General features: G+C 41.8%; 1 protein-coding gene and 1 pseudogene across 3 annotated transcripts; one reads left to right on the top strand and one right to left on the bottom strand.

The window, feature by feature from the left end:
- Positions 1-27,940: 27,940 nt before the first annotated feature.
- On the bottom strand, positions 27,941-55,720 carry LOC102126088 (POTE ankyrin domain family member B). 3 transcript variants are annotated; one of them, XM_065522637.1, is made up of 13 exons: positions 55,477-55,720; positions 54,852-55,017; positions 50,338-50,452; positions 50,005-50,178; positions 47,064-47,170; positions 45,596-45,733; positions 44,437-44,507; positions 38,516-38,586; positions 37,099-37,143; positions 35,911-36,077; positions 28,899-29,019; positions 28,097-28,243; positions 27,941-27,988 (listed from the first exon to the last, which is right to left on the bottom strand). In XM_065522637.1, exons 1-13 carry the CDS (start codon positions 55,718-55,720, stop codon positions 27,941-27,943), a joined length of 1,614 nt encoding a protein of 537 aa, XP_065378709.1. The 3 variants fall into 3 exon arrangements, with proteins under 3 accessions (XP_065378709.1, XP_065378708.1, XP_065378707.1); XM_065522636.1 differs by having other exon boundaries at positions 54,852-54,977; positions 55,326-55,720; XM_065522635.1 differs by having other exon boundaries at positions 27,941-27,967; positions 28,067-28,243; positions 54,852-54,977; positions 55,326-55,720.
- A 3,967-nt stretch (positions 55,721-59,687) lies between these two features.
- On the top strand, positions 59,688-60,242 carry LOC135965359 (cyclin-dependent kinase 2-associated protein 2 pseudogene; annotated as a pseudogene).
- The last annotated feature ends 11,847 nt before the right edge of the window (positions 60,243-72,089 follow it).

Here is a 72,089-nt window from a genome sequence, read left to right on the forward strand (position 1 = left end):
TTGAAACAATGACATATTGTGCTAAGTAGATAATATCCACATTCGTGTGTATATGAACAATTCTGTTCTCAATAAAAACACTTTATTCACACAAGTGATGATTATCTGCATTTCATTTAGTGCTGAAAGGCCAAAGGGGGACTAATAAAATTTTAGAAATGCAAGCGGCTTAACTGGAAAATCATGATCATACTCAACTCATCATGACTGAAATAAGAAAACAAAGCAAAAAATAAATAAGAAAAAAATTGACTACATGAACATTTGCTTCTCTCCTAAGAATCAAAACGCTTAATTTGCTGTGGCTTAAAAGCATCTAGGTCCACAAGCCATGCAAAAGTCTACTGTTTCTGGGAGATAAGAAGAAGCAAAACACATCAGCTTTCAGAGAAGGTTAAGAAACCTCTCACCCCTACTCCACCCCACCTGAGACCAGGCAAAGGATCACTGCTTCTAGGGCACGGATGGAGGAAAAATACTTCTCCATCAGGAGAGGAACAAGGATTGTTTTGGGGCCCAGGATTTTGCACTAATGCAGAGTCGTGCTACTGTGGTAAAGGGTTGGAAAATCTCCATCCAGTGACCACAGACAAAGGTGCATTGTTCCTATGGAAGGAGAAAGAAAAGAGTTAGCCCTTATTGTGGGTTTGAAAACTTTTAATGATATAAATCAAAGGTTTTCTACCACTGAGGTGGGAGGAGGCAAGATATTATTTCTTCCTCAAAAACCAACACAGATAAGGGACAGTTTGACTCCCACTGGAATAAAAGTCACGAAGTGCTAAAAATATCCCTTCTCTGAGACTCCGATGATGAAACTGGCTCCAAAATAACATGAATCATCCCTCTGCTCCCAACCTCAATTTTCTGCATAGTCACACACACAAGAAATGATGTTCTACAGTTAGAGAGGAACAAGAAAGTGGAGAGAGACCCTCTCTGTGACATAGGTGGTAAGGACTACCAGAAGGTAACCGTGGAACAGGAGCATTGGCATATGCCCTGCAGAGCCTAAGGCCCCACACAAGGCACAAGGTATGGCAGCCTACTGCTGGAGAAATTGAAGTTACATGTTCACTGAATGTTTCAGACACCACAGCAAAAACCAGCCTTTGTTCCTGCCCACACTAATAGCATGACACAAACCAAAATGAAACAGAAACATAAAACAATCTTGATATAAGTAATTATCTCACGAGCTACTGCTTTTGTACATCTGATGATTTGCATTTTTTTAGAAACTGGGAGACACATAAAAGCAAGTTAGAAATTTGAGTTATGAGTTATAATATTTTCAAAAGATAAAAAGTCAACAGAATCAAATTCAGAGATAATTCAGATGTTGGAACTAAATGCAAGTAATTTAAAATAATAATGATCAAAATGTTAAAGGATCTAGTTAAAAAAAAGACATGCATGGAAAAATGAGGAATTTCAGCAGAGATGGGAACAGTAAAAGGCAAAAGCTAGAAATAAGTGAAAGCTTGTGAACAGAGATGAAGAATTACATCAGCAAGCTGATTAGCAGACTGGTCATCAGAGTTAAGAAAGAAGCAGCTAATTTTATATTATAAATTATATTATAAATTTATATTATAAATTATTTGAATGGCAGCACAAAGGGAAGAAAGAGGAAAACAAAATAAACCAATGAACCAAGCAAATAAAATACTCCGGTGAGTCCAAGAATTCTCTGCCAATACGAAATTAACTAAAATACAATTAATTGGAATTCCAGAAGGAGATTAAAAACAGAGTGTGAGAGAAGAAAAATTTGAAAAAGATGACTGAGGACCCCAAGCAACCTCAAAAAGCTCCAAGAAAGATTAATAAAAAATTTAAAGAATGCTAGAATAATCACACTAGTCTAACTGATGAAAACCAACGATTAGCATAAATCTTGAATTCAGTTACAGAAAAATAGGAACATTGTGTACAGAGATAAACAAAAACAAACATTACAGTGAACTGCTTGTCAGCAACTCCACAAGTCACAAACCAATGATACAAAATTTTTAAATAACTAAAAAAAAATCAGTCCCCAATCTTATATCCATTAACTATATAACTAAAATAACAATTAAATGAAGACATTTTCAGATTAACACTGGAAGAGTCCCTTGCTAACAGGTCTGCACTAAAATAAACGTCAAAATGATTTCTTGAGGCAAAAGGAATATGGAAGCAGATGAATGTTGAAACTACTCAAAGAAATAAAGAGTGCCAGGGAAGATATAAAGATATGTAGCCCAATTATTTTACATTGCTCTAAAGATCATGGATTGTCTAAATTTTTTTTTTAAAAAGAGTAACTTCACATCATGGAATTCATAATATTTGAGACTATAGTGCATGACATAAATAGTGTAAAGGAGGGAGGAAACAGAAATATACAATTTAAGGTTTTTATGCCATAGTTGATATAATATAAACTGTAGGTTACTGTAATAAGCTAGAATAGGTATTGAACTCTCTAGAGAAACAATGAACATTTTTAAAAGATTATATGTGCATTAATGTTTTCATAGAACTTCTAGCTTTTATTATTTGTTTTTATTTTATTTTATTCATTTATTTATTTATTTATTTATTTATTTTTGAGACGCAGTCTCGACCTGGAGTGCAATGGCGTGATCTCAGCTCACTACAACCTCCGCCTCCCGGATTCCAATGATTCTCCTCCCTCAGCCCCCCGAGTAGCTGGGATTACAGGTGCATAGTGTGTGGATATTTTCTTCCATTCTGTAGGCTGTCTGTTCAATCCCATGATAGTTTCTCATGCTGTGCAGAAGAAGCTATTTAGTTTAAATAAATCCCACTTGTCAGTTTTCATTTTTTCTGGCAATTGCTTTTGAGTACTTACCCACAAATTCATTGCGAAGTGCAATGTCCAGAAGAATATTTCCTAGTTTTTCTTCCAGGATTTTTGTAGTCAGAGGATGTAATCTTATGCCAATGGGTCTTATTAATCAAATGACTCCACAGTGAGAATCATTACTCTGAAAAATCAATTTTGTTATAATGATGGAAATTTAAATACTTGAAAGTAAAAACAGATGCCACCTTATTGCTAGAATTCTACAAGTCAAATTGCTATTAGAGAGGCAGAGGAAATATATATATATATCTCCAAAATATAATTTGCAGTGAAATAAATAGAAGCACATTATAAATAAACTTACCTGATTTTACAAACTAACCTGTAAAGGGATTTCTACTCATTTTTCTATTGCCTGCATTGCGCTTTCTTCTAGATCCAACTTATAATTTTGTACATCACCAATTTGTCTTCACCAGTGTGTTCTTTCCATAAGCATCTTAAGATTTAATATTTCTTCTTCCAACATATTTTTATCCTCCTCAAATTTTTTACATTCCTGTTGTACTTTTTTCATAGATAGTAACTCCCATTGAATAACTTGATTTTATTTAGTCAAATAGACATATTTTGAAGATACAGCTCCCAGCTGTGTTGTAATATCATCAAACTACATTAATAAAATAATACAGCTTGATAATGAAGGAGGCTGAGAATAATCTCATACAAAACCAGTAACAAAATTTGAAATATATTTACTTGCAATAAAATGTTATCTATAACATACATTCTTTAAATGTTAACCCTTAAATTACTCAGAAATTCAAGAACAAAGTAAAAGCCACCATGAGTCACAATCATATATACTTTACTATCATCTTTGCCACAGAACTTCTGCACTTGATCTTTCTTTTATTTTTCTGATAATTTGTGTTTGTTCCTCCTTAAAAGGCTCCAAGTTAACTCTTATTAGAACGTTTTGAACCCCCTTCTCTCATCATCATGCCCCAAAATTTGTCAAAAAAAAGTTTCTGAGATATTATATTGAGTTATTTAGGCCAAAGTCAATAAATGGATCTTAGAATAAGACTTTGAAAATAATGTACTACTCTATGCTAGGCATGGTGGCTCATGCCTGTAATTCCAGCACTTTAGGAGGCTGTGGCAGAAAGATCACATTAGGCTGGGAATTTGAGACCAGCCAGAGCAACATAATGATACTATACTCTCAACAACAACAAAACCACATTTTAAAAACTAGCCAGGCATGGTGCCTTATGCTTGCAGCTCCAACTAATTGGGAGACCAAGGCGAAAGGATGGATTGGACTCAGAGTTCATGGCGGTGGTGAATTATGACAAAATTACTTCACTTCTGCCTGGATGAGAGACAAAGACCATATCTCAAAAAAACACAAAATAATCATATAAATAAGGATTCTAATGCCATAAGCCTTTTCCTAGGCTGTAAATGTTTTATGCTAATTTGAATTGCATTTTAAAACATAAAGTCTTCCTCAAGATGGCTTGTGGAGGTAACCAAGAAGCCCGCAGTGCCATACAAGCCCTGAGGCATGGACTGGAGCCCTAAAGCAAGTACACACCCTGCCACTGAGCCTGCTGCTCATTTCCTCTGTCTGGCTCCATTTGCAGCACAATTGTTGCACTGAGGCTTGTGCATACCTGGCAAGGCCAAGCTGGATCAAAGAGCAATGAGCCAAATCTGCAAGGGTGTGCCAGGAGCTGGTGGACCAGCACACCAACCTCACTCACTGCCGTTCAGGATACATCATTTCTTCTATCCTAGAGGTAGGGCTTCAGTGCCATCTGCTTTCCTCAGGCCTCTGCTCCAGCAGCCATCAGGTGGCAGCCACTCAGTCTGTTGGAATCTGGCCATCCCTGCTTCCTTCAGTAGGTGAGGTTGCTGGCTGGTCCACCGGTTCCAGGTGCACCATTGCAGTGGTGGCTGGTTGTTCTTTGAGCCAGCTTGGCCTCACCTGGCATGCAGAGGCCCCAGCTACTGCAATGCTCCTCCGAGTGAGCTTGTCCTGCCTTGGGCCAAATTCTAAGTCTGGTCAAGGCCCCTGAAGGCCGAGTCCCCTGGGTGGTAATCCTGGCTGCTTTCTGTTTTGGAACATGAAGTCCTTCTCAAGAAGGCCTGTGGTCTGCCTCTTTAAAACCAGAAGCCCGCAGTGCCATACGAGCCCTGAGGCATGGACTGGAGCCCCAAAGGCACTGCACACCCTGCTCCTGAGCCTGCTGCTCATTTCCTCTATATGGCTCCATTTGTAGCACAGTTATTGCACTGAGGATTGTGCATGCGGGGCAAGGCCAAGCTGACTCTAAGAGAAACCAGCCACTTCTCCAAGGGTGTGCCAGGAGCTGGTGAACCAGCCACCAACCCCACTGACTGCCGGTCGGGTACATCAGTTCCTCTACCCTAGAGGTAAGGCCCCAGTGTCTTCCGATTTTCCTCAGGCCTCAGCTCCATCAGCCATCAGGTGGCAGACAGTCTGGCTGTTGGAACCTGGCCATCCTTACTTCCTTGAGTGGGTGAGGTAGGTGGCTACTGCAACTGATCCAGGTGCACCCTTGCAGAAGTGACTGGTTGCTCTTTGAGCCAGCTTGGTTTTCCCTGGAATGCACAGACCCCAGGCACCAACATGCTGCTCTGAGTGAGCTGGTCCTGCCTGGGGCAAATTCTAAGTCTTGCCACAGAAGGGCCACAGAAGACCTAGGCCCCTGGGTGGAAATCCTGGCTGCTTTCTGCACTTGAACATAAAGTCTTCCTCAAGATGGCCTGTCGTCTGAGCCTTGGCAGGAAAGAAGCCCAGAATGCCATCTGAGCCCTGAGGAATTGAGTGGAGCCCTAAAGGCAGGGCACACCGTGCTCCTGAGCCTGCTGCTCATTTCCTCTATATGGCTCCATTTATAAGACAATTGTCACAATGAGGCTTGTGCATGCAGGACAAGGCCAAGCTGGCTCACGGAGCAACCAACCACCTCTGCAAGGGTGTGCCAGGAGCCCATGGACCAGCCACCAATCTCACTGCCAGTCAGGGTACATCATTTCTTCTACCCCAGGGGTAAGGCCTCATTGCCATCTGCTTTTCCTCAGGTCTCTGCTCCATCAGCCGTCAGGTGGCAGTCACTCAGGCTGTTGGAATCCGGCCATCCCTGCTTCCTTGAGTGGGTGAGGTTGATGGCTGCTCCACCTGTTCCGGGTGCACCCTTGCAGAGATGGCTGGTGGCCCTTTGAGCCAGCTTGGCCTTGCCTGGCATGCACAGACTGCAGGTACCAAACTGCTGCTCTGAGAGAGCTTGTCCTGCCTGGGGCCAAATTCTAAGTCTGGCCAGGGCCACAGAAGGCCGAGTCCCTTGGGTGGAAATCCTGGCTGCTTTCTGCACTTGAACATAAAGTCCTCCTCAAGACATCATGTGGTCTCCCTATTTGCAACCAAGAAGCCCGCAGTGCCATCTGAGCCCTGAGGAATTGACTGGAGCCCTAAAAGCAGTGCACACCCTGCTCCTGAGCCTGCTACTCCTCTCCACTATATGGCTCCATTTGTAAGACAATTGTTGCACTGAGGCTTGTGCATGCCACACAAGGCCAAGCTGGCTCAAAGAGCAACCAGCCACCTCTGCAAGGGTGTGCCAGGAGCCAGTGGACCAGCCACAAACCTCACTCACTGCCGCTCATGGTACATCAGTTCTACCATAGAGGTAGGGCCCCAGTGCCATCTGCTTTTCCTCAGGCTTCTGCTCCATCAGCCATCAGGTGGCAGCCACTCAGGCTGTTGGAAACTGGCCATCCCTGCTTCCTTGAGTGGGTGAGGTTGGCAGCTGCTCCACCTGCTCCAGGTGAGCTTGTCCTGCCTGAGGCCAAACTCTAAGTCTGGTCAGGGCCACAGAAGACCTAGGCCCCTGGGTGGAAATTCTTTCTGCTTTCTGCACTTGAATATAATAAAGTCCTCCTCAAGATGGCCTGTGGTCTGCCTCTTGGCAAAGAAGAAGCCCGCAGTGCCATCTGAGCACTGAGGCATTGACTGGAGCCCTAAAGGCAGCTCATACCCTGCTCCTGAGCCTGTTGCTCTTTTCCTCAATATGGCTCCATTTGTAAGACAATTGTTGCACTGAGGCTTGTGCATGCCAGGCAAGGCCAAGCTGGCTCAAAGAGCAACCAGCCACCTCTGCAAGGGTGTGCCAGGAGCAGGTGGACCAGCCACCAACCTCACCCACTGCTGCTCGTGTACCTCATTTCTTCTACCCTAGAGGTAAGGCCTCAGTGCCATCTGCTTTTCCTCAGGCCTTTACTCCAACAGCCATCAAGTGGCAGCCAGTCCGGCTTTTGGGACCTGGCCATCCCTACTTCCTTGAGTGGGTGGGGTTGGCGGCTGGTGCAACTGCTCCTGGCACACCCTTGCAGAGGTGGCTGGTTGCTCTTTCAGCCAGGATGGCCTTGCCTTTCATGCACATGCCCCAGCTTCTCCGAGTGATCTTGTGCTGCCTGGGGCCAACTTTTAAATCTGCCCAGGGCCACAGAAGGCAGAGACCTCAGGCCTCTACTCCATCAGCACCTGCTCCAGGCGCACCCTTGCAGAGTTGGCTGGTTGCTTTTTGAGCCAGCTTGGCCTTGCCTGGCATGACCAGACCACAGACACCGATGTGCTGCTCTGAGTCAGCTTGTCTTGCCTGGGGTCAAATTCTAAGTCTGGCCAGGGCCACGGAATGCCTAGTCCCCTGGATTGCAATCCTGGCTGCTTTCTGCACTTGAACATAAAGTCCTCCTGAAGATGCCCTGTGGTCTGACTCTTGGCAACAAAGAAGGCCGCAGTGCCGTCTGAGCCCTGAGGAATTGACTGGAGTCTTAAATGCAGCGCACACCCTGCTCCAGAGCTTGCTGCTCCTTTCCTCTATATGGCTCCCTTTGTAAGACAATTGTTGCACTGAGGCTTGTGCATGCCAGGCAAGGCCAAGCTGACTCAAAGAGCAACCAACCACCTCTGCAAGAGTGTGCCAGGAGAAGGTGGACCAGCCACCATCCTCACTCGCTGCCAGACATGGTAAATCCTTTCTTCTATCCTAAACGTAGGGCGACAGTGCCAACTGCTTTTCCTGAGCGCTCTGCTCCATCAGCCATCAGGCGGCAGTCACTCAGGCTGTCGGAACCTGGCCATCCCTGCTTTCTTGAGAGGGTGAAGTTGGTGGCTGAACCACCTGCTCCAGGCGCACCCTTGCAGAAGTGACTGGTTGCTCTTTGCGCCAGCCTGGACTTGCCTGGCATGCACAGGCCCCAGAAACTGACACTGCTCTGTGTAAGCTTGTCCTGCCTGGGGCTAAATTCTAAGTCTGGCCAGGGCCACAGAAGGCCTAGGCCCCTGGGTGGAAATCCTGGCTGCTTTCTGCACTTGAATATAAAGTCCTCCTCAAGACAGCCTGTGGTCTACCTCTTCACAATGAAGAAGCCCGCAGTGCCATCTGAGCCCTAAGGAACTGACTGGAGCCCTAAAGGCAGCACACACCCTGCTCCTGAGCCTGCTGCTCATTTCCTCTATAGGACTCCAGTTGTAAGACAGTTGTTGCACTGAGGCTTGTGCATGCGGGGCAAGGCCAAGCTGGCTTGCAACCAGCCAACTCTGCAAGGGTGTGCCAGGAGCCGGTGGACCAGCCACCAACCTCACTCACTGATGGTCAGTGTACCTCATTTCTTCTACCCTAGAGGTAAGGCCTCAGTGCCACCTACTTTTCCTCAAGCCTCTGCTCTGTCAGCCATCAGGTGGCAGCCAGTCCGACTGTTGGGACCTGGCTATCCCTACTTCCTTGAGTGGGTGAGGTTGGTGGCTGGTGCAACTGCTCCAGGTGCAACCTTGCAGAGGTGGCTGGTTGGTCTTTGAGCCAGGATGGCCTTGCCTTGCATGCACGGGTCCCAGCTGCTCCAAGTGATCTTGTCCTTCCTAGGCCCAAATTCTAACTCTGACCAGGGCCACAGAAGGCTGAGTCCCTTGGGTTTAAATCCAAGCGCTTTCTGCGCTTGAACATAAAGTCCTCCTCAAGATGGCCTGTGGTCTCCTCATTTGCAACAAGAAGCCCGCAGTGCCATCTGAGCCCTGAGGAATTGACTGGAGCCCTAAAGGGAGTGCACACCCTGCTCCTGAGCCTGCTACTCCTTTCCTCTATATGGCTCCATGTGTAAGACAATTGTTGCACTGAGGCTTGTGTATGCCAGGCAAGGCCAAGCTGGCTCAAAGAGCAACCAGCCACCTGTACAAGGGTGTGCCAGGAGCCGGTGGAGCAGCCACCAACTTCACCCACTGCCCCTCATGGTACATCAGTTCTACCCTAGAGGTAGAGCCCCAGTGCCATCTGCTTTTCCTCAGGCTTCTGCTCCTTCAGCCATCAGGTGGCAGTCACTCAGTCTGTTGGAATCTGGCCATCCCTGTTTCCTTGAGTGGGTGAGGTTGGTGGCTGTTCCTGCTGCTCTGGGCGCACCCTTGCAGAGGTGGCTGGCTGCTCTTTGAGCCAGCTTGGCCTTGCCTGGTATGCACAGAACGCAGGTACCAAAGTGCTGCTCTCAGTGAGCTTGTCCTGCCTGAGGCCAAATCCTAAGTCTGCCCAGGGCCACAGAAGGCCTAGGCCCCTGGGTGGAAATCCTTTCTGCTTTCTGCACTTGAACATAAAGTCCTCCTCAGGATGGCCTCTGGTCTGCCTCTTGGCAATGAAGAAGCCCGCAGTGCAATCTGAGCCCTGAGGAATTGACTGGAGCCCAAAAGCAGCCCACACGCGGCTCCTGAGCCTGCTGCTCTTTTCCTCAATATGGCTCCATTTGTAAGACAATTGTTGCACTGAGGCTTGTTCATGCCAGGCAAGGCCAAGCTGGCTCAAAGAGCAACCAGCCACCTCTTCAAATGTGTGCCAGGAGCCAGTGGACCAGCCACCAACCTCACTTACTGCCGCTCATGGTACATCAGTTCTACCCTAGAGGTAGGGCCCCAGTGCCATCTACTTTTCCTCAGGCCTCTGCTCCACCAGTCATCAGGTGGCAGTCACTCAGTCTGTTGGAATCTGGCCATCTCTGCTTCCTTGAGTGGGTGAGGTTGGTGGCTGCTCCACCTGCTCTGGGCGCACCCTTGCAGAGGTGGCTGGTTGCTCTTTGAGGCAGCGTGGCCATGCCTGGCATGCACAGACTCCAGGTATGGACATTCTGCTCTGAGTGAACTTGTCCTGCCTGGGTCCAAATTTTACGCCTGGCCAGGGCCACAGAAATCCTAGGAACTTGGGTGAAAATCCTGGCTGCTTTCTGCACTTGAACATAAAGTCCTCCTCAAGACGGCCTGTGATCTGCCTCTTGGCAATGAAGAAGCCCGCAGTGCCATCTGAGCCCTGAGGAATTGACTGGAGCCCTAAAGGCAGCCCACATCCTACTCCTGAGCCTCCTGCTCCTTTTCTCTGTGTGGCTCCATTTGTAAGACAATTGTTGCACTGAGGCTTGTGCATGCCAGGCAAGGCCAAGCTGGCTCAAAGAGCAACCAGCCAATTCTGCAAGGGTGTGCCAGGAGCCGGTGGATCAGCCACCAATCTCACTTGCTGCCGGTCAAGGTACTTCATTTCTTCTACCCTAGTGGCAAGGCCTCAGTGTCATCTGCTTTTCCTCGGGTCTCTGTTCCATCTGACATCAGGTGGCAGCCACTCAGTCTGTTGGAATCTGGCCATCCCTGCTTCCTTGAGTGGGTGAGGTTGGTGGCTGCTCCACCTGCTCCAGGGGCACCCTTGCAGAGGTGGCTAGTTGCTCTTTGAGACAGCTTGGCCTTGCCTGGCATGCATAGAATGTAGGTACCAAAGTGCTGCTCTGAGTGAGCTTGTCCTTCCTGAGGCCAAATTCTAAGTCTGGCCAGGGACACAGAAGGCCTAGGCCCCTTGGTGGAAATCCTGGCTGCTTTCTGCACTTGAATATAAAGTCCTCCTCAACACGGCCTGTGGTCTACCTCTTCACAATGAAGAAGCCTGCAGTGCCATCTGAGCCCTGAGGAACTGACTGGAGCCCTAAAGGCAGCGCTCACCCTGCTCCTGAGCCTGCTGCTCATTTCCTCTATATGACTCCATTTGTAAGACAGCTGTTGCACTGAGGCTCGTGCATGCGGGGCAAGGCCAAACTGGCTTGCAACCAGCCAACTCTGCAAGGGTGTGCCAGGAGCCAGTGGACCAGCCTCCAACCTCACTCACTGTCGCTCGTGTACCTCATTTCTTCTACACTAGAGGTAAGGCCTCAGTGCCGTCTGCTTTTCCACAGGCCTCTGCTCCATCAGCAATCAGGTGGCAGCCAGTCTGGCTTTTGGGACCTGGCCATCCCTACTTCCCTGAGTGGGTGAAGTTGTACACTGGTGCAACTGCTCCAGGTGCACCGTTGCAGAGGTGGCTGGTTGCTCTTTGAGCCACCATGGCCTTGCCTTGCATGAACATGCCCCAGCTGCTCCGAGTGATCTTGTCCTGCCTGGGGCCAAATTTTAAATCTACCCAGGACCACAGAAGGCAGGGTCCTCAGGCCTCTGCTCCATCAGCACCTGCTCCAGGCGCACCCTTGCAGAGGTGGCTGGTTGCTCTTTGAGCCAACTTGGCCTTGCCTGGCATGCACAGACCCCAGGTACCGATGTGCTGCTCTGAGTGAGCTTGTCCTGCCTGTGGCCACATTCAAAGTCTGGCCAGGGCCACAGAATGCCTAGTCCCTGGATTGCAATCCTGGCTGCTTTCTGCACTTGAATATAAAGTCCTCCTCAAGACAGCCCGTGGTCTGCCTCTTGGCAATGAAGAAGCCCGCAGTACCATCTGAGCCCTGAGGAATTGACTGGTGTTTTAAAGGCAGCACACACCCTGCTCCTGAGATTGCTGCTCATTTCCTCTATATGTCTCCATTTGTAAGACAATTATTGCACTGAGGCTTGTGCATGCCGGGCAAGGCCAAGCTGGCTCAAAGAGCAACCAGACACCTCTGCAAGAATGTGCCAGGAGCCGGTGGACCAGCGACCAATCACACTCGCTGCTGGTCAGGATATATCGTTTACTCTACCATAGAGTTAGGGCCTCAGTGTCATCTGCTTTTCCTTAGGCCTCTGCCACATCAGCCATCAGGAGACAGCCACTCAGGCTGGGGGAACACGGCCATCCCTGCTTCCTTCAGTGGGTGTCATTGAAGGCTGGTCCAACTGCTACAGACGCACCATTGCAGAGATGGCTCGTTCCCCTTTGAACCAGGTTGGCTTTACCTGGCATGCACACACCCCAGCTACGGACATGCTGCTCTGAGTGACCTTGTCCTGCCTGGGGCCAAATTTTAAGTCTGGCCAGGGCCACAGAAGGCCAAGTCCCTTGGGTTTCAATCCTGGCTACTTTCTTCACTTGAACATAAAGCACAGACCACCAACTTCACTCACTGCCGCTCATGGTACAGCAGTTCTACCCTAGAGGTAGGGCCCCAGTGCCATCTGCTTTTCCTCAGACCTCTGCTCCTTCAGCCATCAGGGGGCAGCCACTCAGGCTGTTGGAATCTGGCCATCCCTGCTTCCTTGAGCGGGTGAGGTTGGTGGCTGCTCCACCTGCTCCAGGGGCACCCTTGCAGAGGTGGCTGGTTGCTCTTTCAGACAACTTGGCCTTGCCTGGCATGCACAGACCTCAGGTACCAAAGTGCTGCTCTGAGTGAGCTTGTCCTGCCTGAGGCCAAATTCTAACTCTGGTCAGGGCCACAGAAGGCCTAGGCCCCTGGGTGGAAATCCTTTCTGCTTTGTGCACTTGGATACAAAGTCCTCCACAAGATGGCCTGTGGTCTGCCTCTTGGCAATGAAGAAGCCCACAGTGCCATCTGAGCACTGAGGAATTGACTGGAGCCCTGAAGTCAGCGCATACCCTGCTCCTGAGCCTGTTCCTCTTTTTCTCAATATGGCTCCATTTGTAAGACAATTGTAGCACTGAGGCTTGTGCATGCCAGGCAAGGCCAAGCTGGCTCAAAGAGCAACCAGCCACCTCTGCAAGAGTGTGCCAGGAGCAGGTAGACCAGCCACCAACCTCACTCACTGCCACTCCTGTACCTCATTTCTTCTACCCTAGAGGTAAAGCCTCAGTGCCATCTGTTTTTCCTCAAGCCTCTGCTAAATCAGTCATCAGGTGGCAGTCATGCAGGCTGTTGGGATCCGGCCATCCCTACTTCCTTGAGTGGGTGAGGTTGGTGGCTGGTGCAACTACTCCAGGCGCACCCTTGCAGAGGTGGCTGGTTGCTCTTTGAGCCAGCATGGCCTTGCATTGCATGCACATGCCCCAGCTGCTCCAAGTGATCTTGTCCTGCCTGGGGCCAAATTTTAAATCTGCCCAGGGCCACAGAAGGCAGAGTCCTCAAGCCTCTGCTCCATCAGCACCTGCTCCGGGCGCACCGTTGCAGAGGTGGGTGGATGCTCTTCGAGCCAGCTTAGCCTTGCCTGGCATGCACAGACCGTAGGTGCCAACGTGCTGCTCTGAGTCAGCTTGTCCTGCCTGTGGCCATATTCACAGTCTGGTCAGGGCCACAGAATTCCTAGTCCCCTGGATTGCTATCCTGGCTGCTTTCTGCACTTGAACATAAAGTCCTCCTCAAAATGGCCTGTGGACTCCTCAAAATGGCCTGTGGACTGCCTCTTGGCAACCAAGAAGCCCATAGTGCCATCTGAGCCCTGAGGAATTCACTGGAGTCTTAAAGGCAGCAAACACCCCGCTCTACAGCTTGCTGCTCATTTCCTCTAAATGGCTCCATTTGTAAGACAGTTGTTGCACTGACGCTTGTCTATATCTGGGAAGGACAATCTGGCTCAAAAGCAACCAGCCAACTCTACAAGGGTGTGCCAGGAGCCTCAGGCCTCTGCTCCATCAGCCATCAGGTGGCAGCCACTCAGTCTGTTGGAATCTGGCCTTCCCTGCTTTCTTGAGTGGGTGCGGTTGGTGGCTGCTCCACCTGCTCCAGGCGCTCCCTTGCAGAGGTGGCTGGTTGCTCTTTGAGCCAGCTTGGACTTCCCTGGCAGGCACAGGCACAAGAATCCAACACTGATCCATGTGAGCTTGTCCTGCATGGGGCCAAATTCTAAGTCTGGCCATCCCTGCTTCCTTCAGTGGGTGAGGTTGAAGGCTGGTCCAACTGCTACAGGAGCTCCATTGCAGAGGTGGCAGGTTGCCCTTTGAGCCAGCTTGGCCTTGCCTGGCATGCACAGATTCGAGGTACCGACATGTTGCTCCGAGTGAGGTTGACCTGCCTTGGGCCAAATTCTAAGTCTGGCCAGGGCCACAGAAGGCCGAGTCTCTTGGGTATAAATCCTGGCTGCTTTCTGCACTTGAACATAAAGTCCTCCTTAAGACGGCCTGTAGTCTGCCTCTTGGCAACAAAGAAGTGCCATCTGAGCCCTGAGGAATTGACTGGAACCCTAAAGGCAGTGCAAACCCCGCTCCTGAGCCTGCTGCTCATTTCCTCTATGTGGCTCCATGTGTAAGACAGTTGTTGCACTGAGGCTTGTGCATGCCAGGCAAGGCCAAGCTGGCTCAAAGGGCAACCACCCACCTCTGCAAGTGTGTGCCAGGAGCCGGTGGACGAGCCACCAATCTCACTCACTGCTGGCCAGGGTACATCATATCTTCTACACTAGAGATAAGGCCTCAGTGCCATCCGCTTTTCCTCAGGCCTATGCTACATCAGCCATCAGGAGGCAGCCATTCAGGCTGCAGGAACCTGGCCATCCCTGTTTCCTTCAGTGGATGACGTTGTCGGCTGGTCCAACTGCTACAGGCGCACCATTGCAGAGGTGATTGTTTGCCCTTTGAGCCAGCTTGGCCTTGCCTGGCATGCACAGACCCCAGCTACTGACATTCTGCTCTGAGTGAGCTAGTCCTGCATGGGGCCAAATTGTAAGTCTGGCCAGGGCCACAGAAAGCCGAGTCCCCTGGGTGGAAATCCTGGCAGCTTTCTTCACTTCAACATAAAGTCCTCCTCAAGAGGGCCTGCAGTCTCCCTATTTGCAATCAAGAAGCCTGCAGTGCCATCTGAGCCCTGAGGAATTGACTGGAGCCCTAAAGGCAGCCCACATCCTGCTCCTCAGCTTGCTACTCATTTGCTCTATATGGCTCCATTTGTAAGCCAATTGTTGCACTGAGGTTTGTGCATACCAGGCAAGGCCAAGCTGGGTCAAAGAGTAACCAGCCACCTCTGCAAGGCTGTGCCAGGAGACAGTGGATGAGCAACCAACCTCATTCACTGCTGCTCATGATACATCAGTTCTACCCTAGATGTAGGGCCCCAGTGCCATCTGCTTTTCCTCAGGCCTCTGCTCCATCAGCCATCAGGTGGCAGCCACACAGTCTGTTGGAATCTGGCCTTCCCTGCTTCCTTGAGTGAGTGAGGTTGGTGGCTGCTCCACCTGCTCCAGGGGCACCCTTGCAGAGGTGGCTGGTTGCTCTTTGAGCCAACTTGGCCTTGCCTGGCATGCACAGACCTCAGGTACCAAAGTGCTGCTCTGAGTGAGTTTGTCCTGCCTGAGGCCAAATTCTGAGCCTGGCTAGGGCCACAGAAGGCCTACGCCCCTGGGCGGAAATCCTGGCTGCTTTCTGCACTTGAACATAAAGTCCTCCTCAAGACGGCCTCTGGTCTGCCTCTTGGCAATGAAGAAACCCGCAGTGCCATCTGAGCCCTGAGGAATTGACTGGAGCCTAAAGGCAGCCTACACGTGGCTCCTGAGCCTGCTGCTCTTTTCCTCAATATGACGCCATTTGTAAGACAATTGTAGCACTGAGGCTTGTGCATGCCAGGCAAGGCCAAGCTGGCTCAAAGAGCAACCAGCCACCTCTGCAAGAGTGCCTCTGGAGCAGTTGGAGCAGCCACCAACTTCACTCGCTATCGCTCATGGTACATCAGTTCCACCCTAGAGGTAGGGCCCCAGTGCCATCTATGTTTGCTCAGGCCTCTGCTCCATCAGCCATCAGGTGGCAGCCTCTCAGTATGTTGGAATCTGGCCATCCGTGCTTCCTTGAGTGGGTGAGATTGGTGGCTGCTCCACCTGCTCTGAGCGCACCCTTGCAGAGTTGGCTGGCTGCTCTTTGAGCCAGCTTGGCTTTGCCTGGCATGCACAAGCCCCAGAAACAGACACTGCTGCATGTGAGCTTGTCCTGCGTGGGGCCAATTTCTAAGTCTGGCCATCCCTCCTTCCTTAAATGAGTGACGTTGAAGGCTGGTCCAACTGCTACAGGCGCACCCTTGCAGAGGTGGCTGGTTGCTCTTTGAGTCAGCTTGGCCTCGCTTGGCAATGCACAGACCCCAGCTACGGACATTCTGCTCCGAGTGAGCTTGTCCTGCCTTGGGCCAAATTCTAAGTCTGGCTAGGGCCACAGAAGACCGAGTCCCTTGGGTTCAAATCCTGGCTGCTTTCTGCACTTGAACATAAAGCCCTCCTCAAGATGGCCTGTGGTCTCCCTCTTTGCAACCAAGAATCCTGCAGTGCCATCTGAGCCCTGAGGAATGGATTGGAGCCCTCAAGGCAGTGCACACCCCGCTCCTGAGCCTGCTGCTCATTTCCTCTATATGGCTCCATTTGTAAGACAATAATTATACTGAGGCTTGTTCAGGGCAGGCAAGGCCAAGCTGGCTCTAAGAGCAACCAACCACTTCTGCAAGGGTGTGTCAGGAGCCAGTAGACCAGCCACCAACCTCATTCGATGCTGCTCAGGGTACACCATTTCTTCTACCCTAGAGGTAGGGCCCCACTGCCATCTGCTCTTCCTCAGGACTCTGCTCCATCAGCCACCGGGCAGCAGCCACTCAGGCTGTTAGAATCTGGCCATCTCTGCTTCCTTAAGTGGGTGAGGTTGTCAGCTGGTCCAACTGCTACAGGTGCGCCCTTGCAGAGATGGCTGGCTGCTCTTTGAGTCAGCTTGGCCTTGCCTGGCATGCACAGACCCCAGCTACCAACATTCTGCTCTGAGTGAGCTTGTCCTGCCTTGGGCCAAATTCTAAGTCTGGCTAGGGCCACAGAAGACCAAGTGCCTTGGGTTCAAATCCTGGCTGCTTTCTGCACTTGAACATAAAGTGTTCCTCAAGATGGCCTGTGGTCTCCCTATTTGCAACCAAGAAGCCCGCAGTGACATCTGTGCCATGAGGAATTGACTGGAACCCTAAAGGCAGCGCACACCCTGCTCCTGAGCCTGCTACTCATTTCCTCTATAAGGCTCCATTTGTAAGACAATTGTTGCACTGAGGCTTGTGCATGCCAGGCAAGGCCAAGCTGGCTCAAAGGGCAACCAGCCACCTCTGCAAGGGTGCGCCAGGAGCCGGTGGACCAGGCACCAATCTCACTCGCTGCCGGTCAGGGTACATAACTTCTTCTACCTGAGAAGTAAGGCCTCAGTGCCATCTGCTTTTCCTCGGGCCTCTGCTCCATCAGCCATCAGGCGGCAGCCACTCAGGCTGTTGGAATCTGGCCATCCCTGCTTCCTTCAGTAGGTGAGGTTGGTGGCTGGTCCACTGGTTCCAGGTGCACCCTTGCAGAGGTGGTTGGTTGCCCTTTGAGCCAGCTTGGCCTTGCCTGGCACGCACAGACCCCAGCTACTGACATTCTGCTCTGAGTGAGCTAGTCCTGCATGGGGCCAAATTGTTAAGTCTGGCCAGGGCCACAGAAAGCCGAGTCCCCTGGGTGGAAATCCTGGCAGCTTTCTTCACTTCAACATAAAGTCCTCCTCAAGAGGGCCTGCGGTCTCCCTATTTGCAATCAAGAAGCCTGCAGTGCCATCTGAGCCCTGAGGAATTGACTGGAGCCCTAAAGGCAGCCCACATCCTGCTCCTCAGCTTGCTACTCATTTGCTCTATATGGCTCCATTTGTAAGCCAATTGTTGCACTGAGGTTTGTGCATACCAGGCAAGGCCAAGCTGGGTCAAAGAGTAACCAGCCACCTCTGCAAGGCTGTGCCAGGAGACAGTGGATGAGCAACCAACCTCATTCACTGCTGCTCATGATACATCAGTTCTACCCTAGATGTAGGGCCCCAGTGCCATCTGCTTTTCCTCAGGCCTCTGCTCCATCAGCCATCAGGTGGCAGCCACACAGTCTGTTGGAATCTGGCCATCCCTGCTTCCTTGAGTGAGTGAGGTTGGTGGCTGCTCCACCTGCTCCAGGGGCACCCTTGCAGAGGTGGCTGGTTGCTCTTTGAGCCAACTTGGCCTTGCCTGGCATGCACAGACCTCAGGTACCAAAGTGCTGCTCTGAGTGAGTTTGTCCTGCCTGAGGCCAAATTCTGAGCCTGGCCAGGGCCACAGAAGGCCTAGGCCCCTGGGTGCAAATCCTGGCTGCTTTCTGCACTTGAACATAAAGTCCTCCTCAAGACGGCCTCTGGTCTGCCTCTTGGCAATGAAGAAACCCGCAGTGCCATCTGAGCCCTGAGGAATTGACTGGAGCCTAAAGGCAGCCTACACGTGGCTCCTGAGCCTGCTGCTCTTTTCCTCAATATGACGCCATTTGTAAGACAATTGTAGCACTGAGGCTTGTGCATGCCAGGCAAGGCCAAGCTGGCTCAAAGAGCAACCAGCCACCTCTGCAAGAGTGCCTCTGGAGCAGTTGGAGCAGCCACCAACTTCACTCGCTATCGCTCATGGTACATCAGTTCTACCCAAGAGGTAGGGCCCCAGTGCCATCTACTTTTGCTCAGGCCTCTGCTCCATCAGCCATCAGGTGGCAGCCACTCAGTATGTTGGAATCTGGCCATCCGTGCTTCCTTGAGTGGGTGAGATTGGTGGCTGCTCCACCTGCTCTGAGCGCACCCTTGCAGAGTTGGCTGGCTGCTCTTTGAGCCAGCTTGGCCTTGCCTGGCATGCACAAGCCCCAGAAACAGACACTGCTGCATGTAAGCTTGTCCTGCGTGGGGCCAATTTCTAAGTCTGGCCATCCCTCCTTCCTTAAGTGGGTGACATTGAAGGCTGGTCCAACTGCTACAGGCACACCCTTGCAGAGGTGGCTGGTTGCTCTTTGAGTCAGCTTGGCCTCTCTTGGCAATGCACAGACCCCAGATATGGACATTCTGTTCCAAGTGAGCTTGTCCTGCCTTGGGCCAAATTCTAAGTCTGGCTAAGGCCACAGAAGACCGAGTCCCTTGGGTTCAAATCCTGGCTGCTTTCTGCACTTGAACATAAAGTCCTCCTCAAGATGGCCTGTGGTCTCCCTATTTGCAACCAAGAAGCCCGCAGTGACATCTGTGCCATGAGGAATTGACTGGAACCCTAAAGGCAGCGCACACCCTGTTCCTGAGCCTGCTGCTCATTTCCTCTATATGGCTCCATGTGTAAGACAATTGTTGCACCGAGGCTTGTGCATGCCAGGCAAGGCCAAAATTGCTGAAAGAGCAACCAGCCACCACTGCAAGGGTGTGCCAGGAGCCGGTGGACCAGCCACCAACCTTACTCGATGCCGCTCATGGTACATCAGTTCTACCCTAGAGGTAGGGCCCCAGTGCCATCTGCTTTTCCTCATGCCTCTGTTCCACCAGACATCAGGTGGCAGTCACTCAGTCTGTTGGAAACTGGCCATCCCTGCTTCCTTCAGTGGGTGAGGTTGGTGGCTGCTACACCTGCTCCAGGGGCACCCTTGCAGAGGTGGCTGGTTGCTCTTTGAGCCAGCTTGGCCTTGTCTTGCATGCACAGACCACAGGTACCAAAGTAGTGCTCCGAGTGAGCTTGTCCTGCTTAGGGCCAAATTCTACGTCTGGCCAGGGTAACAGAAGGCCTAGGCCCCTGGGTGGAAATCCTGGCTGCTTTCTGAACTTGAGAAGAAAGTCCTCCTCAAGACAGCCTGTGGTCTCTCTCTTGGCAACAAAGAAGCCCACAGTGCCATATTAGCCCTGAGGAATTGACTGGATCTCTAAAGGCAGCGCACACCCTGCTCCTGAGCCTGCTGCTCCTGTCCTCTATGTGGCTCCATGTGTAAGACAGTTGTTGCACTGAGGCTTGTGCATGCCAGGCAAGGCCAAGCTGGCTCAAAAAGCAACCAACCACCTCTGCAAGGGTGTGCCAGGAGCTGGTGGACCAGCCACCAACCTCACTCTCTGCCGCTCATGGTACATCAGGTCTACCCTAGAGGTAGGGCCCCAGTGCCATCTGCTTCTCCTCAGGCCTCAGCTCCATCAGCCATCAGGTGGCAGCCAGTCTGGCTGTTGAAACCATCTCTGCTTCCTTGAGTGGGTGAGGTCAGTGGCTGTTCCACCTGTTCCAGCCACACCTTTGCAGACGTGGCTGCTTGCTCCTGGAGCTAGCTTGTCCTTGCCTGGCATGCATAGACCCCAGCTACCACCATGCTACTCTGAGTGAGCTTGTCCTGCCTCGGGTCAAATTCTAAATCTGGCCAGGGGCACAGAAGGCCGAGTCCACTGGGTGGAACTCCTGGCTGCTTTCTGCACTTGAACATAAAGTCCTCCTCAAGATGGCCTGTGGTCTCCCTCTTTGCAATGAAGAAGCCCACAGTGCCATCTGAGCCCTGAGGAATGGACTGGAACCCTGAAGGCAGCGCACACCCTGCTCCTGATCCTGCTGCTGCTTTTCTCTGTGTGGCTCCATTTGAAGCACAGTTGTTGCACTGCAGCTTGTGCATGCCAGGCAAGGCCAAGCTGGCTCAAAGAGCAACCAGCCATGTCTGCAGGGATATGCCAGGAGCAGGTGGACCACTCGTCAACCTGACCCACTCAGTGAAGCCGGGAATGCGTGTTTGTACCATGCATTTCACTGCAAGTACCTTTCTCTGCAGTTGGTGACCTAGGTTTTCTTCTATAGGTTTTTTATGGTTTTAGGTTTTGCATTTAACTCTTTAATCCATCTTAATATAATTTTTGTATTAAGTGTAAGGGAATGGCCCAGTTTCAGTTTTCTGCATACGGCTAGCCAGTTTTCCCAACACCATTTATTGATAGGGAATCCTTTCCCCATTGCTTGTTTTTGTCAGGTTTGTTAAAGATCAGACAGTTTTAGTTGCATGGTGTCATTTCTGCGGTCTCTGTTCTGTTCCATTGGTCCATATATCTGGATTGATATGAGTACTACGCTCTTTTGGTTACTGCAGCCTTGTAGAATAGTTTGAAGTCAGGTACTGTGATGCCTCCAACTTTGTGCTTTTTGCTTAGGATTCTCTTGGCTGTGTGGGCTCTTTTCTGGTTCCATATGAAATTTAAAGCAGTTTTTCTAATTATTTGAAGAAAGTCAGTGGTAGCATGATGGGAATAGCACTGAATCTATAAATTACTTTAGGTGGTATGGCACTCAGGTACAGAAATGTCCTTGAGTAGGGCAATACCATTCAGGACATAGGCATGGACAAAGTCTTCATCGCTAGAACACCAAAAGCAATGGCAACCAAAGCCAAAATTGACAAATGGGATCTAATTAAACTACTGTGTCTGCAGAGCAAAAGAAACAATCATCAGAGTGAACAGGCAACCCACAGGATGAGAGAAATTTATTGCAATCTCTCCATTTGACCAAGGGCTAATATACATAATCTACAAAGAACTTAAACAAATTTACAAGAGAAAAACAAAGTACCCCATCAAAAAGTGGGCAAAGATATCAACAGACACTTCCCAAAGAAGACATTTATACAACCAACAAACATGTGAAGCAAAGCACATCACCACTGGTCGTTAGAGAAATGGAAAGCAAAATCACAATGAGATACAATCTCATGCCAGTTGGAATGGCCGTCATTAAAAAATCGGGAAACAATAGATGTTGGAGAGGATGTGGAGAAAGAGGAACACTTTTACACTGTTGGTGGGAGTATAAATTAGTTCAACAATTGTGGAAGACAGTGTGATGATTCCTCAAGGATCTATAACTAGAAACAGCATTTGACCCAGCAATCCCATTACTGGGTATATACCCCCAAAAATATAAATCATTCTAATATAAAGACACATGCACACATATGTTTATTGAGGCACTGTTGACAACAGCACAGACTGGAACCAACCCAAATGCCCATCAAGGATAGACTTGATAAAGAAAATGTGGCATATATGCAGCATGGTGTACTATGCAGCCACAATAAGGGATGAGTTCATATCCTTTGCAGGGACATGGATGAAGCTGGAAACCATCATTCTCAGCAAACTAACACAAAAACAGAAAACCAAACATCACGCCTTCTCACTCATAAGTGGGAGTTGAACAATGGGAACACATGGACACAGGAAGGGGAACACCACACACCAGGGCCTGTCAGGGTGGGGAGCTAGGAGAGGGATAGCATTACCAGAAATTCATAATGTAGATCACGGACTGATGGATGCAGCAAGCCAGCATGGCATGTGTATACCCATAAAACAATCCTGCATGTTCTGCACATACACCACAGAACTTAAAGTATAATTTTAAAAAAGGAAATTTGCTTTTAAGTAAACTTTTAATCATAGAACTTTAAAAAAAAATCCTTTTGAATCTTTTACTACCACATCATAGCTTGGACAAACTGCTGATATTTTAAAAGTAACACAAACATCAAACAGAAAGAACTAGACTTAGGAACCAAACTCAGGTTTCTGTAGTTAACAGGCAGAATCTTAACACTGGGTCACCAAGACTACTCCTTCAGCCTGGCCTTGGCTAGCAAAAGATGGCCTTGTTATGTAGGTGAGCCCGCTTATGTACAAACAAAAAAAATAAAAATAAAAAATATTTTCTGATAACTAGATTTTTTTTTTTTCATTTTTGCAGCCACAGGGCTTTTAGCCAATTCAGATGCCTTGCTCCCCACAATTTGGAACATTCCCTTGGATTTGACCAAGTCAGGAAGAGATGGGAGAAAAGTGAAACAACAACAATAAAACCCCAAACACAAACACACACAAAGAATTGAGCAAAACAAACAAATGCACCATTTATATGATTACTGAGTGTTCTCATGGTAAGGAGAAATTAAAAGTAGCTGGTGGATAATCTTAAATTTTAGTCATTAGAAAAAATTTTAAGACAAAAGTCTAATTCAGTTACTTACCTGGAAATAAGGCTCAGGCTGGTGATCGTTCTCTGCCGTCTTAGAAGCTGGAAAAAACTGACACTCACCTTTCCTGTCAGAAGCAAGCCGAAACTCAGGAAAGGAGGTGCCTGCTCTCCATCGCCATGGAAGCAGGAAAACTTGCCTTCGTTGTTGGAAATGAGTAAAACTTCAGAAAAGGACTTGTACAGCAAAATCAACTTTAGATCTCAACCAAATTTTGGGAGATCAGGAACTCTCTGCAGGGGAGAAGCTCCCCAACCTCAGCAAATTATCCTATTGGTTTGGGCAATAAAGATAGCTCAGGTTGGTATCAATCAATAATGAGATTTATCAAAGGTCAGGACCACCTTTGTAATCTTCTTTTTTTTCTTTTCTTTGAGATGGAGTCTCGCTCAGTCACCCAGGATGGAGTGCAGTGGCACGATCCCAGCTCACTGCAAGCTCCAACTCCCAGGCTCAGGCCATTCTCCTGCCTCAGCCTCCCGAGTAGCTGGGACTACAGGCACCCGCCACCGTGCCCGGCTAGTTTTTTGTATTTTTAGTAGAGACGGGTTTTCATCGTCTTAGCCAGGATGGTCTTGATCTCCTGACCTCGAGATCTGCCCACCTCGGCCTCCCAAAGTGCTGGGATTACAGGCGTGAGCCACCGCGCCCGGCCCTCTTTCTTTTTTTTATCTTTATTGCTATAGTCCGTTTGGTCAGGAACTAGGAGTGCAACACTTGCTTTTTTCTGTTTTCCATTTGATTGAAATATTTTTCTCCATTCTTTTATTTTGAGCTTATGTATGGCACTGTATGCAAGATGGGTTTCTTGAAGACAGCATACTCAAATGGGTCTTGGTTCTTTATCCAGCTTGCCCCCGTGTCTTTCAATTGGAGCATTTAGCCCATTTCCATTTAAGGTTAATCATGGTATGTGTGGATTTCATCCTGTCGTCATGCTGTCAGCTGGTTATTTTGCAGACTTGTGTATGTGGTTGGTTTTTGGCATCACTGGACTGTGTACTTCAGTGCGTTTTTATACTGGATGGTGATGGTTTTTTCTTTCCATATTTAGTGCTTCCTTCAGGAGCTCTTGTAAGATAGATCTGGTGATAATGAATTCCCTTAGCATTTGTTTGTCTGAAAAGGATCTTATTTCTCCTTCACTTATGATGCTTCATTTTGCTGGACATGAAATTCTGGGTTGAAATTTCTTTTCTTTAAGAAGTTGAATATCTTTTCTGGTTTGTCGGGTTTCAGCTGAGAGGTCTGCTAAGTCTGATGGAATTCCTTTTGTAGGTGACCTTGCCTTTCTCCCCAGCTGCCTTTAACATACTTTTTTTTCATTTTGACCTTGGAAAATCTGATGACTGTGTGTCTTGGGGATGATCTTCTCATGACATATCTTACTGAGGTTCTCTGGATTTCCTGAATTTGATTGTTGGCTGTCTGGTTAGGTTGGGGATATTCTCATGAATGATATTCTGAAGTACGTTTTCCAAGTTGGTTCCATTCTCCTCATCCCTTTCAGGTACATTAATTCGTCACAGATTTGGTCATTTATATCATCCCATATTTCTCGGATATTTTGTTCATTGCTTTTCATTCTTTTTTTTCCCCATTCTTGTCTGCCTGTTTTATTTCAGAAAGCCAGTTTTCAAGATCTGAGATTCTTTCCTCTGCTTTGTCTGTTCTGCTGGGTGGTTTTGCACATGAGATGGAGCTGGTGAGACCTCTGCCATCCTTACTCTGTTTGCCTCTCCCAGGGCTCCAGCTTGGGCACACCTGCTTACAGGGCACTCTCGGGTGCCCACACACACTACAATAATTTTCATAATGCCATCACACACAATCACCATGTGACTGCATTATGAAAATTCTTGTAGTGTGATTTACAGCTCTATCAGGTCAGTTATGTTTTTCTCTGTACTGCCTATTTTGTCTGTCATCTCCTGCAGTGTTGTACAATGATTTTTAGCTTCCTTGTATTGGATGACAACGTACTTCTTTCACTCAGTGAACTTTATTCCTACCCATATCCTGAACTCTGCTTGTATCATTTCAGACATCTCAGCCTCAGCCCAGTTCTGAACACTTGCTGGAGAGCTGATGCGGTCATTTGGAGGGAAGGAGGCATGCTGACTTTCTGAGTTCTCAGTATTCTTGCACAGATCCTTTCTCATCTTTATGGGCTTATCCTCCTTCAGTCGTTGAGGTTGCTGACCTTTGGACAGGATATTTTTCTTTTATTATATCTGATGACCTTGAGGATTTGATTGTGGTGTAAGGCGGACTCAGCCAACTGGTTTTGTTTTTGGAGGATTTTAGGGGGCCAACATGCATCTCCCAATTCCTGAACTGTGTGCTTTAACTCTGGGGAACGTGTATTGGGCCCCATCTTTGCTCTCTGGCTCCTCGAGGTTTGGAGTCCACTGCACTGAGGGGATCCAAGTGCGGCAGCTGCAGCGGAATGCTAGCGGATGCAGGAGTCCCTGCCTCCCTGAGAGCGTTGACAAGGGGGTGGAGGCAAGACAGCTGGGGTGTGGGCCAGGTGGCCCCTGCTGACTCTGTGTGCTGTTACACTAGAGGCAGTGCTGGTTTGGGGTGGACTGCTGGCCAGTGCACCTCTGGGTGCCTTCTCTGAGCCCCCCCTCCCCCAAAGCAGCAGTGGTCGCTCAGGATATAAGAAGGTGCCTTTTTCTCTGCACAGCATTACCTCAAGGGTGAGATGTTGACAGGGATGGGGTTTTTGGCTCTGTTCCAACCACAGCTTCGTCTTCAGTGGCAGTTGGTGTGGGTTGGGGTGTGTGCTGCACTCCCATGTGCTATCTGGGCAAGTACAGAAAAACCCACCTGTGTAAACACACACAGCAAAGGGATGTGAGAAGTTTCCATATAAAGGGCTGCAGTATGGAGAGGTGATGTGCAGGCTGGTGCATGGCTGTAGGGGCCACCTTGCTGCAGCTCTCCACTAATCAGGCACGGTCCACTGGTACAGAAGCTATGGTGTGTGCACCCGAGAGTGTCCTGTAAGCAGGTGTGGCCTGGCTGGGGTCCTGGGAGAGGCAAGCTGACTAAGGGGTGCTGAGGTCAGACCAGCCTCACCTGATGTGCAAAACTGCCTAGCAGAGATCAGGTCTCAGAGAACTCTCTCAAAAGTGAACACCAGCACAGCACAACTGCTCTACACAAACATGGCCAGACTTCTTTTTTAAGCAACTCCCCTTTTTAAAGAAGGTAACTCTTAGACCTGATCTGTGCTGGGCAATCTTGCACATGAGACAGGGCTGGTCTGACCGCAGCACTCCTTAAGTGCTGGGATAAAGTGTCTCATAAGAGCAAGCAGAGCTAGAGAGATAGCTGTCCCTGCCCTCTGGGCTGCATATCATCTGACTTGTTGCTCTACAACTTTGTCTCCTGGAGGCTCCACCCGAGAGAGATGTAAGTTAGCAGTTACTTAATGTAATCACCCCAGGATGGAGGGTCTGTGCTGTGAGCCCAAGTCAGGGTTCCCTGTCTGGTGATGAACAGTGCAGGGTGTGTTGTACCTGTGGGAAATGGACTGGTGTGTTCCTTGGGTCAACTGCAGCTTGTTGGAGGTGTCGATATGGCACTTAGAGTCTTTGCTCCCTTGATATTCTGAGGGAAGCAAGGGCAGTTCCACTGCAGAGGCAGCGGCAGAGAGGATTTCAGTTGCTCCTGGAAGCTCAGTCCAGGGAATTGCCAAGTTGCTACAGGCTTGATAGTTCCAGTGGGGGGCTGGCTGGAGACCCTGCCAGGAGGGCCTACCCATTGAGGAGATATGGAAATGGGCACCCACATAACAGTCTGGCCACTTTTCTGTGGGGCTGCTGTGGTATGCTGGGGGTCCACTCCAGTCCCCAATGGCCTCCTATTTTCCAGTGCCTGAAGGTATCAGCAGTGAAGTCTGCAAAAAGGCAAAGATGATAGCCTGCCCCTTCCTCTGGGAGCTCTGCACCTCGGAGGTATGAACCAGTTGCCAATCTGTACACACCTGTAGGATGTGGCTGGAGGCAAGTTGAGAAGTCCTGAACAGTCAGGAGGAACAGGAACAGGGACTTGCTTAAAAAAGAAGTCTGGTCACGTTTTTGTAGAGTGGCTATGCTGTGCTGGGGGTTCACTTCAGCCCCTGGTTGCCTCAGACACTCTGAAACTTGAAGACTGAAATGGCTAAGTTGTCCAAACGGCAAAGATGACAGTCTGGTCCTTCCCCTGGAGTTCTGACTCAGGGAGGTCTGAAACCTCTGTCAGCCAGAGAACAGCAGTGAAGGTGGCTGGAGACCCTGGTTGAAAGCCTGCACCCAGTGTTTACAAATGTGGTCGGAGACTGACTTAAACACGAGTCTGGCCACATTTTTGGAGGATGGCTGTGCTGCACTGAGACACCACTTCCACCCCTGGTCAGCTTGGGCTCTCCAAAGCCAATGGGCCAGAACGGCTAGGTACCCAAACAGCAAAGGTGGTGGCCCTCCCCTCTCTCTGGGAACTCTGTCCCAGGAAGGTTTCAAATCTCCGTTGGCCAAGGAACACTAGTGGGGGTAGCTAGAGGCCTCAGGTGAGAGGTCCTGTCCAGTGATGAGGAACAGGATCAGGGCCTGCTTACAGAAGCAGTCTGGCCATGATTTGGTAAAGCAGCTGTGCCGTGCCACAGGATCTCTTCTGCCCTTGATGGGTTTGTAGTCTCCAAAGCCCACACACTAGAATGACTAAGTTGTCTGAACAGGAAAGATGGGGGCCTGCCCCATCTTGTCTCTCAGAATTTATCCTGTGTGATGCAGCTTAATGTTTAGGCTGTTAATTTTGCTGTCAACATTAGAGTTGTTCAGAAAGAATCTCACTGTTATCTTTTAGGTTAGATATATGAGAATTCATTTTTTCCTGTAAATAAACCTGTTCATGTTTGTTCTCTGTAAAGAAGTCTCTTTCATCTATTTGACATTGATCACAGTCATGTAGGGCAGTAGTCAGTCTAAAACGACATGATAGGATTTCCATTTCCAATGTTTCCTAGCTGTGTCTTACATTCTGCAGTTCAGAACTGAGCATTCTCAGCGGTCAAAATGCTAAGCTGTCCACTCTACTGAAATACTGATTTTTACTCATGCTTCCTCATTCAATTTTACAGCCTTAAGAAGTTTATCATTATTCTCAGTTGTCAAAATGCTAAGCTGTCCACTGTACTTAAATGCTGACTTTTGTTAATGATCCTCCCTTAATTTTACAGCCTTTAGAAGTTTATCATTCTTTGCTTTCACACTTTCAATTTCCTCCAAAAGTTTCTTTTCCCTTAGCTGGCTCTGCTCTTTTATTTTGTCTACTTTCAGTCTCAGCATGGCAATTTCTTCCTGCAACATGCGATTTTCATGCAAGAGATCTTTTTCTTTCTTATTGGTAAGAGAAACCTAAGTAAACAAAGGGAACTTTTAATTAGCACTCAAGAGAATGATATATGATGATTTCTTCTGAAATTAAAGTATGACATTTATATTTGTATAAGGAAAGAATTCCCATAGTGGATATTTAACTGGAAAAAAGTTGGACAAAACTTCAAATCTAAAAATGTGTAAATTCCAAAAAGTTGAAATACTTATTTAAAGACCATGAAAAATAAGTCACTAGAGGATTTTTAGAATTTCAGAATTGGAAAAGCCTTTCTCTGAATTATAAAAAACACAAATGCATAAAATATAAGATTAATAAGCTTGAGTATATTTTTTAAATTGGGTTTATTCTCTGATATCTAATCTATCAACCACACCATTGTAAGAACCTTAGCTATGCATATATTTGGACAGAAGCAATTTCTTAAAGTTCTTTAAGTTCCTTTTTCTGAAGAAAGTTTTATCAATATACTACTTTTCTAATATTTTTACAGTCAGTTATAAGAATTGCATTTATTCATAACTGTTTAAGCATTGTACCCTTCCACAATGTACATGTAGGCATCTAAACATTGCACTTCTGTTTTAAAAATCCTGTGTGCTTTCCAAAATACATAAAGTTGTCTTTTAAATAAATACACATATTAAAACATTTGAAAATGACTAAAGAAAATACCTCAGAATTCATTTTCTTTTCAGCCACTTCCATCTGCTCTTGTTTACCAGTCAGAATCTCTTGTGATATTCCAGCATTCTGTTCTTCTGAAACTTGCTTCTGGGTATCATTTTGTTCATCACTAGAAGAAATTTTGATTTTCATGAAATACTGGAGGTGTCCCTAAAATGATCTACAGGGCAACATGGTGCCATCAGATGTCATTCACACAATGCATATCTGCACATTAATCCAAGACAAGGCAAAGGGGTCTCACATCTCTTAACCCAGCTCTCCCCAACCATGATGGCACCAGGGACTGGTTTTGTGGAAGGTAATTTTTCTGTAGACCTGAGTTGGGGGATGGTTGCAGGATGACTCAAGCACATAACATTCATTGTGCATATTATTTCTATTATTACTTATATATAATGAAATAATTACATAGCTCACCATAATGTAGAATCAGTGGGAGCCTCAGCTTGTTTTCCTGCAACTAGATGGTCCCATCTGGGGGTGACAGTAGATGGTGACAGATCATAAAGCATTAGATTCTCATAAGGAGTGAACAACCTAGATACCCTGTGTAAGCAGCTTACAACAGGGTTTGAGTCACACTACTATGACAATCCAATGCCACCACTGATCTGACAGGAAGAGGAGCTCAGGCAGTAATGTGAGTGACAGAGAGTGGCTTTAAACAGATGTAACTTTGCTTGCTCACCTGCCACTAGCCTCCTGCTCTGTGGTCCAGGTCCTAAGAGTCCAGGGACTGGTACCGGTCCATGGCCTGGGGATTGGGAAGCCCTGTGTTAACCCATACTTTTTATATTTATTTTTGGGAAACACTTTCCACTTATATTCTTGATTCCTCTGTATTTTATAGACAACTTAGAAATTCCTTTTGGAACAAGACAGGGTCTAATATTGTGTTTTTAACATACAACTTTGAATTAATTTTATCTGTGTATGTGACAGAGATGTGAAATAAAGTAATCATTAATCACTTTTGATTTTACTTTTATTTCATGCATGTTAAGAATAAAACTGGGAAGTCCTAGGCAGAGCAATTGGGCAAGAGAAATAAAGGACATCCAAATTGGAAAAAAGAAAGTCAAATCATCTCTTCACCAATGATATGATCTTATCCCTAGAAAACCCTAAAGACTCCTACAAAACACTCCTAGACTTGATAAATGAATTCAGTAAAGTCTCAGAGGCTACAAAATGTACAAATACCAATGAGTAGTACCACTATACACTACCTACAACCAAGTTGCGAGTCACGTCAAGAACCCAGTCCCTTTGACAATGGCTGCAAAAGAGTAAAATACCTAGGAAAATACGTAACGAAGGAGGTGAGTCAACTATAAAAGGATAACTGGAAAACACCACTGAAGAAAATCAGAGATGACACAAATAAATGAACATACATCTTATGTTCCTGGACTGAAAGCATTGATATTGTGAAAATGATCATAGTGCCCAAAGAAGTCTACAGATCCAATACAATTTCTATCCAAGTACCAATGTCATTCTTCACAGAGTTATTTTAAAAAGCTGCCATTCATGTAGAACCACAACAGAGCCTGAATAGCAGCACACACACCAAGCAAAAGGAACAAACATGTTGGCATCACATGACCTGAAAACTGTAATTATTTTTAATGAGGTAAAAATGCATAAGAATATCACTGTTATTGTACAGAGAAGACAGTGAACAAGAAAAGGAATTTAAAAAGAGAATATCACTACCATATACATATATTAACTGACAAAGAGACTAAAATCTCCTACTGGAGTTTATGTTAGGACTTGAACAAAAGCTTCTAGAAATACCAATAACAGAAACAAGGCAATTAATTTTAAGGAATAAATTATGCAAAGAAATATGTATTTTAAAAAATGTAAATAGATCTTCCTGAGAGCTATTATTAACCAATTCATCGTGACCACAATTTTAAAATGAGGTCTAAAATTCTGGAATATAAAATAGTTTCATTTTGAACATAGTTAATTGAAGGCAACTTTTAAACAGAAAATGTTCAGTTAAAGTTGAGTGTAACTTAGGAAAGAAATGACCTGTACCAATGGTAACAAGAAGCCACCCAGAGCCAGTTTGAAATCTAATCAACCAATCAATGACCACTGGTCTTGCTCACCAACCAATACAGATGTGAGCAGCTTGCTTCTGAAATAGAGCCAAGCAGCAGCACCTGCTCCATCAGAATAGCCAGTGCCGGAGCAGTATTCCTCTTACTATAGGAAGCAAAATATTTCCAACTCTGTCATTTTATTTCAAATACCAAAGGTTCATAATCCCTTGAAAAGAATTTGTAAGTTCATTAAATGTGCCACCCCAATTTTTTTTTTTAAAGCAGGTGGCCAGGTGCAGTGGCTCATGCCTGTAATCCTAGCACTTTGAAGGGCCAAAGTGGGTGGATCACCTGAGGTAAAGAGTTCGAGACCAGCCTGCCCAACAAGGTGAAATTAGTAGTCTCTACTAAAAATACACAAATTAGCCAGGTGTGGTGGCATGGCGCTGTAATCCCAGCTCCTCAGGAGACTAAGGCAGGAGAAATACATGAACCCAGGAGGCGGAGGGTGCAGTGAACTGAGACCCCACCACTGCACTCCAGCCTGGGTGATAGAGTGAGACTCTATCTCAAAAATCAAATCAAATAAAATACTAGTAAAGTTTGCAATTCCTCTGACTCAGTTTACCATAATTACAATTATGATTACAAATAAAAGAATAAATAATGAATAACCACAATATTGGGCTTTTCTCCCTAAATAAAAAAATTAATATAAAGAATGTAGCTTATTATAAAAAGCCAAAACAATTATTAAAATGCATATAATTACCAGACAAAACTAATAGAATGACCCATGTCAAAATTTTAAAGTGAGAATCAATCAAACAACATACCCAGGATAAACTCCATTCACTCATTTAATAAGGATTTATTAGGTAGCTACATCCAATACGCTAGGCCTTTTTCTAGGCAGTGAGGATATAGTAGTGAAAAATAAAATCCTTATTCATGAGAGTGAGATAAACACACAATAACAACAGACAGAGAAGACAAAATATACAGTACGTTAGAGGAGAAAAACTAAAGCAGGAAAATGAAACGTTTATGTGTTTGATGGGGAGGGTGGTAGGAAAGTTGGGATGGTCAGAAAAGTCTCTGCTGAGAAAGGGGATTTCTTTCTTTCTAATACAAAAAACCTTTTATTTGTATATCAAAGACTCTAAGAAATGATGATATAAGGTTAAGAGTGTTGATGTCAAGATACAAATGGATTTGAAGTTAGAGATGATAAATCACTTTGTTTCATTGAACCTTCCCTTGGTTACATTAGAGAGCCTCCCTGGTACACTCCCAGTTGAATCTTAAGCATGATGCGTCTGGGTAGTACATGGTTCTTCCTCAGAAAGTGGTTGTTCCATAATGTGTTTCTTTTTACCCTTTTTCTACTTCTTAGCAGAAAGGAGGTTTTAAATAAAGAACTGAAGGAATGGAAAGAGTAAGCTAGGATGATATCCGGGGAAAAAGCATTCCGGACACAGGGAACTGCCAAGTACAGAGGTGTGCTTGGAGTCTTTAAGCACTAGGGGTAGAGAAGGGATGGCAAGAAGTTCAGTGTGGCTAAAGCAGAGCAAGGGAGAGAATTAGGAGGAAATTTGACACATACTCAGAGTGAAATGGGAGGCAATCAGAAGGGCTGGGGCACAGGACTGACACAATTTGACTTACATTTTAAGTACATCCACTGAGTTAAGAATTGATGAAAAGGGAAGTTTTTAAAAGCCAGGACTATCAATTACCAGTCTATGACACTCATGTAGACTGCAGATGAGGGTGGCTCAGATGTAGAAGATATGACTGGCTTCTGGACATATTCTTCAGGTAGACCTGACAAGATTTACTGAGAGAATAGATGTAAGGTGTCAGAGACGGAGAGAGAGATGAGTCAAGAATGACAACGAGATTTTTGGCAGAGCAACTGGAAGAGTTGCCCTTAACCAAAGTAGGAAAGAATACATGAGGCGTAGATTTCAGGAAGGCCATTAGTAGCCCAATTTTGGGTCTGACAAGTGTGTGATACCCAATAGTTAACCAAATAGAGATATCAAGTAGGCAGGCTCATATGGAAATCTGGAATTAGGGAGAGAGATCTGAGCCAGAGACATACATTTGGAAATCACTAGCATATACACGGTAGAAAAAGTCACGAGGGGCTGGGTGCAGTGGCTCATACCTGCAACCCCAACACTTTGTGAGGCCAAGGCAGAGAGATCACCTGAGGTCAGGAGTTTGAGACCAGGCTGGCCAACATAGGGAAATGCTGTCTCTACTAAAAATACAAAAATTAGCCGAGCATGGTGGCACCAACCTGTAATGCCAGCTACTCAGGAGGCTGAGGCAGGAGAATCACTTGAACCCAGGAGGTGGAGGTTGCAGTGAGCCGAGATCACACCACTGAACTCCAGCCTGGGTGACAGAGTGAAACTCTGTCTCAAAAAAAGAAAAAGTCATGAGAGAGAAGATTGAGGACTGAGCCCTCGGAAAAAACAATGTCCAAATGGAGAAAGATGAGGAGGAGCAAGCAAAAGAGGCCATGATGAATGGATTAGAAAGGCAGGAGGAAAAGCCTGAGGGACTGAGGTCCTGAAAGCCAAGTTGAAGACGCTGTTAGAGAGGAGATGTCCTCCATTGGCTCAAATTCTGCTAACAGATTAAATAAAATGAAGTGTACGAAAAATGTCTAGATTTATTACAGAAAAAAATTAGTGATAATCTTGAGGAAAAACAACGTTGGAGGAGTACTGAAACTGAAGACTTACTGGTGTGAGATCAAGAGTGAATGAAAAGAAAATTGAGTTCATGAGTGTAGACATGTTCTTTTAAGGACATCATACTTAGAAGTCATGGCTGAGAATGTTGTTATTTTCTTCCACAGTCATGGAAAATAATAGACAATTAATTTCTAATTTTATATAACAGGTGTAGTCTTCAAATTTTACATAACAATTATATATTTTAAAAGTTATAAAATTGTACACATGTGGCATTAAAAATGCCAGACTGAGGTGTTAAATTCTTAAAACTATAGAACTAAAAGTCACCTTAAACAATTCTAGATTCCATAAGCTGAATATCACTTTGTTCATGCTTATACATAAAGACCAAGAACCACTAAACGTTTCAAGGAGAGTATTTCTGGCTTGATAAAAATCAGCCAATTCTAGAACAGTTGATACTCATCAAATATACAAAGTAATTGATCACAGTAAACTACTGAGTTCTATTAACAGGAATAAAGTGGCAGAAATGCAGAAAATAGTCTTATGTTATAAATGAAATTTTAAAAATTATATGAAGTCACTGTGGAAAAATGTGGTGTGGTGAATACTGAAATATATCCTTTTCTAAAAGGAAGGATAATGTCACACATGCCGGACACTTTTATGAATAAGAGTTACTGCATTAGTAGCACCTTCCTTTTAGCACAAGGTCAGCACATTAGCACCTGTGGGCCAAATCCCACTGCCTGTTTTTGTAAGTCAAGTATCTTGGAACCCAGCCACGCTTATTCACTCTACAGTTCACAGAGTCAATTAGCTGGGTGTGATGTTGCACACCTGTGGTCCCAGCTAGCAGAGAGGCTGAGGTGGGAGGATCACTAGAGCCCAGAAAGTGGAGGCTGCAGTGAGCCATGATCACAAAACCGCACTCCAGCCTGGGCAACAGAGACCCTGTCTCAAAAATATATATACAGTCTGCAAAGCCTAAAATATTTACTAACTGACTCTTTGCAGAAAAATCTGACCAAATTCTGGTTTAGTAGATGAAAGATCCTTTGATACATTTTAATAAAAGTTTTACCCAATATACTGAAATGTTTATATTAAATATAGATCCCCATACAATCCCTTGGCAATATTCAGATTGAAGATCCAATATTTCAGCACTCAGGCACTGACAACAAAAATTTAATAACTAGCAATCAAGGTACAGTGTCAATGGAGCATGCAGCTTCCATTTGCAACACAGCAGATATTACAAGAATTCTAACAAAATTATCTTAAGATGTGTTATCAAAGCAAAGGTTTTAAATACATTTTAATTGTGAAATAATCCGTATACTCTAGATCTAACCTCATTTGTAAAAAATGGTTCCATACTACATTATTTTCTGGGAATGAAAATTGAGCTATTTCCTATTGGTAAGGATTTGCTTTTAATAATGATAAATTCCTACTGATAAGGATCCATCTTTTGATATAATGATGCTGTAATAAATGTTCTTATATGTAAGTATATACGTAACAAATCTATACAAGTATCCTTAATATACATATATATCCTTACTATGTTATATATGTGTGTGTGAATATGCTACTCAATTAATGTTCGAAATGCATTTACCAACAGTGTACGACATGTCTTTTTCAATGAGACCATTTCCTTTGCAGCAACACAGATGGAGCTGGCGGCCACTATTCTAAGCAAACTAATGCAGAAACAGAAAATCAAATGCCACATATTCTTACTCATTTAGTGGAAACTAAACAATGAGAACTCATGGACACAAAGAGGAGAATAACAGGCAAAAGGGTCTACTTGAGGGTGGAGCATGGCTGGAGAGAGATGACCAAAAAACTACCTTTTGGGTATTTTGCTTATTATGTGGCTGATGAAATAATCTGTAGCCCAAACTTCCATGATACAGTTTACCTATATAACAAACTGCACATGTACCTCTGAAGCTAAAATAAAAGTTCACTAAAACGTAAAGAAATTCCTTTCCCCTCACATTTGCCAATACTCGTTATTTTTCAAATAAATTAATGACTGGAAAAAATGGTAACTCATTTTTTCTGATTTTCATTTTTCTGATTACCAGGCAAGGCTGAATATCCTAGGAAAAATATAAAATTTTTAATCATGAATATTAGCCCAAATTAGGATTAGTTTGACAGCATATGGCTGTCTCCTATTAAATGTTGTCATAGGCTTACCTGTGATACTCTTCATTCTCAGTGTCAGGAAATTGCTGACTTTCAGGTGTTCTGCTCTTGCTTTGTGGAATTAATCCATCATCACCATTGCCAGCAGCGGCATCATTAGTCAGGTTTTCTGGTAATCCCATATTATTACTTCCGTGCTTCTTCATGTCTTCTTCAGCCTTGAGTGGAAGTTTGATATTAAGGATATTCACTTTATTGAATAAAAAGAATCTTTTTGATTGATTTTATCAATTGACTCAGTTTGTCATTATTGTAGTCATTAAAAATATTTCACACTTAAGTTTGATCATATATACAGAACAATTACCCTCTAATTTTAAGATGTAATTATCATATCATTGTAAAGTTTGCTTCATTTCTGCTTGACTGAATAAAACAGAATTTTTCAAAATTCAAAAAGGGCCCTCCTTCATTTTGTGCTTTTATTCCCAATGACTCTTCAGAATCTTATATATGTATTTATCCCATTTGACTCGTGGAAACACACAAATAAAAAGACAAAGATGCAAAATGTGTCTTCTTCTGTCTTTACCACCTAGATCTCACATTAAGCAGTCAGATTTAGAGGATGAGACACTGTGGGGCTTCAGGAATAGAAAGGAAGATTGCCCTTTTCTGCACTGAGATATTCTTCTCCCCCACTGCCGTTGATCATTTTTTTTATTTGGTCCCTGGGATATCAAAAACATGATGGTTCTCACTGAAACATGGGAACCAAAGTTCGCCACAACACAAGGAACACAGTGAAACTGCTGAGGTACAAGCGTGGATGCCCAGAAAATAAGATGTTCCCCAAATTTCACATTCGATAGCCGTACAATTTTCTAGCTGGAAGATACACAGAATAAGAAATTATCTTCTTTAGCCACATTAACTATTGATAATCAGACTAAAACCAAGAAAGATAAAATGATTGATCCAAAGCTCCTAAAGTCGCATGACCTAGCACTTTACGGCACCATTCAGGATTATTCCATAATAATGAAAGAATATCTCTGGGGTTTGTATCTCTTTAAAACTCAATCTACAGAATTCTTTCTGAGTTAAATATTAAATTTTTCACTGATGATTTATGCTACTTACATGATAGGATCATGTGTGCCTATACTTACAACACTTTATTAAACAACATAATGTAAAAATCTAATTCAACAGAAACATTTGAATATAATGGTATACCTCTCTATCACAATCCTTGTTTATTTCTGGTTCTTGAGACATTTCCTGCAAATGCAAAAATAGAAGGTTAATTTGCTTGTTGTATTTCTGTGATGTTTCCTCTTTTGGAATGCATGTTTTAAAAATAATTTTATTTTAAGTAATCAAGTATAGACAATGAAAAATTAGAAAATAATTAAAATTAAAATTTAACTGTTAAAATAAATAATTAATTAAAATTAAAAATTAACTTTTTAATCTACGTTCAGCTACTGCCACATCACTGGCTTCTGACTAACATGAGAAAAATAATTCACCTTAGCCAACCGGAGAAGATAAACATGAACCAGCAAACTTAACTTTGTCACCATTTGTTTGGACTCCACTTAATTTATTACGTGTTAAATCTGCCAAAAATGCATCAGCGGATGATTTGTAGTGTTGCAAAGTCTTCCTCACTTGAAAAGAGTTTACCTCACCAAACCCTAACCAGTGAGCCTCTACAGAGTACTAACTGAATTGTAGGCATGCTTTCAGTTATTAGGAGCTGAAATCAACACCAAACAGAAAGAAATGCAAATTCTTAAATTTTAATTGAAATTATATGTTGTAATATGATAGTGTTGTGTATCTAGTTTATCTGCTTAAGTCCAGTTCTAATATATTCTAATGTGTACTAATGACAGTGGATAAAAATTTTAATAATCTGTACTCATTTTCTGCAACTGCAGTAAGTTCAAATGTTATTGTGTTTCTGCACTAACACCAAAGGTCCCATTCTGCAAGATACGATTCTTGTAATAGGCATTTGGGTTGCTTTTATGACCTGGTTCCCTCCCTGAAGAGAAACGCTGAGGTCAATGAGAGATCACAAGGCAGAATATATCTTTCACCTTGCTATCAGTGACTGCAATATAAAACTGCAGATTTTCAATCACTGGCCATGATTACTCTTCAACCACAAATCCAGCTCAGGGACCATCAGTGTTACATTGTTCATAATTCTATTGCTTAATAATATAATCCAATAATTGATGTTACTTTCTTTATCATGTCAGGGTGTTGTAAGAATAAAAGAACAAAGTTCTGGAATTTCTTTTGCCTCTATTCCAAAAGGAAAGATTACCTATAAGCTAATCAAAAAGGCAGATAAGAATATTTTAAATAAGAATATTGTAAAGTAAGAGTATTTTAAAGTTTATAGTGGTTATGTTTTTTAAGTTAAGTTTCAAATGCTAACTTAGAATCTATTGATTCTTCTGTTAATGAGGTTGCTGAATTTATTAAATTTTATGAATCTATTAAAAAGTTCTTAGAAAAAAGAATCTATTCATCCTCAAAACCTAGTCTGAAAGATAATTTCATTTGGACTACCTAATATTATTAAAGCAAAGAAAACAACATTAAATCAAACATTTAAATGTAAAATTTTCCATGCCTCTGGCTGGCTATTTTCACTGCCTTTAAGCCTTTGTGATTCTTCCTCTGATGTCAGCTTTAAGTCTTGTTCTGTTGAGAAATCCATATATTCAGTTAAAATGAACCACTTAGAACAGTTAAAAACTATTGCCTTTATAAAAATAGATTTAAGACAACATTTTATTTTATCTCATAAATTGAGTGTTTAGTGTTTCATGAAATAGTTACTTAGGAAATCACTCTCTAAGACTTCAACAAACCACTTGGGGAGACGCCTGATGAGATTCACTCACAAATTCATCCACCCAACATAAATGAACAAAACCACCAGAAACACAATTTTAAAATACAGTAGAAACATATAAGGTAACACAGAATGTTGTTCTCCACTTCCTAATCATGAAGCAGTAAATGTAATGAAAAGGAAATTTAGTTTTAAAGAGAAACAAGTTTTCCTGCACTTAACTACTCTGACTCTAAGGATAGTAACAGGCAGGGCCCAGGTAAGGTTGTGTTGACCCTGTCCAAGAAGCCAGAGCCCACAGGTATGGGTCCAGACATCCCAGAGCAAGGTTAAGAAAACAAATTCCTTTACCGTCTCCCCTTCCCCTCAGCATTTACTCATAGCTATTTGTACAAATGTATATATTTTGCAAGTTCTTCTTTTCCTTCAATGTAGTTGCAAAGTCACAAGCTATGCTGAGGTTGCAAAACTTTCACTATATGATTAACTGCCTTTGTTCTGCTTCTGTAAGCTTGCCTTTATAAGCCAGGCTCTGTCTTTGTTCAGGACTCAGCATTTGGATGCAAATCCACTGAACCGGTGTACACCTAAATAAAATCCTCCTGTTTCACCCACTGGGTCTCTCCTGCCTCCTGTTTTCTGCAACAATAGTACCTTATAAATGATTTCCAAAACTACTACTGACACCTTTATTAGTGCACAATGTCTTCCTAATATCTAAAATGTTTCCCTCTACTATTCTGACAAATTTATTTTCTTTTCTTTTTTTTTCTTCTTCTTCTTCTTTTTTTTTTTTTTTTTTTTTTTTTTTTTTTTTTTGAGCCAGGGTCTTTCTCTGTCACCAGGCTGGAGTGCAGTGGCACAATCTCAGCTCACTGCAACCTCTGACTCCCTGGTTCAAGCGATTCTCTTGTCTCAGTCTCCCAAGAAGCTGGGATTACAGGCATGCACCATCATGCCCAGCTATTTTTCATATTTGTAGTAGAGATGACCTTTCATGATTGGCCAGGATGTTCCTGATCTTTTGACCTTGTGATCCACCTCCTCCAGCCCCCCATAATGCTGGGATTACAGTTGTGAGACACAACAACTGGCCTTATTTTCATCTTTTAAAACAATGATATGTGAAGTCTTCCTTGATTCTGCATGTCTTTCCCCAGATAAAAAGGTACCTCCTTCTTGAGGCTGCCTTCTGACTTCACTGATTTTTCTACTGCATCTTTACCACCTGAACTCTACGTTATTCCCCCACATATCTGTCCCCTCTGCTCCAAGACTGCAGAGAACAGTCTTGCACATCATCTTTGTAAAAACAGTCTTTATTTTACTCAGAAATTTCTTATTGAGTCCTGCTACATACATGCTAGGCATTAGGGTTTAAAAACAATGAAAATAAAGCATATCAGGGATGGCTTTTCTAGAACACATGCCCAAGCACAGACTGAAATATTGAGGCTAGCCAGATTAAAAATGGTAGAGGGAAGGAAAGGGTAACAGCATTCCACACAGCAGCAAGAGCAGGAGTGAGGCCTGAAAGAGTGAACGAGTGATTAGGACATTACCAGCAACTCAGTAATGCCAGAGAAAGGGCGCACAGGGAAAAGGGCTAAAGATGGAGAGTGGGGCAGAAGTCAGATTATGAAACCTGATGTGTAATTTTAAGATGCTTGGACATTAATGTTCAAGAGTGATCCCTGGTCCTATCTGCATTTAGAAAAATATCATTTTAATGCCAAAACCAATATTCCTAGTGAGCCAATAGTCATTAAGACAAGGTGACAGATAGCTCTTGTGGACACAGCTGAGATGTTACTATGTAGCAAATTCTCAATAATTCTCATGAGCACTTGGAAAGTCAATTCTATAATAATTCAAAGAAATTATAATCAATCACTTAATATTTGGTTTGGGAAGGTGCTTTCTAAAGTTATAGTGCATACGAATATAATTCATAGTTGTGAATTCAGAGATGTGACAATAAAGCAATGAAACTACACTGTGTTTGAGTCAGTAATCTTCAGATTTCTATCTCGTCTTCCTACCCGGTCTGTAAATTCTAAGTATAATCTTGGTACTCACTCTCAAGTTTATGTTAAATACTAGCCTATAAAAAAACACTCTTTCTCTTACTTCTTTTTGTTATTTATATGTTGCTGTTATTAAAGGAAGAACACAAAAATGCCCCACTGAAGGGATTCTATTTGGTTGCAGGCTACAAGAGGGGAAAAACAGAAAGCATATTTTGCAGAAAATAGTATTTCAGAAATCAGAACTATGACATGAAGTCAAGCAGGGCACTCTAGGACTGAATTTGCTGTGCTTCTTTAATACACTCCTTGCTCTCTTTCTTTTCTGGCAGCCGTGACTCACACAGGTCATGGAGACTATCATTCCCTAAGAGGAACACAATTCTGATATTCATCTTTATCTTTTAAGTTCACCTATCCCAATTCTGTGTTCTGTGGATGCCAACTTTCGGTCACTGATGGTGATACACATGGACAGTTTCATCAACTTTCAGATTCTTTGATCTTTGATAAGTCTTGTTACTGAGAGTCAAAGTAGTAGGATGTGTTATAAATGCTGGTTATCCAATTACCTACTCAAAATATACTACATGAATATTCCATTAAACATGCATAGGAAAAAAATGGTCATTCCTGCTGACCTGCAGCTCTTTGCTCTTCTGTATTCACCAGAAAATTTCCTACTCCTTCCTCATGTCCAGGTTAAATACTAGTGTACGACCTGGAAACCTGTAAATCATCTGACATTTCTCTCGGTCCCCCAAGCCTTTCTCATTCAATTATCACTAAATCATATGGACTATACCTCTCTTCTGCCTCTGCTTTATATTCCCACTGCCACTGGGAACATAAACTTTACAAAATGGCTTCTATTTAAAAGAAAACCGTCAACTACTAATGTTAGTTCTTACATGAAAAAATTAAGCAAAACAAATAAAAAGGCATAACACCATAAAAACAAAGACCAACATATTAAAATGAGTTACTGAGATTCCTAACTTTATTCCACCATGGATGGGTGAAAACCTTATAATACATTGATACTAGTCCAAGGACGTGTGACGAAAACTATAGCTGACTATTGCAAAAGCTTCCTTTGTCTCCTGGTTTCTTTCCATGGTAACCTTCCACCAATCCCAGGAAACTATAGGCCACAGTCCAAATTAAATCTGCCTTATGGTTTGTAAATAAAGTTTTAAAGGAGCTCAGTCATGCCTGTTTGCTTACATAGAATCATGGTGGCTTTCACTCTACAACAGCAGACAACAGCAGGGGTAAGTAGTTATGACAGAGACCACATAGTCTAAAATATTTCCCACCTGGTCCTTTACAGGAAAAGCTTGCTAACCCATTTTACACCATAACCAGAATGCCTTAATACTCACATTTAATCTTGTGACTCCCCTGCTCCCATGTCTCCAATGAGCCCCTGCAGCAAACATTGTCGACTCCCTACCAATAGCCATTCCTTATTCTTTCTTGCAGAAGAAACACAAGTCTATTGGGATGTTTATTATCCGAATCTCCCTCCTCAGCCTTAGAAAGGGAAACGTTAATTCTAAGCTAATCACATATTTGCATTCCCAGTGCCTGGTTTGGGAATGAGCAGGTAGTGTAACACAGCCAATGAAATGTTACAGGAAGCCCCTTGTGTACTTCTAAGTTTTCTCCCTGTTTAGAAAACACAGGTGAAGAAAAGAAGCCCTTGAGATGTTGTGTTGTGAGAACAAGATGTTTGGAGCTGTTGCAGATTACCCAACCATGAAAGGAGACATGAATAAAACACTGTCCACAGCACAGAAAGAGGGACAAGAGGGATCCCTAGGATATCACTGAACAAACAAAACAACTCTGGTTCCTACTGTTTTCACCACTGCTCATCAGTATTTGCAGTCCAAAGCATTCTACCTGGTAAACTTCCCATGGCCCACAGGATAAAATCTACTCATTTCTGTAGTATTAAAAAGTCTGTCATAAACTTGCCTTACCTAAGTATTCACCTCATTCCCAACCTCTGGTATCTCACACTTTTGGTGCTAGCAGAACTGAACTGCTCAGAAACCCTGCAAAGTTCACTCAAGCATCTTGTCTTTTGCACTTGCTGCCCTTCCTGCCAAACAGGCAATCTCCTTAGATGTTCCTTCTGGCCAACACACAATCTTGTTGCATGTTTCTTCTGTCAAACATTATTCTTCTGCTTCTTTCCCTAGAAAAATTCTTCTCACTCTGCATGCTTCCCTTGAATCATACCTACTTTTTTTTTTTTTTACGAAAACTTTTCTTCCTCATCACTTATGTCTGGCACATAATCAATATATAATAAATTATAAGCTTCCAGTGGGCATCTAGCACACAGTAAGAACTGAATAAAGTAGTAAAATAAAAAAATAATGACAATGATAATAACAAACTCCTGTCTGTATTTTTAATTGTGTTCTATTGCATTAGAAAAATGCTTAGTATCTAAAAGACATTCAATAGTTATTTGTTAAGTGAAGTGAAAACATAAATGGAAATATTTTCTTTGTAAATTCTATTGAAAAAGCACAGAAATGAAATAGAGACAGCTCTATTATGAGTACCTTAAGGATCAAAACTACATCTGCTCCATCTTTATCTCCTGCAACTTATAAAACCAAACTTATAAAAGTTCTTTGATAAATTGATGGCTAAATTAAAGGTGTTCTCATATCGTTTGGGTTATACAATGTATTAGGTGTCCACAACCAGGTAGCATACTAGCATTTTTGTTATTGTGAAACATTTTTCTAATTTTATTATAATCTCCTGAGCCTAGAGTTGAGAAATTTGTATATTTATTATGACAATCTTTTGGCAAATGGTAGCAGAGCATTTGTTCTAACAAAATTGCTGTTATCATGACAACTAACCAGCAGGTAGAAGAGCACATCTTCCTCCAACAAAGTAAATGTGTCTCTTTCCAACTTCAAATGAGGAAGAATGAAGTCAGTAATAGTGAGACCTTGTTGGGACAAGCATATGTAACATAACTTTGCTCCAGCATTCTTTTGAGATCAAAAGTTCCTTACTTTTACTTTTTTATCTATGGTAGGACCACCCAGAGCAGGGGTCCTCAACTCCCATGCTACAAACCGGTAGCAGTCCATGGATTATTATGAACCCATGGATTATTATGAACCACACCACACAGGAAGAGGTGAGCAGTAAGCAAACCAGGGAAGCTTCACCTGTACTTACAGCCAACCAATAATAATGGCTCATATTATTGCCTGAACTCTGCCCCTTCCTAGATCAGTGACAGCACTAGCTACTCATTGGAGCATGAACCCTGTTGTGAACTGCCCACCCGAGGGATCTAGGTTGTGTGCTTCCTATGAGAATCTAATGCCTGATGATCTGTCACTGTCTCATGTTGCCGCCAGATGAGACCATCTAGTTGCAGAAAAACAACCTCAGATCTTCCACAGATTCTACATGATGGTAAGTTGTATAATTATTTCATTATATATTACAATGTAATAATAATATAAATAAAGTAGCACAATAAATGTAACATGACTGAATAATCCTGAAACTATCCCCACCTTCCCCCAGCCCATAGAAAGACTGTCTTCCACAAAACTGGTCCCTGGTACCAAAAAGATCAGGGACAACTGACCTAAAGTAATTCACTATCACAAGGGTTACCTGGATTGCTGTTTTCAGAAGAGATTTTTAGCATCTGTTTTTCTTCGTAGTCAGAAAGTAATTGGCAAATTCTATGTATAAAAATGTAATAAACCAAATTACTATTTTAATACTGATGTAAAACACTTACCAAATGTAAAATTCTTAGAGTATTTCAAACAATATCATAATATCAGAACTTAACAGTATTATCCCATCCACTTATGAGTACATTCTACAAACTTCTCTTGAAGCTTCTAAGTAAAGAAGACAAAAATGTAGGGTGAAATGTTCATAAATCGAGAGCAGTGTGACCCAGTAAATTAGCTTGCATTAGCATGACATAATAGAAAGCGTTCCAACTCTGCTTAAGTCCTAGCTCCATAATGAACAGCTGCTATTTGTTCTTGGATGACTTGCTTATCTTCTTCAACAAAGTGAGGACTTTGCTACCTTCTTTCACTAGGTTGTTACAAAGATTTAACAAGATAACATTTTTTAAATGCTCAGAGAAATAGTAAAGCAAAGTAATAATCTGTTCCTAAACTGTAACTAAAATTATCTTGGAATCCCAAATAAAACCCAATGCATATTTTGTTCATAGGTTCTAATATGCAAATGTTATATGCTTCAAAAATTTGTGCTGCTTCCTTATACAACGCAGCAACAGAAACAAGGGAAACATCAGAATGACTGGAATGTCCTTTTTATTCTCCTCCTTCTGAATTGATAAAAGGGACTGTCTTCCTTGGATTTAGTGAATCCCTTCAGTTATTGAAAAATTCAAGGAGTATGTAGGAAATAGTCTCCAGAAGACAGTACAAGGTTTTCTGTTAAGCTGGACATTTCAAGACTCAAATAACTAAACAGAAAAATGAAAGATATGACACTGTTTTTTAATCCCATCCATAGGTGTTATACTTGGATGAAATGAACAATGTTGGGATCTCTAAGTATCAAGGTCTTAAAAGTCCTGAGATAAAGAATCCTGTATCCATTGGTGCTTCTAAATCGTCTTGCTTTTTTTGTGATTTCTTGCTGATGCAGGGGACTAACTGACTGCCACTCTAAAACTAGCTGAACCGCACTATGACATCTCACCTGATATGTAAGATGCTATTGTTATAATTATTTTAAACCTCAATTTAGCATTAACTCGCCTTTTAATGTAAACACTTACACATTATGATGACTAGAAACAGCATAGTCTCTGGCTGTCTGTCCAGATAGATCTTTAGAAGAGACATCAATATTTTGCTCGAGTAGAAGGCTGACTATACTTGCTGATCCACAACGTACAGCAAGTATGAGAGCATTTCTAAAATGACAGAGATAATTTCTCCCTTAGGAACTGTAATAAACTTATTTTAAAAGCTAATTTGATATACTTTATCAACTTAACATCTTACCTGTCCATACAGAATTAAAGATTTACATGCACTAAAACACACAAGCACTTGGGTGCTTAAGTGTTCATCTTTGTAAAATACCAACAAGGTTTAAAGGAAGGGACAACAAGGAAACCTCTTATCTCGGTGAGGTATTGGAAAGTAGAAGACATTAATTTAAAGTCTTTCAATGGGCAAAAAACAATGCTAGGGCCACTTATCTGAAGTGGACAAAGTTATAAGTGAAAATTTCCTTACGGCTTCCCTAGATTGATATGCTGTAATAGAAAATCAGCTAGAGGGTAAGATAAGTAAGACCTCTCTGCTTGCTGAAAGCAGTAATATTAATAATAATGGTAAGAATAGTCATAGGAGTTTCAGTTAATGATGCCAATAAGCATGTGCTAGGCACTGAATTAAATGCCATATATATCTTCCTTACTTATGCACAATCAATTTGAAGGATATATTCTCCTACTTTTCATATATGACAACACATTTGGTGGTAAATAAGATTCCCAAGGTCACACACTTACCAAGTAAGAAAGCTAGGGATTAAACCCAGTCTTGTGTGAATCCAAAGCCTAGCTCTTTTCTCTTTATCACCCACCTACGGCTTGCCTTCATTAAAGGAAAAGTGTATCCACTTAAAACTATCTTCACTCCCTCTCTCCATACCAATTAAAAATAAAACCATCAAAATACACTGGAAATAAAAAAGGAAAAGCTGTTGGACCCACAGTATGTGGGAATAGCAATTAATTGTCAAGTAGGGATAAGCTAACATTAATATTCTTCAAACAAGGCAACTTAAAGCAGAGTCATTGAATAGAAAAAAGGATTTTCAACTCCTATTTATGTTTCATGCAGCATATTTAGCAGAAAAGCATATAAGACACAGAGGTTAAAAACTACTAGAAAAGGTTAAGAAGTTCAATACTGGGTCATAAAGTAAACTAAAAGCTAAAGTTCACATTTCATAAAATTAACATGAAATCCCTTTAACTAACATAATCTCATCTAACCAAAAACATCATACAACAAATAACATCAGTCAATACAATAAGAGAAGATGAATCCTACTAAAACTGTTCTTCATGTTGCCCAGTCCAAATAATTGTTTTTCTACTTAACTGATTTGTGTTGATACTCATCACTATGTCCCAATAAGTATAATTTAATCTTACTAATTTATTATTTATGACTTGAGTGACTGCTATCAATCTCGAACAACACACAGATTAAAAGAAATAACTATACCTTCCACATCTGTCACGTGCACTTAAATTAGCTTTTTTCTTGATTAAAAATTTCACCACTTGCTGTTTTTGTCCATGTACACCAAGCAAAAGTGGTGTGAGGCCATGCTGTAAAACAATATAAAACAAAAACAATATGTAATTCAAAAAATTACCTATTTCTCAGCTGAACTGGAAACTTTATATAAGATCCCGTGGACTTACACTCATAGAAAGTAAATCAAATGTAGCTGCTTCCATCTTACTCTTCTGTGCTTTCCCACATGCTGCTGCTTCCCTTGGAAACACCCCTTCGCTGCCTGACCACATCAACTCTGATCATCTCAAAAACTCACTTTCAACATTTACTGCTTCTAAGACTCTTTGCTTCTAACCCAGCATTTGGCATGGCACTTTTGGATGACGATTTTTTTTCCATTTAAACAAAGAGCTTCTTGAGGGCAGGGGATGTATCTTTTATCTCTATATTATCCAACCCTAAGACAAAATTCTTGTGTATAAAGCAAGAATTTGAATGTAAAATATTTCTTTAGTTTCACGTTTTACCAAAAGTTCAAGCTCCAATGTGCAATAAAAATTGCTATTAATACTCCTACTGCCCATTTGAAGAATTTTTCCATTCATTCATTTAAAATCTATTTGTATTTACTTTTTCCAGATTGTTAACTAAATCATCAGTTCATAGGATTACTGAAACTAACAGAATTCCCGTCTGTATTCTTAATAACTCCATGGTTTTTAGTGTTTAAACCTGCCATCTTGATTATGTCAAAGCTCTGCAAACATAAGAGACATAATGGATAGTCCACAATACAGCTTCAATTGATTAAAAAAAAGGTTTAGAATTTGCTACAATTCTAATTGAGAAAACTCTGCTCTTAACAATGACTTACTGACCTAAGCACTTGAATAACTGAACAAAGAGACACAAAATCCTGAGAGGGCCGTTCTCTACTTAATGAAAGACTACTCACTGCAAATTTCTAAAGACCTTCTGAATGGCAGGGAATAACTGAAGGTATAAAGGAAAAGGTATTATTCCGTAAGCTGATAGTGCCAATAATATTCATTTTAATGTCTCATCCACATATAAAAGTCAGACTTGGCCAGGAATGGTGGCTCACACCTGTAATCCTAGCATTTTGGGAGGCTGAGGTGGGTGATTCACTTGAGCCCAGGAGTTCAAGGTCAGCCTGAAAAACATGGCATTAACCTCATCTCTACTAAAAAACAAAAAAAAAAACAAAAAACAAAAACAAAAAAAAAACACTGAGATTGGAGAACCACCTGAGCTTGGGGAGGTCAAGGCTGTGGTAAGCTGTGATCACACCACTGCACTACAGCCTGGGGAACAGATTGAGACCCCATCTCAAGAACAAACCAAAAAAAAAGTTAGATTAATGTTATTGGAAAGGAAAGATTGAAAGGAATTAGCACATGTGCAACTCCAACTCTTCTGGAAATATCTTAAGTTTCTGAGACATAAGAATTTACATATTACACTTATGTATTCATGGTTCTTAAGCAGAAGTGTATCCAGATTTTGAGAAATTTGTTGTTGTTGTTGTTGTTGTTGTTAGAGACAGGGTCTCATTATGTTGACCAGGCTAGACTCGAACTCCTGAGCTCAAGCAATCCTCCCACCTCAGACTCCCCAGTAGCTGGGACTACAGCCCTGCAACACCACGCCTGGCTTCAAGGAAACATTTTTAAATGTACATATTAGACTTACTCTATCAAAACCTTCAGGGGAAAGCCTAGACTTGTGGATTATTTAAAAATTTTCCTGAGGTAACTGGAATGCACAACTCTAGCTGGAATCTAGTACAATAGATGATTACTTCAGTCTCAGCGCTCATCCACATAACCAATTCCCTTTATCATTTGAGGATTTGGCCAAAAAGAGGAAAGAGTAGGAGAGAGACTCATTTGCTGAAAACATCACATAATTTTCCCCAGTAAGAGTAGAACAAGGTCTAGTAAACTCAAAATCCAACCTGATCTTGCTCCTTATAAGCCCCTTATCACCCACCTTCCCATCAAGATATTCTAGAGTTGAAAGCAGAGTTGAGACTCCAATTGGCCATTTTTACCAGAATAGGACACTAAGTCAGTTAATTACTTGTCGTTCCCTCTGCTCAAGTGTTTCCCACTACATTACCACCTATTCACTGCCTATCTGGATCCTCAGAGGCTTCCTGAAATTGATCTCTAAGCAGTTTACAACCCACTAACTCCCTCTCCCAAACTGAAAACTGTCATTCTCTAAAATTGAAAAGAACCTTGTCTCACCATACAAAGGAAACAAATGAATGATCAACAGCAACACACACACACAGAAAACCTCTTCATGGTCTTTCCCTCCATTACCCAATTTCCAAATTGGCCTTGATATTTCTGATTGCTGTCTTTTTCCCTTTCCGCTTCTGCCTCATGTGCAATCAGAAATATCTTAAGACTTGTCACTGAGAAAAAGACTTGTCACTGAGAAATCCATCACCTCATATCTATTACTGTTTTTTTTTGTTTTTTTTTGGAACTTGCCAAAGGGGCAGGATTACTATTCACTGAACTCTGTTTGAGTTTTCTTGGAGTTTTAATGTAAAACCTATTTCCAGGGCAAATTTTGTCATTTTACATTTATTAGGGGAAAAAAAAGCTGGCATAAAAAAAAAAACAAAGTATTACCTTATACAAATTCAGTGTTTTTTTAAAAAAACATAAACCACAAGAGCATTAAAAAAAAAAAAAAAACTGTACCCTCGAATGCTTCTTTAAAAGTAACAATATTTAAAATAAAGTCTTAGATAATTAACTCATTTCAAACTATTTTCATTCAGGTTATGCTTGAGCTTCCAAATATGGAAAACTGGCCCTTACCCAGGTCAACGTTAAAATGAATGCATTTCAGTATTTTGAAGATGAAATTGGTAGACCCATACCTTGTTTTTTGATTCAATATCAGCACCGTATAAGAGCAGTGCTTTCGCCATTAATTTATCTTCATTGTAGATAGCATAGTGTAGAGCAGTATTTCCATACTCATCTGGAATATTTGGATCAGTGCCATGTTCCAGCAACATTAATGCACATTCATCTTCTTGGCATTGTACAGCCTGTCAGTATTAGACCAAAAATAAATTATAAGTCCTGAGAATTAAAAGTAACATTCCACAGCTTTCACCAACTAGTTCCATTTAAATGAGAAAACTCATTTTTATGCTATGTATTGAAATCAAAGCCATCTCATGCTGATATAGTTGACTACTGCATACCTTGATCAGAGCTGTCCTCTTTTTGTTGTCAAGGACATCAAGTTGACATCGTCTGTCCAGCAGGAGTTTTACTATTTCTGAATTCCCATTGGCAGAGGCCAGATGTAGAGCAGTCCTATGAGAGTGAGAAGACTTTTTAGGAAATTGTAGTGCACTATCTACAGCTACATCAATGATTCATGCAATAGCAAACACAGAAAGCCTGCTATTACTCTGCCTTCAAAACAAACTTAATTTCCCTTTGAAGAAAGCACACTACTTATTACCTCATGACTCACTGTATGAATGAAAGAGCAGCCTATTTGAATAGGAAGACCAGAGCCCTTGAATGGCATTCAACGTGGGCTGGAATCCTACTTGAAGCTCTGATGCTTCCCAGCTGTTGCTTACCTATTTTGGCTCTCAATTTCCTCATCAATAAAATGGGAATGAAAAGAGTCGATTTCTCAGAGGAAACCACAGTAATGCTTAAATAAGACTCTACACGAAAGATATAGAATAGTTCCTAACACAAATAACAGCTCAGTAATTGTAAGATATTATAATTTTTACTAATACCACTAAAGACAACATTTGAATTCAATGAGATGATACAATTATACCTACACTTTCAGGTATGTTTTAAAGATTACAGGTAACGATGTATTTTAGTGATTCTAAGATGATCATTGTCTCTATGTTTCACCATTTCTCACACTGAAATACCACTTATAATTCATGATTTACTATAACTATAATTGGCAGCATTTAAATAATTCTCTTATTGAGACATACAATAATGGGGCATCATACAATCACTGGTGCCTTACATTAAGTAGAATATGTTACAATATAACACGTCTGGGGCGGTTCCAGTCAGATGACTAGCATTTAGATAAATTTTAGTTCTTAAAAGAAGTATGGAATAAGAGGGCTGAGGTGAAAACACAAACAAATTTCTAAAATAATCTATTTCTTACTTTGGTTTTCAAAAACTTTAAGCCAAAGAAAGCTTGAAATTCAAATGAATGGCATGGGCTCATTTTTATCAATACTTAGATTTATACAATGTATGTACATTAGATATTTCCAATCATTCATATTAGGATTTAAGACTGTTATAATTCTTATCCTTTTAAAATGAATTTATGAAACTATTTGTGGAGCTTTTTTTCAACGTTTACTTTCAGGGGTACAGGTGCAGGATGTGCAGGTTTGTTACATAGGTAAAAACGTGTCAAGGGGGTTGGTTGTACAAATTATTTCACTACCCAGGTGTTAAGCCCAGTACCCATTAGTTCTATTTCCTGCTTCTTTCCCTCCTCCCACCATTCACCCTCTGATAGGCCCCAGTGTGTGTCGCTTTCCTCTAGATGTCCGTGCGTTCTCATCATTTAGCTCCCACCTATAAGTGAGACCGTGCGGTATTTGGTTTTCTGTTCCTGTATTAGTTTGCTAAGGATAATGGCCTTCAACACCATCCATGTCCCTGCAAAGGACATGCTCTCGTTCTTTCTTTTATGACTGCATAGTATTCCATGCTGTTTGTGTGCCACATTTTAGTTCTTAAAAGTACTAAAACAGTCTTTACCCAAGACTTATACATTTTCAGAAGGGTAGTTGAGGGTTATCTTTTACTATTGTCTACCTTCAGAAATGCTTTTGTTTGAAAGGAGGGAAGAAAAGTTTCAATTGAGATTACCTCCTAATGCCCCAATTTTAAATCTCTCAACTTGCTCAGGCCCAGCAGGTAAATATGAAGTTTTCAAAGACGGAAGGATCCTGAGAGATGGTAGAATATGCCTTCCACATAATAGGTGTCTGGCTTATGTTTGATGACTAAACGGATTGAAAGAATGCATAAACACAGCTTGGGAGTTCAATATTTTTAAAGAATGCTCCTGTTGAGTAGAGCAATACATTTACAATAGTAATGGTCATTTATATTTGCTATTTTAGTTTTCATAAATATATAACTAAAATAAAATAATTAATTCATACCTTTCACACATGTTTATATATATAATGAAAAGATAATTTTATAATAAAATGTATATACAATAAAATCTACAGGAACAGGTAAACAGAAACCCTCTACTTCTCAACAGGGTAAAAGTTCACAGAAGATAGCTATCCACAGGAATAAAAATAAATAATAAAATGTGAGACATTATTTGTATCTATGCAAGTAGCATATTTCTTCTCTTTCCAAGGATTATTTCACTACTAGTGAAATTTAACTAAAACTTTTCAGATATTCATTGCAGAAATCACAGATAAGAGAAAGGGAAGAACTTCACTTACAAATCCCCAGAAATAAGTTTGATTATGTTTTCTACATGTTTTCAGGTAACACAAGAGCAGATTCTGTTTGTGTAGGTGTATAACAAACTGATTTTTTCCTCACTTGATATAGCAAAGCACATCTTTGCACAACATATCTCTGTATCTACTGACACCTTCAATGGTTACATGTTATTCCATCCTATGGATGCACTGAAATTTTTTCATAAAATCTTTATGTGAGCTCTTCTCAATACACTGCTATTTTAAGCAATACTAAGAAAAACATATGTGTCTATTTCATATAGATATTTCAGTATAATAGAGTTGATAGGTAAAAGGCATACACATTTTTAACATGTGGTTCTTATCATCGAAGTGTGTTAGAAAAGTTGCAGCAGCTTAAACTTTCAGCAACTACATAAATACCACTGTTCTTCACCCTCACAAACTTGGTGGATAGAAGACAGTATTTCATTCCTTTATTTATTTATTTTTATTATTAATTTATTTATTTATTTTTGAGATGAAGTCTCATTCCATGATCCAGGCGGGAGTGTAGTGGTGCAATCTCAGTTCACTGCAACCTCCACCTCCCTGGTTCAAGCAATTCTCCTGCCTCAGCCTCCTGAGTAGCTGGGATTGCAGGTGCATGCCACCATGCCTGGCTAATTTTTTGTATTTTTTAGTAGAGACGGGGTTTCACCATGCTGGCCAGGCTAGTCTCAAATTCTTGACCTCGTTATCCACCTGCCTTGGCCTCCCAAAGTGCTGGGATTACAGGCGTAAGCCACCGCGGCCGGCCTTTCATTCCTCTTCTAACTTCAATAGAAAACAGTATTTCATTCCTCTTCTAACTTAAATTCCTTCTCTTACCAGGAACACTACGTTTCCTATGTGCACAGGTCACTGGTAGATATGCAAAAAAGTACCTTGCCCAATCTTAAATTGAGCTTATTTTATTATATCTGCATATATATGCTTGGTTCAGTGGCTCAGGCTTGTAATTTCAGCACTTTGGGAGGCTGAGGCGGGTAGATCACAAGGATAGGAGTTCAAGACCAACCTGGCCAAGATGGTGAAATTCTGCCTCTATTGAAAATACAAAAAATTAGCCGGGTGTGGTGGCGGGCACCTGTAATCCTAGCTACTCAATAGGCTGAGGCAGAGAATTGCTCGAACCCGGGAGGCGGAGGTTGTAGTGAGCTGATATTGCGCCACTGCACTCCAGCCTGGGCAACAGAGTGAGATTCTGTCCCAGAAAAATAAATAAATAAATAAATAGTTGCATATATAAATAGGCTTTTGTGTTTTCTTCTGGTATTTTTCTCCTTTTGTATATTTAAAAATTTTAATCTATACTCCAGGAACTTACTTTTGTGACATAAAAATCTAGCTAGTTTTCTCCAAACAGCATGCATTTCATTTATTAATGATTAATCTTGCTTTATCAATATGAAACATCACCATTATCAAGTGCTAAATTCTTACATATATTTGGGTATTTCTGGATTTCCTATTCTGTTCTATTCATTGATATTTTTTCAGTTGTTAGTAAACAATTTGTGGAAATAACACATTCACATTTTGATATCTGGAAAAGCAAGTCTTTTTCCATTCTGTTACAAAAAATTAACTTATTACAGCAATAAAATACAGGATGTGCAGTGTAAAAATGCTAAAACTTTGCTATTTTTATTTGGCTTACGTAAAAGTGATAAACACAGAAAAAGCTCACATCTTAAGAAAAATGAATCTTCCTATTCAAGGATACAAACCATCTTCCCATTTCAGTTTCCTTGTAAGGTTCCTCAGTAAAGGACATATTTACATAGGGTACATTGATATTAAATCCATATTGGATTTTATTTGAAAAATATTTAGCCCAGAAGTTGATATATTATGGGACTTAGTTCTCAATATACACCTTTCTATAATGTATAGAACATTGTTTTAAAATGTGTACATTAAAAATAATCTGCTGCATCGACTTGATTTTGCGAGTTAAGTCACTTTCATACAGTCTATTAGTGTTCTATAAGGGAAATTATAATCGGATAGGAAATCAGCTAAAGTTTTGTTTCTGTGTTGCTGTTCATAAAGGGCCTGTGCCCTGACCTCTCTGAGGTTTCCACACCCAGGGTGGTGTGGGGCCTGCGGAGGAACAGAAAGCCAGGACCCCCATCCCTCCAGGGGCGTATGCCCCCATCATCCCCCCACGTCCCGCCTCCTCCCAGCCCAGGCCCGGTTACCTCTTTTGTTTGTCCGTCTTGTTCACGTCAGTGTCCCTGAGCATGACGATGAGATCCTTTCTGGGGACTTTACCCCACCAGGCAGCTCTGTGGAGCTTGTCCAGATCTTCTCCACGGACGTGGTACCTGGGCTCCATGAAGGCGCTGTCGTTGTAGTCTTCCCAAGCTTCCACGTTGCTCTCCCCGGGCCCCTTGCAGCTGGGGACGTGGTACCTGGGCTCCATGAAGGCGCTGTCATCGTAGTCTTCCCAAGCTTCCACGTTGCTCTCCCCGCGCCCCTTGCAGCTGGGGACGTGGTACCTGGGCTCCATGAAGGCACTGTCGTGGTAGTCTTCCGAAGCTTCCACGTTGCTCTCCCCGCGCCCCTTGCAGCAGGGGACGTGGTACCTGGGCTCCATGAAGGCGCTGTCGTCGTAGTCTTCCCAAGCTTCCACGTTGCTCTCCCCGCGCCCCTTGCAGCTGGGGACGTGGTACCTGGGCTCCATAAAGGCGCTGTCGTCGTAGTCTTCCCAAGCTTCCACGTTGCTCTCCCCGCGCCCCTTGCAGCGGGGGAAGCAGTGGCAGCACCACTTGGCCATCTTGCTCCTAAGTGTCTTCATAGCAGAGGCATGGTGGTCCCCAGAAGTGCCCACGTTGCTCTTGCCGCTCCTCCTGCAGCAGGGGAAGCAGTGGCAGCACCACTTGGCCATCTTGCTTCTAAGTGTCTTCATAGCGGAGTCGTCCTGGTCTCCAGAAGCACCCACGTTGCTCTTGCCGCTCGCCCTGCAGCAGGGGAAGCAGTGGTGGCACCACTTGCCCATCTTGCTCCTGAGACCAAATGGCTTCTTCACAGCGGAGGCAGCGGGTATTGAAGAAACCTCAGCCACCATCTGCTTTGAACAGCCAGGGGAGGCCGGTAGTCGCGAGCACATCGCGTCTACCAACCAGTTTCACCAACTAGCAGGAAATTCTGGGTTTCCGATCTGTTTGAAGAGAAAGGTCAATCCCAGCCAAAACCTGCCAACCCCAGCAGGGGAGCCCGGCCCACCCCACCCCGGAAAACCCACACCCAGCCGGGGAAAGCCCACGCCCCCCCCCAGGAAGGGCCAACCCCCGCCCCGCCCCGCCCCGCCCAAAGGAAACACCCAACCCAGCCAAGGGAATGCCAAGGCCAGCAGCGAAAAGGTCAAGCCCAGCAAAGGAACGCGATGGAGGAAACGTCAATCCAAGCGAGAAACACCCGGCAAAGCGATTAACGCCGAGCCAAGCGAGGAACGCCAAGCCAAGCCAGGAACGCAGAGCCAGGCCTAGCCGTTACAGGCTAGCCAAGCCGTTTCGCGGGTGCGCGTGCGGTGTGCGCGCCTCAGGCGGCGTCATTGCACGTGGCACAGACAGTGGCCAATGTGTGCAACCTGCGCACAAGTCTTGGTGCCACGAATATCAGTGACAGCCTTGCGTTCCCGGCAAACTTCGTGGGAATTGGCCCAGCCTTCAGGCTATGGAGGAGAGGCCTCTGGTTGGAAAAAGCCTCTTGAAGCAGGACAGGGGCTAGAGCGCCTGGAACTGGAGGATGCTGACAGGCTCCTCTGAGGAAAGCCCGCAAGACACTCGTGGCGGTGCTGTTGCCGGTGGCCACGGCTGCCGCTCAGAGCTCGGGCTTCTTTCTTATATTTGTTTTGGTTTTATTTTGCTACTATTTTCTACTTTCTTGATGTGATAGCTGAAATTTTATTTGAGAAATTTCTACTTTTCCGTCATACACATTTAGTGAAACACATTTTCCTGCCAGCACTGGCTTTACCTGTGTTGAATCAAGTGTGATATGTCGTATTTTTATTCAGTTTAATATATTTAATAGTTTCCCTTGAGACGTTTCCCTTAGGAGTGTGCTTGCTGTTTAGCGCTATTCACAATAGCAAAGACATGGAATCAATCCAAATGTCCATCAATGATAGACTGGATGAAGAAAATGCGGTACACATACAACATGGAATACTATGCAGCCATAAAAAAAGAATGAGATCATGTCCTTTGCAGGGACATGGATGGAACAGGAAGCCATTATCCTCAGGAAACTAATGCAGAAACAGAAAGCGAAACACCTAATGTTCTCACTTATAAGTAGGACCTGAACAATGAGAACACATGGACACAGGGAAGGAAACAACACACAATGGGGCCCCTGGATGGGGGCAGGAGAGGGAGAGCATCAGGAAAAATAGTTAATGCATGCTGGGTTTAATGCCAAGGCAATGGGTTGATATGTATAGCAAACCACCATGGCACAAATTTACCTGTGTAACAAACCTGCACATCCTGCACATGTACCCCAGAACTTAAAATAAAATAAATAAAAATGTAAAAAAGAAAAAAACCAACAAAACTAAAATGTTTGCTGTTTATCTTTCAAGTATTTAAGATTTTGCTGTTATCTTACTTTTTTATTTTGAATTGGATGCCATTTTGGCTGGAGGATACATTCTACATGATTTCAGTTCTTTTAAAACTCTAATGTTTGTTAAAATGCAGGACACAGACCATCTTGGTTTATGTTCTGTGGGTACCTAAATGTTCTGCTGTATTCTGATGCTAGGGGGTGGAGGAGCAGGGGTTTTTGTTGTTTCGTTTTGTTTTGTTTTTTTGAGGCAGAGTGTCGCTCATTTTGCCCAGGGTGGAATGCAATGGCCTGATCTCGGCTCACTGTAACCTTCGCCTCCCGGGTTCAAGCGATTCTCCTGCCTAAACCTCCCCAGTAGCTGGGATTACAAGCACCCGCCACCACACCCGGCTAATTCTAGTATTTTTAGTAGAGGCAGGGTTTTGCCATATTGGCCAGGCTGGTCTCCAACTCCTGACCTCAGGTGATGCACCCGCCTTGGCCTCCCAAAGTGGTGGGATTACAGGCGTGAGCCTCCGCACCCAGCCAAGGGTGGAGTACTTTATAAATGCCAGTGAGTGGCAGCCGCCAACATCAGTAGCTGCTGACACTGCTAGCGACTGGGGCGGACAGCGGCCAGAGCCGGAACCCAGGCTTCCTGCCACCTGTGCGTGCGGCGCACACCTGGAAGCTGTCCTCCCACAGCCTACACCTGGGGGCACAGCAAAGCTGGGACTCATGTTTGAAGGAAGGAAAAAAATCGAACGAGTAACCCAGCACTGTTCTTTCCAGATCCATCCCGCTGGCCCTCTTGTTTCCCACGTTTTTGAAAACTGGCTACTCTGACCTCAGATCCCTAAATCGCAGCCACTGAGACCTGGCTCTCAGAAGCCAAAGCCCTGGCACTTTCCAGGCTGAGCAGGAGGTGGTGAAGGCAGACTGGAGGCTGGTCCAAGACAGCTGAGGGCTGACCATAGGGGGTCGTGCAGAGGCCACCACTGGGGCCGCTACACGTGACATGGGATTTGGGCCATTGGGTAGAAGGTGTGGAGATGGGGCACTGCCAGCGGAGCCAGGGAGGAAACAGAACACTCTCCAAATTGTCTTCCAGGGTTTCCATGAGCATTTTATTAACTCAGAATCTGTCAGGAATAATACTAGGGAGTTACCTTTCCCTGAAGATGGCTCTTGTCAGAGTAGTGAGATAGGTGTGGGGGGGGTGGGGGGGAGGAAGAGGAATGTGAGGCTCAGTTTACACATATTAAGATCAGCAATGGTGTGCCGCTGGCAGGAGCAGAGCGAGCCTGGAGATTTGGGTGGCTGCAGTTGGTAAGTGGTTGCAATCCAGAGAGTGGGACTGAGATCCTCTCTTGTCATGTTAGCATCCCGTTTCCTGGGCGCGGCTCTGACATCCTGCAGGTGTTCATTTCACTCATGGAGGCTTTGTCTCTCTTCCATCACCCCAGACTCAGCTTCACACTCCAGGGCTGCACACCACCAGCCACCGTCATGTTAACCCCTTCCCAGGTCAATGTGTCCCTCACCTGGAGCCCAATCTGCTGGACAGCCTTGGACCGTCCATTTTCGGGGTGGTGGGCAACCTGGTGGCCATCGTGCTGCTGTGCAATTCGCGCGAGGAGCAGAAGGAGACCGCCTTCTACACACTGGTATGCGGCTGGCCACCAACGACCTGTTGTTCACTTTGCTGGTGAGCCAGGTGACCATCGCCATGTACATGAAGGGCGGGTGACCTGGGGCCAGCCCCTGTGCCAGTACAGCATCTTCATCCTGCTCTTCTTCAGCCAGCCCGGCCTCAGCATCATCTGCACCCTGATATCTATACAGGTAATTTGTGTTCGACATTCTCAGAGGAGTTTCATAAGCTTTATGTTTTATCTGGGTTATAAACAGAGTCCTCAAATGCGTAAAAAAGAAATCATACCAGGATTGAATTTCAGCAGGAATAAGTTTATTTTACCTATTCAAAATTAAAATACTTTTGTTTTGTTTGATAATGTTTTTGTTAAAGATACATTTTTGAAAAAAAATTAGGTAAATATTTAATAATGTCCCCTTTTCTATCCCAAGAAGTAATTTCATAGTTTATTTAAATTTTTTTAACAAAAATGTAGCATAGATTTTTTAAAAAAATAATGCATATTTTAACTCAATAAATCCAAAATACTGTGGCAACATGTAATCAATGTAAAAATTACTAGAGATAGTTTGCATTCTTTTTTCTTATGAAATCTTTGAAATCCATTGTGTATTTTACATTTTAGTACGTCTCAACTCAAATGTGAAATTTTCATCGAGAATATCTGAACTGTATTTAGATTAATAAAAACGGCAGTTAAAAAATTTAACATAGATTTAGTTAGGGGTGTGCAGCCAGCTTGCAAATCAGATCTCGGCTGAGCGGCCAGGCAGCCAACCCCCGAGGAGCGGCCTGCTGGCTCCGCAGTGCCCAGAAGTTGAGGATGTTCTACAGATCCATCATGCCTGCCCCCAGCAGCACCCCCGGCTCCAGCACCCCTGGGCCGGGCACCCCGGTCCCTACAGGAAGCGTCCTGTCGCAGTCGGGTTCAGTGCCAGGAGCCGCTGTCCCTTTCAGACCGCTGTTTAACGACTTTGGACCGCCTTCCATGGGCTGCGTGCAGGCCACGAAACCACCTGGCGCCCAGGGCTGCCAGAGCACCCACACGGAACTGCTGTCGGTCACAGGGGAGATGGGCAAAGGGATCCGGACCACCTTCGCTGGCAGCAAGAGCACCACGGAGCGCCTGAAGAGAGGGATCATCCATCCCTAGTCAGAGTGCCTGGCGGAGACAGAGCGGAACCCACACACTTAACAGGAAGCTCCTAAGCCTCTGTGTCTGGACTTTTCCCGGCCACTCCAGAGCACCTGCTTCTCCCTGGCCCTCATCCCTAGTTGCACTAACCATCCTGGGCTTCCTGGGTCCTGTGTCCCTTGATGGTGCCCTCAGGAACCAAGGGGTGGCTCTCACTGCAGGTGGCAGCACTAACGATCCTCCCTTCCCCCCACCCCACTCCGCCAAAGCAACAAGAGTTAGCAGCGAGGTCCCCGTGAGTCCCACCCATGACCTGCCCACAGTGTTGCCCACTGGAACTTTCTGTGGGCCCCACCACTCAGCCCTTCCCAGCACTTCTCCCACGTGCCCCCAGCCTCCTTCTCCCTCAGCACCGGCTCAGGCCTCAGGCCTGACACTTCCCTACCTTGTGTCTTTTGCTAAATATGACCTTTCTACATTAATAAAAGATGATTTGGAGTTGTGCTCTCTAAAAAAAGTTTAATATAAAAGAGAAATAAAAGAAAATTTAGCAAAGGAATATATCGATGAATATTTAAATATTTAGATGACATTACTACCAGACATAAGATCATCAGATATTTCATTTACTTATGATTAATATGTTTGTATTTATTTTTTATTTTATTTACGTATTTATTTTTAGTATACTTTAAGTTCTAGGGTACATGTGCACAACGTGCAGGTTTGTTACATATGTATACATGTGCCCTGTTAGTTTGCTGCACCCATTAACTCCTCATTTACATTAGGTATTTCTCCTAATGCTATCCCTCCTCACACCCCCCACCCCATGACAGGCCCCTGTGTGTGATGTTCCCCGCCCTGTGTCCAAGTGTTGTCATTGTTTAATTCCCACCTGTGAGTGAGAACATGCAGTGTTTGGTTTTCTGACCTTGTGATAGTTTAAACGAACTAGCAAGTTCAGAAGTCACTTTATAAGAGAAATAATGAAAAATAAAGTATTACTGACATTGGTAACAGAATAAAAGTTAGAGTTAGACAAAGTATTAACAAATAAGCTTATTTATTTATAAGAGAAGGGAAAATATTAAAAAGGATTAAATGATGTCTTGTCAACATGAAGAAAAACTGTATTATATATAATTCATTTGTTAACTTATTATTGTGTTTCCTTGTATAATTTTCACTTGGTTTTGTCAGTTTTACTACTTGCTTCATTAGTTCAAAAACTACATCTTCATAGACCATTTCAGCTTTTGCTGTGTGGGCAGAATTATAAAACCCAGTTTCAAAATTTCAACTGAACGTTGTCAGCATTTTTCTTTGGGCTTTTTATTAAAAACAAAACAAAACAAAAAAACCCCCAAGTAATTGTGTGTGTGTGTATTTTAGCATTATCATGAATGTAATAACAATAAAATCAAACAGAATCAAATGGATAAGCAATATGTTGGACTAGCATCTCAAGTATGAAAATGGCATTGCCAACAGTGATATGATTTTTTCAAAATGGTCAACTTTTTAAAGTATAATCTTATTTCAACCTAAAATCTTACTATCGGAAAGTGTAGTGTACATTAAAATGTTCTGAAATGCCTTTATTCACATATATTAAATGGTCGTACTCATTCAGTTATCTACAAATTGGTTTTTCACTTCTGTAATTGTCTTATAGAATGTTCAGAAGTTATGCAGAATGTGAGATAATTTTCTATTGAATATGATCATTTTATCATTGCAAGACATCAAACATCCCTGTTGCAAGACATTAAACACCCCTGTTTCCTACCAAATAAATGTACAATAGTGATAAATGTAAAGATGTTTTTCAAAAAAGACACATTTTTGAGTTATAAAACAAGGATTTTAAAACTTGAATTGTTACAGTGAATATGTCTTAATATAGGCTACGGTCACTTTAGATAAAAAAATTACCTCACATCTATTTTCAGTATTACTTAAAAGTATTTATTTAGTGGCAAAGAATTTTTTTTGTTTTTTGCCTAGAGGCAGATATTTTTCCACATGGCTATTTATGGTATGAAACTGTATTTAAATGCATGTACACATATAAAAGCTGCCACTGTGGCTGTAAACTATTAAAAGTTATCAAGATTAAAAAATAAATAAAAAATAATTGTTTTTCTATGAAATGTCTTTATTCAAGTCCAAATTTAGAGGTTTAAAATGCTTGAAATGAATAAAAGTGAGTGTTTCACATATTTCAGTCGGAATGGCCTTTGTCCTAGTTTTATTAGTGAAGCAGCAGACTGCATTTTTTTCGCTCTCACACACCTTCAAAAGCTGGAGAGAAAAATTTGATAAAACTTCTAGGACATTATGTGATGAAACACATTAAACACTGAAGGAGAAATACCACCTCACTGTTTATAAAAAACATATAAGAAGGAACCCTGCATACATATATCTATCAGTTTTGTATTTTCAAAAAGTATTTGCCTTAAAATGAGCTTCATTAGAATATGTATTCTCCCACAAAGCCAAGGAAAGTACGTTAGACACAGGATCTGGAAGTCTACATGTGTGATGTAACTTCATTGAATACGTTTCACAAATAAGGCAGAAATGTATCCGTGTGACCCAAAATATTCTCTAAATTTTCTCAAAGCAATGTGGCCACATCTATTATCTTTTACCATGACTAGTGTTCATTCCAGGGGTTGGATATTACCTCGCCCATTTGCAGCCTCCTATCTCTGCGATTAATTATGGCTAACATTCTCAGCAGTCAAACATCTTGCAAGTGACAGCTTGAAAAGGTCTACCAGCATGATGTTCACTCTGCCACCTGACTAGCTTGTCTTTCATCTACACACTGCAGTATTTAGAAGAGCGCTTTAGTATTGTAAATTTGATCCAACATGTGTTCAACGAGATGAAATCTTCAATATTGCACTACCTGTGAATCGGGAGAATGTTAATTTGCTTCTGTAGTTTTAAGTGTATTCTCAGAGGTAGAGGAAGCCATATTATATCATTGGATTCAAGAAGTAAAGTAAATAGAAGAAAAAAAGATGTTATTCTAGTTTGGTTATGTTTATATCTTAAGTTTTCTTTTCCAGATATATGAGAACCTACTAAATACACTGAATAAAATGTGGTAGCCATGGGTTAAATATCATACTTTATGTTTTGCTAATTAATTCCAAGATACAGTAGAAAAATAAGCTCTCTTATATAATACAAAAATGATATGGGGGAAAGAAGTAAAAAATTAACTTAGAGACATCATTAATTAATTTCTTTTCTAAATGAAACACTAAATAATTTCTATTTGTTTTGACAAATAGATAATATATTTAGAATCAATGCTTTATTACTTGGAAAGTGGAGTAAAATTTTAAATGTATTTTTCAGATTGTATTATTACTATTTACTACAGATCACATACATTTGTCTTTTCTTCGTATTAGACATTAATTAATGGCAAACGTCCCTTCGAGGCCTATTTAATATGAGTAGTAAAGTATCTGGAATTTCTGAAATAATAAAAGTGACCTAAATCACCATGTTTGGTAAATTCACAACATTCAAATGGCAGGAGGGGAGTAGTGGATGTAGGGAAGGGAATGCTCATGTTCTCATTATTCTCAAACGGATTCTTACAAGTCTTCTCACTCGGCACATGGATGCATCTCAGTAACACACAATGTCTTACTTAGACAGCCACAACTGTCTGCAGTTTTTAACAAGGTACAATTCAACATTATTATTCCTTGCCACCTCAATATCAGATATTTTCTCATGTCATCTTTTACTTCTGAAGAGCTGAATTATTGATTCATAAACTGAATCCATAGCTACATATCTGTGGATGTTTTTAAATTATGTGAAAATTTTGTATATGCTTTCTTCTGGGGAAAGTATCGAACCTGGTGATTGTAACAAAAACAATCACTCGTGTTAATATTTAAGTCTTAATTAATTCAGAAAACTTTGCACACACCTTAAGGTCAGATATTATTTTGTACCCTACATATAAAAACTTTTTTTTTTTTTTTTTTTTGAGATGGAGTCTCACTCTGTTGCCCAGGTTGGAGTGCAATGGAGTGATCTCTGCTCACTGCAAACTCCGCCTCCCATAACATTAATGATCACTGATCAAAGATCACTATAACAAATATAATAATAATGAAACATTTAAAAAATTGTGAGGATTACCAAAATGTGAAACCAAGACACAAAGTGAGCACAGGCTGTTTATTAAATGGTACCAATAGACTTGTTTCACCTGGGTTGTCACAAACATTTCATTAGTAAATAAAAAAAGGCCATATCTGTGAATAAAGAGAAGTGCAATAAAACATGTTTGTATTAATTTGGTTAACTTTATTCCAACTTAATGTAAACTAGTTTGTTTATTTATTTATTTATTTATTTATTGAGACGGAGTCTGGATCTTGCCCAGGCTGGAGTGCAGTGGCGCATCTCGGCTCACTGCAGGCTCTGCCTCTGGTGTTCACACCATTCTCCTGCCTCAGCCTCCTGAGTTGCTGGGACCACAGGCGCCCGCCACCACGCCCTGCTAATTGTTTGTAATTTTTAGTAGAGACAGGGTTTCACCGTGTTAGCCAGGATGGTCTTGATCTGATCTCGTGATCCTCCCACCTCGGCCTCCCAAAGTGCTGGGATTACAGGCGTGAGCCACCGCTCCTGGCCATAAACTAGTTTTAAAACAGTTTATAAAACTCTAAAATGAACCTGGCAAATTTAGAGCAATAATAAAATGATTTAAATTAGAGAAGTATTTTTTAAAAAGGTTAAATAACAAATGTCTCATTGGAATTATTCAAGTTGTTTCAAGCTCAGCTCTGAGGTTCTTAGAAACTAAAGTAAAAAGTATGACCAGTTTCTGAAGTCAAGACAAAATCATACAATCTTTAACTTAGAAAATTATCTTCTGTGTTGTGTCCTAAGCATGAAACAAATGTAAGGACTTGCCCTGACACTCTGTAAGTCGTTCCACTCCCATACGCACTGCAGAAATGTTTCCTGGCAAGAACAGCAAGTCAGAAGCCTTTTCAGCACAATAAGGAGGGATATGCTACATATAAAAAAAAATAGATGAGGAGGGAAAATAGCACCTTAGAGAAGTGAGAAGTGTCAAAAGAGACATGCGTAAGGAGAGAAGTTGCAATTATAAAGAGCAAAATATGGAATGATGAAAAAAGACGCTGCAAAAAAAGTTTTCCTCAGTACTTTGCAATACTCTTGCCACCTTCTGAAGAAAGCTGACTCCTCCTGGAAACAGGGTATTTGGACCCAGGCTTTGGAATGGAGTGACCATCTGCATCGAACTACCTTAAACTCAACTTTGTGAGCATAGGGTAAGAATAATTGGGTTACATAAAAGTCATTTTTAATCTAAAATGTCGTTCGTTAGTTTGACCAACTTTCTTTACCACTGGCCACTTGATTATATACACAGTATATAATGCATACAATGTATGAAGTATGTGTGTATGTGTTAATTGCCTATTTATGTTATCAGTAAGGTTTCCAGTCAGCAGTAGGCTATTAGTAGTTAATTTTGGGGGAATCAAAAGTTATGCATGTATTCTGAACTGTGTGGAGTGTCAATGCCCCTAATATCCACATTATTCAAGGGTCAACTGTATATATCTTACTCAGCATAAAAGCCTTTATGAGGAAATGAAGACCCAAAGAGGCGGTTAAGAGTCCAACTCGTTATTTATTGAATTAAACATGAGTGGTTGTGAAATGTGGTGAGTCCAAGGGGCTTGGGTTACAGTAATTTATTGGTTAGAGAAGTGACTAGGAAGAAAAAGGTTAGTTTAACAAGATTTATTTGTGCAGATTTTCCTCAGCTTTACCGTCCAAGCATTAATGGCAAGAACGCTACTACTTTTGGTATAGAGAATATGTATTACACATGGTAATTTCATCTCTTGTTTTTAAAAAAAAAAAAACAGAGTTAAAATAAGAGTGATCTTGAACCTGCCTTGGGTTTTTTTGTTTGCTTGTTTTTTGTTGGTTTGTGGGTTTTTTTGGTTTTGTTTTTTTTTGGGGGGGGCTTTGTTTTTATTGAAAATAGTCAATATGCCAGAGTAGCATATTTTGTGGTGGAATCTTTTCAACTCCTTCACTGACTTAGCAAGATTCTTGTTCAAACTGGGTTCTACAAGGACAGAGAAAAGTCTGAGGTCAGGACTAGTCAAGAAGGACTCAAATACCTGACTAAAAGTTTACTCAAAGGAAAGTCTTTGTCACAGGTAGGTCAAGAGAAACTGTATTAGTAAAAATCCTCTCTATTCCTTTATTTCTTCCTAGATTAATCATTTATGTAGCAAGGATATGTTAGGAATACATTATTTTTCAACCATAAAAAGTATGTTACACTCAAGGCCATCATTAAGACACAAATTTAGATTTATAGTTTACAAGGACTGTGCAGTCTGTCTGTGTATATATTTTTTCTGTCTTTATATTAACAATATTAGATTTGGCTGAAAGTTTCATATTGTAGTTTTATAAACATTAAAGAATTTAAGCATTTTAAATGACAAGTATTGCAAATATATCCAAAGTGATGCAACTATTTAGATACTTCCCTCCTTACCCTCCAAATACATAGAAAGTATGATATATAATGTGATGTATTATAGTTTCTAAACCTGCTCCTATATGTGAAGAGGGAAATATAGTATCTTTATATGAAGAACTTCCATACTTTTTATCATATAGTAAATATCTGCTTTCCAAAAATATACCCTATGTCACCAGTAACCAGGTTTTGTTTTTGTTTTATTAATAGATTATATGTTCTAAGATTTCAGGACAGTAGTAGTCTCCACTTATCCATGGAGAATATGTTCCAAGACCCTCTGTGGATGCCTGAAACCATGGATAGTACTGAAAGCTAATATATACCTGTACTATGATTTTTCTTATACATAACTATGATAAAGTTTATAGATTAGCCACAGAAAGAGATTAACAACATTATTTAATATAAAATTTACCGATTATAACAATATATTCCAATAAAAGTTACGTGAATACGGTCCCTCTCTCTTAACATTTCTTTTTCTTTTTTTTATTTTTCTTTCTTTTTTGAAATGGAATCTTGCTCTGTCACCCAGGCTGGAGTGCACTGGTGCGATCTTGGCTCACTGCAACCTTCACCTCCTGGGTTCAGGTGAATCTCCTGCCTCAGACTCTTGAGTACCTGGGACTATAGGTGGGTGCCAACACGCATGGCTAATTTTTTGTACTTTTAGTAGAGATGCGGTTTCACCATGTTAGCCAGGATGGTCTCGATCTCCTGACCTCATGATCCGCCCGCCTTGGCCTCCCAAAGTGCTGGGAGTAAGTGGGTGTGAGCCACCATGCCCGGCCTCTCTTAACATTTTCTATTGTACTATAGATCTTAGCAACCTCAGGGTATATATATTTTTTTCTTTCCCTACTGAGAATTTTGACCTTTTCACTTTAAGGAAGCACTTTACAACTTCTCTTTGACATATCCAAATTGCTGCACATCACTGCTCTTGCACTTATTAAATAGAATAAGGGTGACTTGAACACAAGCACTGTGATACCAACAGTTGATCTGATAACCCAGCTAGCTCCTTAGTGATTCACCCACAGGAAGCGCAGACAGCATGCATTTGTGGGACAAAGGGATGATTCACATTCAGTTCCACCTGGGATGGGATAAAAATTTCATCGTGCTATTCAGAACTGTGTGCAATTCACAACTTAGAAACTGTTTATTCTTGGAATTTTCCATTGAATAATTTCAAACTGCAGTTGACGACTGGTAATTGAAAACTGTGGAAAGTGAAACTGGGATAAGGAGGGCTACTGTACTATTGTTTTTCTGTACATTTTCAATTCATTTTATTTCAGAAGTAATTCTATTGTAAATTTATTCCGATTTTGTTTTTGCTTTGGTAGAACACCTTAGGAAAACTGAGAATGGTGGTCAAAAGTATAATGGTTTTAGTTGGTTACTGGGACAGCCAAAAACAATCAACCACTTACTCCTAAAGATCCTTCTACTATATAAAGGTCCCCACAGTTCAAATCACAGATATTCAGTTTACAAAACTTTGGTTGACATTATGATTAAGAGTATAAAAAGTATAAAATACTATGTTAACATTTGAACACTAATGTTCCAACAGGCTATGAAAAGGAAATGGAACATTCATACAGACAGATAAATCTTAATTTTAGTCATTGAAAATTTATAGCTAATCAATTATCAATCATGTTGGAGACAATTATGAAAAGATATACTTAAAACACCTGTTTTTTTCTTTTCCATTGGTATAGAAGGCTCCATTTTTAAAATATTGAAATAAATCATTAATTTATATGGATTATGAATTATATGTATTTGCATTCCAAAAGTAATTTTAAAATTAGGTAACTTTCAAATTTTTAAAAAATTTTCTAATTTAAAATAGACATTAATTTCAGTTTTTCCAGCTTCTCTTTGGCATAAATAAGTTTTATACACTGTCATTTGACTCTTTTCTATGTACTAATTTATTATTATTTAATGTTTATTATATTTTAAGCTCATTACATTAGTGCATTTTTTATAAAGAATACTAGACTAAGTAACTAGTATATTTGCTTATAAACCCAATATAAACTAAAATACTTTTCAGAAAATATGATCAACTTTACACACTAATTTTGAGATTTCAGTTGTAGCCTGAAATTAAGTTTCATAAAAACTTTAAAAGTATTTTTTAGGGCCAGGCATGGTGGTTCATGCTTGTAATTGCAGCACTTACGGCGGCAAAGTTGGGAGGATCCCTTGAGCCCAGTAGTTGAAGACCAGCTTGGGCAACATAAGAAGACTTTGTTTTTAGAAAAATTAAAATAAAATAACAAAAAATTAGCCAGATGTGGTGGCACACGCCTGTAGTCCCAGCTACTCAGGAGGCTGAAGGAGGAGGATTGCTCGAGCCCAGAAGGTCTAGGCTGCAGTCAACCATAATAACATCACTGCACTCCAGTCTAGGCAATAGAGCAAGACTTTGTCTCAGGAAAAAACGTCTGTTTTCCTTTACTGATCCATGTAACATAATTGTTATTAAAATGTAAAACAATGTGTGTTATATTAAAATGACATCTTATTTACAACATATTGTTCATGTGTTATAATGACAGAAAACTCTAAAAATGCCCTGCCGAAAAATAAAAGCAGAAGTATAGAAATACTTTATTTTGTTGACCAGAAAAACTTCAAATAATTTTTTATTTCTAAGCAAGAATGTCAGTATTAAAAAGGGTACTTGCTTTAGACTTTAACATTAAAAAAAAAAAAAAACAGCAAAACTTTATAGGATAAAGTTAATTTCTGAAGTGAGATCGTCTGAGTTCAAGTCTTATCTGTGTCAATTATTGTGTGAACTTAAATAAATTATTATGCTATTTGTGCCTCAATTACTCATTGAAAAAAATAGTATAGCAAATGTTCTTACATAGAGGTTTTGTGAAATAAGATGATGATTTGTACAGCTCAAGACATACATTAAATGCCTATAAATGTTTCTTAACATGATATTTACATCTTAAGTCATTCAAATAGCTAGAAAATGTATCTACCCAATAGGTATTTTTTTAATGACCAACTTAATATTAATAATATATTGATATTAAGAAAGAACATAGAAAAAATATGAGTGTGAAACCCTGTTTGAAATATAATAAGAACTGGTAGTGTTAAGTGATACTTTATAATATCTATGTAGCTATATTCCTAATTTTCTAACCATCATCAGGGTACGTATCTATATTCTGTCTCCTAGATTGCAAAAATTTTAAATAGAAGAAAAGAAATGATAGAGAAAAATAAATTTTTAATTGATTGATAGGGAGGATGAAGAGTAATCAATAAGTTGTAACTTGCTTGGCTTAGTATTGTTCAGTCTCTGTTTTTGTTTCAAGAAAGATCCTTCAAGATGAAGAACACATTTTGGACACACAATGCTATTCTATAATAAGAAAATTAAAGGAACTGTAGACACATGCTAAAAAGTGTATCCTTTATGTATCTTTCAAAATTTTTTGTTGCCATGCCTAGAAGATTTAGATTCCAGGATTTATCTTTTCTTGAGCATTTATTCAGTAATAGCTGTAGGAAATATGCAATGGTTTGTTTTGTTATAAACACTTTTTTTTAGAAATTTATGAAAATCAGTTTAATATGAATAACTGAGACAATAAAACCCATATACCATAATTTATATTACGCTAAATCTTAAAAATCTTTCTTCTCTTTTATTGTACTTCCTATATGTGCTTCAAATGAAAAATGAAGCTTTATATGTAAATCAGAAATGGCTTTGATTATAAGTAATGGAAAATCCCAACAGATGGCCAAAAAGCAAATTTAAAGGAAATTCATTTGTGTCACATAATAAAATAACTAGAGCAAAGCCATTTTCTCTGAAACATTCTTAGCATTTTTCTCATTGTAACAAGATGTCTGTCATCACTTCAGTCTTTAAAGTCTAGGCAATATCAGGAAAGAAGCTTTGCCAACCACTTTTATCAAGGAAAAAATAATGTTCTCAAAGGTTTCCAAGAGACCTTTGCTTACTTCTCACATGATGAGTTCTAATTTACAGGAATCCTGAGATATTGAGAATTGGCATTTTCAAATTGATATGTACATACAAAAAGAAGAAGGAGGATAAATTAATAATTCATCAAACATTGTCTAAACAAGGATATTCTGTACGTTTTCAAAATTCATAGATTTAGCTAGTAGCACATTAAGAAAAAAAAAAGCATGTGTCTTGGAACTTCAATATAACTATTTTGTTAGTCTGCTAATATAATAATTTGCCTCAAGTTACACTACTGGAATCAACAGAAAGTGGTTGGTGTATTGAAAAATAAAATCTTACAAATTAAAAAAAAATGCAGAAAAAATTTAACATGGTTGCTTAACTTTATTTTCTTGACATTAATATAGATGATTTATTAAGTATTAAAATTATACTACCCTGAATTGTAGTAGATAAAAGAACCTGAAAAAAACTAGTGAAAATCAATGATTTTGCCCAATACGTGATGCTTTTATTTTCTTGTAGCATTACTTTTTAGTTTATTATCATTTCAAAACATCCTTAAGCTTTTTCATAACTGTTTTGTTAGCATAGAATGATATTGATTGCTCTATATTTCCAAAGAGTGTAGCTTTCTATAACTATACCTAAAGTGACAGAAAATATTGATCCAAAATATAGAATATATATCTAAAATCAAGAAGAATGCATTCAATTGAGTATTCAAATATTTGATATTACTACATTTTAAAATGTGCTATTCTTCAATAATGCAGATATGTTCACATGTACATAAATCTCATAAATGACTCTTGATTCATGATCTTTCATAAGTAAATGTTGATGAAAGTGATTACCTCTTTTCTACTCCTGATGTTACCTTGCTTTTTGGCAGAATCTCACTGCCTGAGAATCCTGGCTTCTACTTTGTCCTCACTCATGATGTAATAGTTGATATATAAACATTTACCTAATTGGTGAATTTTCAATAAGATACTGACCGTGAGTAGTTCAATCTTGCCTTGGATGTTGTTTTCATTTTCTTTCCTCCCACTACAGGACCTTATTTCCGAGGCAACATGCACTATGCTTTGTTTCTTCATGCCTTAAGTTTGATACATTTATACCACAGTATAACTATATGCCATTGTCAATTTCATCACAGTTCTTTGATCTTCAATAACTAAATCCTGTGATAATTTTAACTCTTTAAAAAGCAAAGCTAGAGGCATTACAATAAATGATTTTAAAATATGTTACAAAACTATAGTAATCAAAATAGCATGATACTGGCATAAAAACCGACATATCAGCCAACAGAACAGGATAGACAACCCAGAAATAAATCCATGCATTTAAGGTCAACTAATTTTCCTCAAACAAAGGCAAGAGCACACAATAGGAAAAACATAGTCTCTTCAATAAATGGTGTTGGAAAAACTGAATGTCTACATGCAGAGGATTAAAAGTATACCATTATCTTACTCTATACAAAAAAATTAAGTCAAAC

The sequence above is a fragment of the Macaca fascicularis genome, chromosome 10, assembly GCF_037993035.2.
Source record: "Macaca fascicularis isolate 582-1 chromosome 10, T2T-MFA8v1.1".
Lineage (NCBI taxonomy): Eukaryota > Metazoa > Chordata > Mammalia > Primates > Cercopithecidae > Macaca > Macaca fascicularis.

Excerpts from the sequence above, each read along its gene's own strand:
- LOC102126088 (XM_065522635.1), bottom strand. The coding sequence starts at position 55,720 with ATGGTGGCTGAGGTTTCTTCAATACCCGCTGCCTCCGCTGTGAAGAAG. Across the intron at positions 47,171-50,004 it reads ATATTGAATCAAAAAACAAG|CATGGCCTCACACCACTTTT; the intron begins GTATGGGTCTAC and ends ATTGTTTTACAG. Across the intron at positions 29,020-35,910 it reads GAGAATGAAGAGTATCACAG|TGATGAACAAAATGATACCC; the intron begins GTAAGCCTATGA and ends AATTTCTTCTAG.